The sequence below is a fragment of the Myotis daubentonii genome, chromosome 11 (assembly GCF_963259705.1).
Source record: "Myotis daubentonii chromosome 11, mMyoDau2.1, whole genome shotgun sequence".
Lineage (NCBI taxonomy): Eukaryota > Metazoa > Chordata > Mammalia > Chiroptera > Vespertilionidae > Myotis > Myotis daubentonii.
In genome coordinates, this window is record NC_081850.1 from 2187196 (window position 1) to 2259284 (window position 72089).

Here is a 72089-nt window from a genome sequence, read left to right on the forward strand (position 1 = left end):
ACAATCCTTTCTGTGAAGTAACAAACCTGTCTAGGATAAAACTATACCCACTAATGTAACAATCCTGCCTATGAAGTCACAGTCCTGTTGGTGAGGTAACAAACCTCTCTATGAAGTAACAATCCATTCTATGAAGTAACAATCCTGTATATGAGGTAACAACCCTCTCTATGATGTAACAATCCAGTATATGAAGTAACAATCCTGTCTATGAAGTAACAATCCTGTCTATGAAGTCACAATGCATTCTATGATGTAACCATCCAATCTATGAAGTCACAATCCAGTCCTTGATGTAACAATTCTTTCTATGAAGTCACAACCCAGTCTATGAAGTCACAATCCAGTCTATGAAGTAACAATCCTCTCTATGATGTCACAGTCCTGTCTATGATGTAACAATACAGTCTATGAAGTAACAATCATGTCTATGAAGTAACAAAGCTGTTTATGAAGTCAAAATACAGCCTATGAAGTAAAAATCCTGTCTATGATGTAACAATCCTATCTATGAAGCAACAAAACTGGCTATGAAGTAACGATCCTCTCTATGATGTAACAACCCTGTCTATGAAGTAACAATCCACTCTATGTTGTAACAAGGCTGTCTATGAAGTAACAATCCTGTCTGTGATGTCAAGGTCATATCTATGAAGTAAGAATCCTCTCTATGAAGTCACAATACTGTCAAAGATGTAACAATACATTCTATGAGGGAACAATCCTGTCTATGAAGTAACTACCCAGTCTATGAAGTAACAATCCATTCTATGAAGTAACAATGCTCCCTATAAATTCAAAATCCAGTTTATGAAGTAGCAATCCTCTCTATGAAGTCAAAATCCTCTCTATGATGTAACAATACAGTCTATGAAGTTACAATCCATTCTATGAGTTAACAATCCTGTGTATGAATTCACAATCCTGCCTATGAAGTCACAATCCAGTCTATGAAGTAAGAATCCTCTCTTTGACGTCACAATCCAATCTAAGAAGTAACAATCCTCTCTATGAAGTCATAATCCTGTCTATGATGTAACAATACATACTATGACATAAAAATCCTGTCTATGAAGTAACAATCATGTCTATGAAGTCACAAAACTGTCCATGAAGTCACAATCCTGTCTAGGATGTAACAATACAGTCTAGGAAGTAACAATCCTGTCTATGAGGTAACATAGCTGTCTATGATGTAACAACCCTGTCTATGAAGTTACAATCCAGTATATGAAGGAATAATCCTGTTCATGAAGACAAAATCCTGTCTATGAAATCACAATCCAGTCTATGAAGTAAGAATCCTTTCTATGAAATCACAATCTTTTCTATGATGTAACAATCCTCTCTATTAAGTAAAAAATATGTCATTGAAGTAACAATCCTGTCTATGAAGTCACAATCACGACTATGATGTAACAACCGATGAAGTAACAATCCTGTCTATGAAGTAACATAACTGTCAATGAAATAACAATCGTGTCTATGAGGTAACAATCCATTGAAATCAAAAACTTGTCTATGAAGTAACGATATAGTCTAAGAAGTAACAATCCTGTATATGAAGTAACGATCCTTTCTATGATGTAACAATCCTCTCTATGATGTAACAATCCTGTCTATGATGTGACAACCCTATGACGTAACAATCCAGTCTTTGTAGTAACAATACTGTCTATGAAGCAACAATCCTTTCTCTGAAGTTACAATCCTGTCTATGATGTAACAATCCTGTCTATGAAGTAACAAATCTGTATATGAAGTAACAATCCAGTCTATGAAATAACAATCCTCATTATGAATTCAAAGTCCAGTCTCCGAAGTAACAATCCTCTCTAGGAAGTCACAACCCTGTCTATGAAGTCACAATCCAGTCTATGAAGTAAGAATGCTATGAAGTCACAACCCTCTCTATGATGTGACAATACATTCTTTGAAGTAACAATACTGTCTATGAAGTAAAAATCCTTTCTATGAAGTAACAAATCTGTCTATGAATTAACAATACAGTCTATGAAGTAACAATCCTGTCTATGAGGTAACAATATTGTCTATGAGTTAACATCCCTTTATATGAAGTAACAATCCTGTCTATGAAGTCAAAATCCAGTCTATGAAGTAAGAATCCTCTCTATGAGGTCAACAACCCTCTCTATGATGTAACAACACATTCTATGAGGGAACAATCCTGTCTATGATGTAACAAACCTGTCTACGAAGGCAAAATCCATCTATGAAGTAAGAAACCTCTCTATGAAGTCAATATCCAGTCTATGAAGTAACAATCCACTCTACAAAGTCACAATCCTGTGTATTAAGTCACAATCCATTCTATGAAGTAAGAATCCTCTCTATGAAGTCACAATCCTGTCTATGATGTGACAATACATTCTATTAAGGAACAATCCTGTCAATGAGGTTACAGTTCTGTCTATGAGTTAATAATACAGTCTATGAAGTAACAATCCTGTCTATGAAGTAACAAACATGTCTATGAATAAACAATCCCCAGTGATGTAACAATCCTGCCTAAGATGTCACAATCCTGTTTATGAGGTAAAAAACCTATGAAGTCACAATCCTTTCAATGAAGTAACAATCCTCGCTATGAAGTCACAATTCAATCAACGAAGTAACAATCCTCTCTATGAAGTCACAATACTGTCTATGATGTAAAAATAAAGTCTATCAAGTAGCAATCCTTTCTAGGAAGTAACAATCCTGTCTATGAAGTAAGAAAACGCTGTATGAAGTAACAATCCTGTCTATGATGTAACAATCATGCCTATGAAGTTACAATCCTCTTTATGAGATAGCAAACCTGATATGAAGTAACAATACATTCTATGAAGTCACAATCCTGTTGATGAGGTAACAAACGTATGAAGTAACAATCCAGTCAATGAAGTAACAATCCTGTCTATGATGTAACAACCCTCTCTATGATGTAGAAATCCAGTTTATGAAATGACAATCGTGACTATGAAGTAACAATCCTGTCTATGAAGTAACAATCCTGTCTATGAGGTAACAACCCTCTCAATGATGTACCAATCCAGTCTATGAAGTAACAATCCTGTCTACGAGGTAACCTTCCTTTCTATGAAGTCACAATCCTGTCCATGAAGTCACAAACCTGTCCATGAAGTACCAAAACTGTCCATGAAGTATAAATAATGTCTATAAAGTAACAATCCAGTCTATGAGGTAACAATCCTGTTTATGAAGTAAGTATCCTATCTATGAAGTAAAAAACCTTCTATGAAGTAACAATCCTGTCTATGAAGTAACAATCCTGTGCATGAAATAACAGTTCCCACTGATGTAACAGTCTCTACTATGAAGTCACATTCCTGTTCATGAAGAAACAAATCTGTCCATGAAATTACAATCCAGTATATGAAGTAATAATCCTGTCTATGAAGTATCAATGCTCTCTATGAAGTAACTAAACTGTCTGTAAAGTAACCAACCTGTAAATGAAGAAACAATCCTCTCTATGAAGTAACAAACCTGTCTATGAAAAAAAAATCCCCACTGATGTAACAATCCTACCTATGAAGTTTCAATCCTACATATGAGGTAACAAACCTGTCTACATAGTATCAATCCAGTCTATGATGTAAAAATCCTGTCTATGAAGTGAAAATCCTCTCTATGATGTCACATCCAATCTATGAAGTAACAATCCTCTCTATGAAGTCACAATCTGTCTATGATGTAAGAATTCAGTCTATGAAGTATCACTCCTGTCTATGAATTAACAATCCTGTCTATGAAGTAACAAAACTGTCTATGAAGTAATAATCCAATCTATGAAGTAACAATCTTGTATATGAAGTAACAGTCCTGTTTATGAAGTCACAACCCAGTCTATGAAGTAACAATCCTCTCTATGAAGTCACAATACTGTCTATAAGGTAACAATACAGGCTATGATATAACAATCCTGACTAAAGTAACAATACAATCTATGTAGTAACAAACCTGCCTATGAAGTAACAATCCTGTATATGATGTAACAATCCTGTCTATAAAGTAACAAGATGTAACAATCCTGTCTATAAAGTAACAATCCTTTCTGCGAAGTAACAAACCTGTCTAGGATAAAACAATACCCACTAATGTAACAATCCTGCCTATGAAGTCATAGTCCTGTTGGTGAGGTAACAAACCTCTCTATGAAGTAACAATCCATTCTATGAAGTAACAATCCTGTATATGAGGTAACAACCCTCTCTATGATGTAATAATCCAGTATATGAAGTAACAATCCTGTCTATGAAGTAACAATCCTGTCTATGAAGTCACAATGCATTCTATGATGTAACCATCCAATCTATGAAGTCACAATCCAGTCCTTGATGTAACAATTCTTTCTATGAAGTCACAACCCAGTCTATGAAGTAACAAAACTGTCTGTGAATTAACAATTCTGTCTATGAAGGCATAATCCAGTCTATGAAGTAACAATCCTCTCTATGATGTCACAGTCCTGTCTATGATGTAACAATACAGTCTATGAAGTAACAATCATGTCTATGAAGTAACAAAGCTGTTTATGAAGTCAAAATACAGCCTATGAAGTAAAAATCCTGTCTATGATGTAACAATCCTATCTATGAAGCAACAAAACTGGCTATGAAGTAACGATCCTCTCTATGATGTAACAACCCTGTCTATGAAGTAACAATCCACTCTATGTTGTAACAAGGCTGTCTATGAAGTAACAATCCTGTCTGTGATGTCACAGTCATATCTATGAAGTAAGAATCCTCTCTATGAAATCACAATACTGTCAATGATGTAACAATACATTCTATGAGGGAACAATCCTGTCTATGAAGTAACTACCCTGTCTATGAAGTAACAGTCCATTCTATGAAGTAACAATGCTCCCTATAAATTGAAAATCCAGTCTATGAAGTAGCAATCCTCTCTATGAAGTCAAAATCCTCTCTATGATGTAACAATACAGTCTATGAAGTTACAATGCAGTCTATGAGGTAACAGTCATTTCTATGATGTAACAATCCTATCTATGAAGTAACAATCCAGTGTATGAAGTAACAATCCTGGTTATGAATTCACAATCCTGTCTATGAAGTAACTAACCTTTCTATGAAGTAACAATCCATTCTATGAAGTAACAATGCTCCCTATGAATTCAAAATCCAGTCTATGAATTAGCAATCCAGTCTATGAAGTAAGAATCCTTTCTATGAAATCACACTTTTCTATGATGTAACAATCCTCTCTATTAAGTAAAAAATATATCATTGAAGTAACAATCCTGTTTATGAAGTCACAATCACGACTATGATGTAACAACCGATGAAGTAACAATCCTGTCTATGAAGTAACATAACTGTCAATGAAATAACAATCCTGTCTATGACGTGAAAATCCATTGAAATAAAAAACTTGTCTATGAAGTAACGATACAGTCTAAGAAGTAACAATCCTATATATGAAATAACGATCCTTTCTATGATGTAACAAACCTGTCTATGATGTAACAATCCTGTGTATGATGTGACAACCCTATGACGTAACAATCCAGTCTATGAAGTAACAATCCTGTCTATGAAGGAACAATCCTTTTTATGAAGATACAATCCTGTCTATGATGTAACAATCATGTCTATGAAGTAACAAATCTGTATATGAAGTAACAATCCAGTCTATGAAATAACAATCCTCATTATGAATTCAAAGTCCAGTCTCCGAAGTAACAATCCTCTCTAGGAAGTCACAACCCTGTCTATGAAGTCACAATCCAGTCTATGAAGTAAGAATGCTGTCTATGAAGTCACAATCCTCTCTATGATGTGACAATACATTCTTTGAAGTAACAATACTGTCTATGAAGTAACAATCCTGTCTATGATGTAACACTCCTATCTATGAAGCAACAAAACTGGCTTTGAAGTAACGATCCTCTCTATGATGTAACAACCCTGTCTATGAAGTAACAATACACTCTATGTTGTAACAAGGCTGTCTATGAAGTAACCATCCTGTCTGTGATGTCACAGTCATATCTATGAAGTAAGAATCCTCTCTATGAAGTCACAATACTGTCAATGATGTAACAATACATTCTATGAGGGAACAATCCTGTCTATGAAGTAACTAACCTGTCTATGAAGTAACAATCCATTCTATGAAGTAACAATGCTCCCTATGAATTCAAAATCCAGTCTATGAAGTAGCAATCCTCTCTATGAAGTCAAAATCCTCTCTATGATGTAACAATACAGTCTATGAAGTTACAATGCAGTCTATGAGGTAACGGTCATTTCTATGATGTAACAACCCTATCTATGAAGTAACAATCCAGTGTATGAAGTAACAATCCTGTTTATGAATTCACAATCCTGTCTATGAAGTCACAATCCAGTCTATGAAGTAAGAATCCTCTCTTTGAGGTCACAATCCAATCTAAGAAGTAACAATCCTCTCTATGAAGTCACAATGCTGTCTATGATGTAACAATACATTCTATGACGTAAAAATCCTGTCTATGAAGTAACAATCATGTCTATGAAGTCACAAAACTGTCCATGAAGTAACAATCCTGTCTAGGATGTAACAATACAGTCTAGGAAGTAACAATCCTGTCTATGAGGTAACATAGCTGTCTATGATGTAACAACCCTGTCTATGAAGTTACAATCCAGTATATGAAGGAATAATCCTGTTCATGAAGACAAAATCCTGTCTATGAAGTCACAATCCAGTCTATGAAGTAAGAATCCTTTCTATGAAATCACAATCTTTTCTATGATGTAACAATCCTCTCTATGATGTGACAATACATTCTTTGAAGTAACAATACTGTCTATGAAGTAAAAATCCTTTCTATGAAGTAACAAATCTGTCTATGAATTAACAATACAGTCTATGAAGAAACAATCCTGTCTATGAGGTAACAATATTGTCTATGAGTTAACATCCCTTTCTATGAAGTAAAAATCCAGTCTATGAAATAACAATCCTGTCTATGAAGTCAAAATCCAGTCTATGAAGTAAGAATCCTCTCTATGAGGTCAACAACCCTCTCTATGATGTAACAACACATTCTATGAGGGAACAATCCTGTCTATGATGTAACAAACCTGTCTACGAAGGCAAAATCCATCTATGAAGTAAGAAACCTCTCTATGAAGTCAATATCCAGTCTATGAAGTAACAATCCACCCTACAAAGTCACAATCCTGTGTATTAAGTCACAATCCATTCTATGAAGTAAGAATCCTCTCTATGAAGTCACAATCCTGTCTATGATGTGACAATACATTCTATTAAGGAACAATCCTGTCAATGAGGTTATAATTCTGTCTATGAATTAATAATACAGTCTATGAAGTAACAATCCTGTCTATGAAGTAACAAACCTGTCTATGAATAAACAATCCCCAGTGATGTAACAATCCTGCCTAAGATGTCACAATCCTGTTTATGAGGTAAAAGACCTATGAAGTCACAATCCTTTCAATGAAGTAACAATCCTCGCTATGAAGTCACAATTCAATCAACGAAGTAACAATCCTCTCTGTGAAGTCACAGTACAATCTATGAAGTAACAATCCTGTCTTTGATGTAACAATCATGCCTATGAAGTTACAATCCTCTTTATGAGATAGCAAACCTGATATGAAGAAACAATACATTCTATGAAGTAACAATCCTTTTTATGAAATAACAACCCTCTCTATGAAGTCACAATACAATCTATGAAGTAACAATCCTCTCTATGAGTCACAATACTGTCTATAATGTAACAATACAGTCTATGAAATAACAATCCTGTCTATGAGGTAACAATCCTCTCTGTGAAGTCACAATCCAATCTATGAAGTAACAATCCTCTCTATGAAATCACAATGCTGTCTATGATTTAACAATACAGTCTATGAAGTAACAATCCTGACTATGAGGTAACAATACTGTCTATGATGTAACAACCCTTTCTATGAAGTAAAAAGCCAGTCTATGAAGTGACAGTCCTCTCTATGAAGTAACTAAACTGTCTGTGAAGTAACAATACTTTCCATGATGTAACAACCTATCTATGAATTAACAAACCTCTCTATGAAAAAACAATCCCCGCTGATGTAACAATCCTGCCTATGAAGTTACAATCCTATTTGAGGTAACAAACCTGTCTATATAGTAACAATCCAGTCTATGATGTAACAATCCTGTCTATGAAGTGAGAAACCTCTCTATGAAGTTACAATCCAATCTATGAGGTAACAAACCTCTCTATGAAGTCACAATCTGTCGATGATGTAAGAATTCAGTCCATGAAGTATCACTCCTGTCTATGAATTAACAATCCTGTCTATGAAGTAACAAAACTGTCTATGAAGTAACAATCCAATCTATGAAGTAACAATCTTGTATATGAAGTAACAGTCCTGTTTACGAAGTCACAACCCATTCTATGAATTAACAATCCTCTCTATGAAGTCACAATACTGTCTATAAGGTATCAATACAGGCTATGATATAACAATCCTGAATAAAGTAACAATACAGTCTATGTAGTAACAAACCTGCCTATGAAGTAACAATCCTGTATATGATGTAACAATCCTGTCTATGAAGTAACAATCCTTTATGCGAAGTAACAAACCTGTCTAGGATAAAACAATACCCACTAATGTAACAATCCTGCCTATGAAGTCACAGTCCTGTTGGTGAGGTAACAAATCTTTCTATGAAGTAACAATCCATTCTATGAAGTAACAATCCTGTATATGAGGTAACAACCCTCTCTATGATGTAACAATCCAGTATATGAAGTAACAATCCTGTCTATGAAGTCACAATCCATTCTATGATGTAACCATCCAATCTATGAAGTCACAATCCAGTCCTTGATGTAACAATTCTTTCTATGAAGTCACAACCCAGTCTATGAAGTAACAAAACTGTCTGTGAATTAACAATTCTGTCTATGAAGTCACAATCCAGTCTATGAAGTAACAATCCTCTCTATGATGTTACAGTCCTGTCTATGATGTAACAATACAGTCTATGAAGTAACAATCCTGTCTATGATGTAACAATCCTATCTATGAAGCAACAAAACTGGCTATGAAGTAACGATCCTCTCTATGATGTAACAACCCTGTCTATGAAGTAACAATCCACTCTATGTTGTAACAAGGCTGTCTATGAAGTAACCATCCTGTCTGTGATGTCACAGTCATATCTATGAAGTAAGAATCCTCTCTATGAAGTCACAATACTGTCAATGATGTAACAATACATTCTATGAGGGAACAATCCTGTCTATGAAGTAACTACCCTGTCTATGAAGTAACAATCCATTCTATGAAGTAACAATGCTCCCTATAAATTGAAAATCCAGTCTATGAAGTAGCAATCCTCTCTATGAAGTCAAAATCCTCTCTATGATGTAACAATACAGTCTATGAAGTTACAATGCAGTCTATGAGGTAACAGTCATTTCTATGATGTAACAACCCTATCTATGAAGTAACAATCCAGTGTATGAAGTAACAATCCTGGTTATGAATTCACAATCCTGTCTATGAAGTCACAATCCAGTCTATGAAGTAAGAATCCTCTCTTTGAGGTCACAATCCAATCTAAGAAGTAACAATCCTCTCTATGAAGTCACAATGCTGTCTATGATGTAACAATACATTCTATGACGTAAAAATCCTGTCTATGAAGTAACAATCATGTCTATGAAGTCACAAAACTGTCCATGAAGTAACAATCCTGTCTAGGATGTAACAATACAGTCTAGGAAGTAACAATCCTGTCTATGAGGTAACATAGCTGTCTATGATGTAACAACCCTGTCTATGAAGTTACAATCCAGTATATGAAGGAATAATCCTGTTCATGAAGACAAAATCCTGTCTATGAAATCACAATCCAGTCTATGAAGTAAGAATCCTTTCTATGAAATCACAATCTTTTCTATGATGTAACAATCCTCTCTATGATGTGACAATACATTCTTTGAAGTAACAATACTGTCTATGAAGTAAAAATCCTTTCTATGAAGTAACAAATCTGTCTATGAATTAACAATACAGTCTATGAAGAAACAATCCTGTCTATGAGGTAACAATATTGTCTATGAGTTAACATCCCTTTCTATGAAGTAAAAATCCAGTCTATGAAATAACAATCCTGTCTATGAAGTCAAAATCCAGTCTATGAAGTAAGAATCCTCTCTATGAAGTCAACAACCCTCTCTATGATGTAACAACACATTCTATGAGGGAACAATCCTGTCTATGAAGTAACTACCCAGTCTATCAAGTAAGAATGCTGTCTATGAAGTCACAATCTTCTCTATGATGTGACAATACATTCTTTGAAGTAACAATACTGTCTATGAAGTCAAAATCCTCTCTATGATGTAAAAATACAGTCTATGAAGTTACAATGCCGTCTATGAGGTAACAGTCATTTCTATGATGTAACAACCCTATCTATGAAGTAACAATCCAGTCTATGAAGTAACAATCCTGTTTATGAATTTGCAATCCTGTCTATGAAGTCACAATCACGACTATGATGTAACAACCGATGAAGTAACAATCCTGTCTATGAAGTAACATAACTGTCAATGAAATAACAATCCTGTCTATGACGTGACAATCCATTGAAATAAAAAACTTGTCTACGAAGTAACGATGCAGTCTAAGAAGTAACAATCCTATATATGAAGTAACGATCCTTTCTATGATGTAACAATCCTGTCTATGATGTAACAATCCTGTGTATGATGTGACAACCCTATGACGTAACAATCCAGTCTATGAAGTAACAATCCTGTCTATGAAGGAACAATCCTTTTTATGAAGTTACAATCCTGTCTATGATGTAACAATCATGTCTATGAAGTAAAAATTCTGTATATGAAGTAACAATCCAGTCTATGAAAGAATCCTCATTATGAATTCAAAATCCAGTCTCCGAAGTAACAATCCTCTCTAGGAAGTCACAACCCTGTCTATGAAGTCACAATCCAGTCTATGAAGTAAGAATGCTGTCTATGAAGTCACAGTCCTCTCTATGATGTGACAATACATTCTTTGAAGTAACAATACTGTCTATGAAGTAACAATCCTGTCTATGATGTTACAATCGTATGTATGAAGCAACAAAACTGGCTTTGAAGTAACGATCCTCTCTATGATGTAACAACCCTGTCTATGAAGTAACAATCCACTCTATGTTGTAACAAGGCTGTCTATGAAGTAACCATCCTGTCTGTGATGTCACAGTCATATCTATGAAGTAAGAATCCTCTCTATGAAGTCACAATACTGTCAATGATGTAACAATACATTCTATGAGGGAACAATCCTGTCTATGAAGTAACTAACCTGTCTATGAAGTAACAATCCATTCTATGAAGTAACAATGCTCCCTATGAATTCAAAATCCAGTCTATGAAGTAGCAATCCTCTCTATGAAGTCAAAATCCTCTCTATGATGTAACAATACAGTGTATGAAGTTACAATCCAGTCTATGAGGTAACAGTCATTTCTATGATGTAACAACCCTATCTATGAAGTAACAATCCAGTGTATGAAGTAACAACCCTGTTTATGTATTCACAATCCTGTCTATGAAGTTACAATCCAGTCTATGAAGTAAGAATCCTCTCTTTGAGGTCACAATCCAATCTAAGAAGTAACAATCCTCTCTATGATGTCACAATGCTGTCTATGATGTAACAATACATTCTATGACGTAAAAATCCTGTCTATGAAGTAACAATCATGTGTATGAAGTCACAAAACTGTCCATGAAGTAACAATCCTGTCTAGGATGTAACAATACAGCCTAGGAAGTAACAATCCTGTCTATGAGGTAACATAGCTGTCTATGATGTAACAACCCTGTCTATGAAGTTACAATCCAGTATATGAAGGAATAATCCTGTTCATGAAGACAAAATCCTGTCTATGAAGTCACAATCCAGTCTATGAAGTAAGAATCCTTTCTATGAAATCACAATATTTTCTATGATGTAACAATCCTCTCTATTAAGTAAAAAATATGTCATTGAAGTAACAATCCTGTCTATGAAGTCACAATCACGACTATGATGTAACAACCGATGAAGTAACAATCCTGTCTATGAAGTAACATAACTGTCAATGAAATAACAATCCTGTCTATGATGTGACAATCCATTGAAATCAAAAACTTGTCTATGAAGTAACGATAGAGTCTAAGAAGTAACAATCCTGTATATGAAGTAACGATCCTTTCTATGATGTAACAATCCTGTGTATGATGTAACAATCCTGTCTATGATGTGACAACCCTGTCTATGAAGTAACAAATCTGTATGTGAAGTAACAATCCAGTCTATGAAATAACAATCCTCATTATGAATTCAAAATCCAGTCTCCGAAGTAACAATCCTCTCTAGGAAGTCACAATCCTGTCTATGAAGTCACAATCCAGTCTATCAAGTAAGAATGCTGTCTATGAAGTCACAATCTTCTCTATGATGTGACAATACATTCTTTGAAGTAACAATACTGTCTATGAAGTAAAAATCCTTTCTATGAAGTAACAAATCTGTCTATGAATTAACAATACAGTCTATGAAGTAACAATCCTGTCTATGAGGTAACAATATTTTCTATGAGTTAACATCTCTTTCTATGAAGTAAAAATCCAGTCTATGAAATAACAATCCTGTCTATGAAGTCAAAATCCAGTCTATGAAGTAAGAATCCTCTCTATGAGGTCAACAACCCTCTCTATGATGTAACAACACATTCTATGAGGGAACAATCCTGTCTATGATGTAACAAACCTGTCTACGAAGGCAAAATCCATCTATGAAGTAAGAAACCTCTCTATGAAGTCAATATCCAGTCTATGAAGTAACAATCCACTCTACAAAGTCACAAGCCTGTGTATTAAGTCACAATCCATTCTATGAAGTAAGAATCCTCTCTATGAAGTCACAATCCTGTCTATGATGTGACAATACATTCTATTAAGGAACAATCCTGTCAATGAGGTTATAATTCTGTCTATGAATTAATAATACAGTCTATGAAGTAACAATCCTGTCTATGAAGTAACAAACCTGTCTATGAATAAACAATCCCCAGTGATGTAACAATCCTGCCTAAGATGTCACAATCCTGTTTATGAGGTAAAAAACCTATGAAGTCACAATCCTTTCAATGAAGTAATAATCCTCGCTATGAAGTCACAATTCAATCAACGAAGTAACAGTCCTCTCTGTGAAGTCACAGTACAATCTATGAAGTAACAATCCTGTCTATGATGTAACAATCATGCCTATGAAGTTACAATCCTCTTTATGAGATAGCAAACCTGATATGAAGTAACAATGCATTCTATGAAGTAACAATCCTTTTTATGAAACAACAATCCTCTCTATGAAGTCACAATACAATCTATGAAGTAACAATCCTCTCTATGAGTCACAATACTGTCTATAATGTAACAATACAGTCTATGAAATAATAATCCTGTCTATGAGGTAACAATCCTCTCTGTGAAGTCACAATCCAATCTATGAAGTAACAATCCTCTCTATGAAATCACAATGCTGTCTATGATTTAACAATACAGTCTATGAAGTAACAATCCTGACTATGAGGTAACAATACTGTCTATGATGTAACAACCCTGTCTATGAAGTAAAAAGCCAGTCTATGAAGTGACAGTCCTCTCTATGAAGTAACTAAACTGTCTATGAAGTAACAATACTTTCCATGATGTAACATCCTATCTATGAATTAACAAACCTCTCTATGAAAAAACAATCCCCGCTGATGTAACAATCCTGCCTATGAAGTTACAATCCTATTTGAGGTAACAAACCTGTCTATATAGTAACAATCCAGTCTATGATGTAACAATCCTGTCTATGAAGTGAGAAACCTCTCTATGAAGTTACAATCCAATCTATGAGGTAACAAACCTCTCTATGAAGTCACAATCTGTCAATGAAGTAACAATTCAGTCTATGAAGTATCACTGTTCATGAATTAACAATCTTGTCTATGAAGTAACAAAGCTGTCCATGAAGTAACAATCCTGTCTATGAAGTAACAATCCTGTCTATGAAGTCACAATCCATTCTATGAAGTAACCATCCTCTCTATGAAATCACAATCCAGTCCTTGTTGTAACAATTCTTTCTATGAAGTCACAACCCAGTCTATGAAGTAACAAAACTGTCTTTGAATTAAGAATTCTGTCTATGAAGTCACAATCCAGTCTATGAAGTAACAATCCTCTCTATGATGTCACAATCCTGTCTATGATGTAACAATACAGTCTTTGAAGTAACAATCATGTCTATGAAGTAACAAAGCTGTTTATGAAGTCAAAATACAGCCTATGAAGTAACAATCCTGTCTATGATGTAACAATCCTATCTATGAATTAAGAAACCTCTCTATGAAAAAACAATCCCTGCTGATGTAACAATCCTGCCTATGAAGTTACAATCCTATTTGAGGAAAAAAACCTGTCTATACAGTAACAATCCAGTCTATGATGTAACAATCCTGTCTATGAAGTGACAAACCTCTCTATGAAGTTACAATCCAATCTATGAAGTAGCAAACCTCTCTATTAAGTCACAATCTGTCTATGAAGTAACAATTCAGTCTATGAAGTATCACTCTCCATGAATTAACAATCTTGTCTATGAAGTAACAAACCTGCCCATGAAGTAACAATCCTGTCTATGATGTAACAATACTGTCTATTAAGTCACAAACCTGTCTATGAAGTAACAATCCTGTCTATGAAGTAACAATCCTATGAAGTAACAAACCTGTCTAAGAGAAAACAATACCCACTGATGTAACAATCCTGCCTATGAAGTCACAATCCTGTTGATGAGGTAACAAACCTATGAAGTAACAATCCAGTCTATGAAGTAACAATCCTGTCTATGATGTAACAACCCTCTCTATGATGTAAAAATCCAGTCTATGAAGTAACAATCCTGTCTATGAAGTAACAATCCTGTCTATGAGGTAATAACCCTGTCAATGATGTACCAATCCAGTCTATGAAGTAACAATCCTGTCTATGAGGTAAGCTTCCTTTCTATGAAGTCACAATCCTGTCCATGAAGTCACAAACCTGTCCATGAAGTACCAAAACTGTCCATGAAGTATAAATAATGTCTATAAAGTAACAATCCAGTCTATGAGGTAACAATCCTGGCTATGAAGTAAGAATCCTGTGCATGAAATAACAGTTCCCACTGATGTAACAGTCTCTCCTATGAAGTCACAATCCTGTTCATGAAGAAACAAATCTGTCCATGAAATTACAATCCAGTATATGAAGTAACAATCCTGTCTATGAAGTATCAATCCTCTCTATGAAGTAACTAAACTGTCTGTGAAGTAACCATCCTGTCCATGAAGTAACAATCCTCTCTATGAAGTAACAAACCTGTCTATGAAAACAAAAATCCCCACTGATGTAACAATCCTACCTATGAAGTTACAATCCTACATATGAGGTAACAAACCTGTCTACATAGTATCAATCCAGTCTATGATGTAAAAATCCTGTCTATGAAGTGACAATCCTCTCTATGAGGTCACAATCCAATCTATGAAGTATCACTCCTGTCTATGAATTAACAATCCTGTCTATGAAGTAACAAAACTGTCTATGAAGTAACAATCCAATCTATGAAGTAACAATCTTTTATATGAAGTAACAGTCCTGTTTATGAAGTCACAACCCAGTCTATGAAGTAACAATCCTCTCTATGAAGTCACAATACTGTCTATAAGGTAACACTACAGGCTATGATATAACAATCCTGACTAGGAAGTAACAATACAGTCTATGTAGTAACAAACCTGCCTATGAAGTAACAATCCTGTATATGATGTAACAATCCTGTCTATAAAGTAACAATCCTTTCAGCAAAGTAACAAACCCGTCTAGGATAAAACAATACCCACTAATGTAACAATCCTGCCTATGAGGTCACAGTCCTGTTGGTGAGGTAACAAACCTCTCTATGAAGTAACAATCCATTCTATGAAGTAACAATCCTGTATATGAGGTAACAACCCTCTCTATGATGTAACAATCCATTCTATGAAGTAACAATCCTGTCTATGAAGTAACAATCCTGTCTATGAAGTCACAATCCATTCTATGAAGTAACCATCCTCTCTATGAAATCACAATCCAGTCCTTGTTGTAACAATTCTTTCTATGAAGTCACAACCCAGTCTATGAAGTAACAAAACTGTCTTTGAATTAAGAATTCTGTCTATGAAGTCACAATCCAGTCTATGAAGTAACAATCCTCTCTATGATGTCACAATCCTGTCTATGATGTAACAATACAGTCTATGAAGTAACAATCATGTCTATGAAGTAACAAAGCTGTTTATGAAGTCAAAATACAGCCTATGAAGTAACAATCCTGTCTATGATGTAACAATCCTATCTATGAATTAAGAAACCTCTCTATGAAAAAACAATCCCTGCTGATGTAACAATCCTGCCTATGAAGTTACAATCCTATTTGAGGAAAAAAACCTGTCTATACAGTAACAATCCAGTCTATGATGTAACAATCCTGTCTATGAAGTGACAAACCTCTCTATGAAGTTACAATCCAATCTATGAAGTAGCAAACCTCTCTATTAAGTCACAATCTGTCTATGAAGTAACAATTCAGTCTATGAAGTATCACTCTCCATGAATTAACAATCTTGTCTATGAAGTAACAAACCTGCCCATGAAGTAACAATCCTGTCTATGATGTAACAATACTGTCTATTAAGTCACAAACCTGTCTATGAAGTAACAATCCTGTCTATGAAGTAACAATCCTATGAAGTAACAAACCTGTCTAAGAGAAAACAATACCCACTGATGTAACAATCCTGCCTATGAAGTCACAATCCTGTTGATGAGGTAACAAACCTATGAAGTAACAATCCAGTCTATGAAGTAACAATCCTGTCTATGATGTAACAACCCTCTCTATGATGTAAAAATCCAGTCTATGAAGTAACAATCCTGTCTATGAAGTAACAATCCTGTCTATGAGGTAATAACCCTGTCAATGATGTACCAATCCAGTCTATGAAGTAACAATCCTGTCTATGAGGTAAGCTTCCTTTCTATGAAGTCACAATCCTGTCCATGAAGTCACAAACCTGTCCATGAAGTCACAAACCTGTCCATGAAGTACCAAAACTGTCCATGAAGTATAAATAATGTCTATAAAGTTACAATCCAGTCTATGAGGTAACAATCCTGGCTATGAAGTAAGAATCCTGTGCATGAAATAACAGTTCCCACTGATGTAACAGTCTCTCCTATGAAGTCACAATCCTGTTCATGAAGAAACAAATCTGTCCATGAAATTACAATCCAGTATATGAAGTAACAATCCTGTCTATGAAGTATCAATCCTCTCTATGAAGTAACTAAACTGTCTGTGAAGTAACCATCCTGTCCATGAAGTAACAATCCTCTCTATGAAGTAACAAACCTGTCTATGAAAACAAAAATCCCCACTGATGTAACAATCCTACCTATGAAGTTACAATCCTACATATGAGGTAACAAACCTGTCTACATAGTATCAATCCAGTCTATGATGTAAAAATCCTGTCTGTGAAGTGACAATCCTCTCTATGATGTCACAATCCAATCTGTGAAGTAACAATCCTCTCTATGAAGTCACAATCTGTCTATGATGTAACAATTCAGTCTATGAAGTATCACTCCTGTCTATGAATTAACAATCCTGTCTATGAAGTAACAAAACTGTCTATGAAGTAACAATCCAATCTATGAAGTAACAATCTTTTATATGAAGTAACAATCCTGTTTACGAAGTCACAACCCATTCTATGATGTAGCAATCCTCTCTATGAAGTCCCAATACTGTCTATAATGTAACAATACAGGCTATGATATATCAATCCTGACAAGGAAGTAACAATACAGTCTATGTAGTAACAAACCTGCCTATGAAGTAACAATTCTGTATATGATGTAACAATCCTGTCTATGAAGTAACAATCCATTCTATGTGTAACAAGGCTGTCTATGAAGTAAGAATCCTCTCTGAAGTCACAATCCAATCTCTGAAGTAACACCTTTTCGTAGAGTATGACCAACTCCCACTCTGCATATATCATGTGCTTTTTCCCCTTCTACCCCAGCAGATATGTTAGCTGAACACATGCTCTCTTAGCTAAAGACCCCAGTCTGAGGTTCCCAACCTCCTTTCCATTTAAAAATTACAATGCTATAAGGTCTTGAAAACAAGATGAGAGAGCGATTTAAGTTAATAGAATGGTCCTTAAAGGAAATGGACATAGGCATACATTCTCTTTTCCGTGTTCCACTGGCCAGAATAAAGATGTGTGATAAGCCATCTGATTCTCCACTTTTGGCTGAAGATAACGCCTTCGGAGAGCACAACTGTAAGAGAGAAGGACAGTGCCTCACCAACTCCATTGTCACCAAATATGCTGCTCTGAAGGAGAGAAAAATGAAGTAAATAAAACTCTCTCTTGTTTAAGCCAATTTTTTAAAGCAGTCTAGACTGAATTCTAAATAATATATGAAAACTAATCCTTACAACTCTAAAAGAAATAAAAGTCCCAATATTGAAGTTTGGGACAGTTTCTCAGTGGTTAGAGTGTTGGTCAGTGCACTGAAGGGCATGTCCCTGGGTTGCAGGTTCCACCCAAGGTCCCTGTCAAGGAGTGAGCGGGAGGCAGCCAATGAATGTGTCTCTTTCACATCTCTCTCTCTCTCTCTCTCTCTCTCTCTCTCTCTCTCTCTCTCTCTCTCTCTCTCTTTCTTTCTCTCTCCTATATAATACACAAAGATATAGTTATATATGTTTATTTATTTATATATATATTTACATATTGTTTTCACATATTCCTCTCTTTATATACTCTCTCCCTGCCCACACTGGGACATTCTGCAGAAACTGTGAGGCTCAAGAAAAAATAACTCTCACCTTCCATTTGTAACCAAAAACCATTAAAATTTTTTTTTATGATTACTTCTTTGGCATTTTATTCAATACATAAAATTTGCAGTATACATTAATTTTTGAGGGCACTATTTTTCTCATCTCTAACACACACCCTTCAAAAGGAAAACATTTTACAGCCTTTGTATTGTGGCGTTCTCTCTTTATAATGAAAATTTGTAGATGATTAGAATGATGGTGAAAGGGCGAGGGCTATGCCCTCCATCCTACCCTGGATCCTCCATGTTGGGGCAGAGGCTATGTGCTCAGAAGAGTGCCTTCTTCCCGGAAGCCCAGGCCCCTGCTGGCCACGCCCGGGATTTCTAATGACAAGCAAGGGATGTTCGCGCCATAGAGATGACCACATCCTGTGCAACAAGACCCGACTTGGCGCCTGGCCAATCCGAAGGGCCCACAGCTAGCCCCCTCCCCTCACTATTAAAGCCCTGATTTTCTCATGGATATCACTCGGTTTTCCGGTCGCTGCGTCGACTGGAGGCCCGGGTCGGGTTAGCTAACTCAATAAAGGACCTTCTGCTTTTGCATCGGACTGGCTCCCTGGCGTGGTATCTTGGGGATCTTGAATTCTGGGCATAACAATGGCATAGTGGTCAAAATTTCACATGGGTCAGAACTGGCAACAGGAGAATGACGATGGTACAAAGGCAACCAGAGCTCCATGAAAGCAGGAAGAGAGTGGAATAGACAAGAAGCGACGGCTCAGAGTGGCTGTTATGATGCTCCACACCGCACGAGCTCGCTTGGACGCCTGCTCTGCATGCTGAATCCTTGCAGTCAAGGGCCACTTAGTCAATTAATCACCAGAAGGAATGTCTTTTCATAACCAAGTGACACATCGACCCTCCCTGCTGTGTTGACTATGAACCCAAGACGTCATTGTTGCTACGGTTATGACTTGAACAGCCTCCAAAGGAAAACAAGAGACCTAAGATCTCCCTTTACAGCCTATTATCTGTACAGAACTACATGAGACTCCGGTACCTTGCCTCTTTTCCATGGTCGCCAATCACTCTGTCATCACGGCCAAGGTTCCTAGAAGAGATCCGAGCCAGTTCCATCTCAATCTCCAGGCCGTGCATCTGAAAGCGGGCACGATGGCGGGAGTAGCCTGCCAGGTGCTCGTCCGCACCGATCCCGGTCAGCACGACCTTTGCCTGGCTCCGATACGGCCTCACGTCCTCCGGGGCCACCAGGCAGCCAGCTCCCCGGACAGCAAACCAGACGGCACAGCTGATGCTGTCGTCCAGCACCGTGTCCGAGGGCTGGACCAGGTGGCGAATGCGAGCTCTTCTCAGCTCCTGCAGTTCTTCCAGAGAAACGTTAATGTCGACCAGATTCCAGGCCCGGGCCTGGTTGGCGGCTTGCAGCTCTTTCAGGCCCGCTCGGCCCGTGGCTCGGTCGGGGGCACCGACCCACTTTTCGGGACCCGCAGCAGCATCAGGAGTCGATCCCTCAGACGGCATCTCGCAGTTTCCCTGTTTCCTCCCTCTGCTGTTGGAACTGGCCGGGGCGGCCTTTTCTTTCGTCATGAAAGCCACGTTCAGCAGATCAATGGGCTCCTCTAAAGGAACATGACGGTCAGCAAGGGCTGCAATGACCATGGAGTCAACACCCCCGGAGAACAGGACTGCCACCTTTGCTCACGGCGCCCGGTGGCCGGGCTCCCTCCCGAGGCAGACACAGGACGCGCCTCCCGACAGCGCTGCTCAGCACAGCGAGGAACCGCCCCACCACCTCCTGCGTGTGCGCGTCCGCCAGCAGGGCCCGCAGCGTGTCTCCCGTGGGAGTGCTGCTGGCAGTGCCGGCGCGGAGGGCGGCAGCGGGAGCCGGGGCAGCAGCACATTCAGAGGAGCAACAGGTTCATTCAGGCACAGTCTGGCTTCGTTTGCTGCCACGGATACAAACGCTGGCAGGCTCGCTGAAATCCAAGCCAGGCTGTCGTCACAGTCTTTGAGAACGTTCTCCTTAGAAATGGATCTCCAAGGATACGACTTTAAAACCACAGATTTGCAGACAGAAGTAGATTTGAGATCAATTCGGAAAATTCCAGATGCTGGAACTTCTCGCCATGGATTGGCCACTTCCGATGTGTGGGAGCCAACTGAAGAGAGGCAGAAACTCATGCCCGAGTTACTAAAATGCCACAGCAAGCTCCGGCGACCAAAAAAATCCCTACCAAACCACAGATGATGATTAGATGCTTGGTAATAGATAAAAGACCAAGGACCCTGAACTTCCGAGAAGAGTGACACAATGTCAGACTCATTCTGACAAGAGGAAAGACAGTTAAACATGATCTGAGTGTCATTCTCTTCGGCATCCACCTGCACTCCACCGAAGACTTCTCCGTTCCACAGGAGCACGTCGCCCCTCTCCCCTTCCAGCGGCTGGGCAGTCAACACCCCTCTTAGGTGAAGGACATGCCCCGAAAATAAACACTGGTAGTTCGCATTCGACTTCAACAACTGTCTACTGCTATCGGGTCCCCGTCGTCTAAGGTTACACAGCAAGAAAACAAAAATTTCTCCCAGGTAGTCTTGTTTTTCACTATTGAGAGCATTAGAGTCCAGTAACCACTGAAATAAGTCACTGGAGTACTGAGGGCGTGGGGTGTCCTTTGTAACTCTGGAGATCTTAATATCTGGAAGCAGGCCCCAGAAGTTGCTGAAAACTTGCCATGCAGGGCCTCTGTGAGGCTTGCCCCATAACAGTCCAGCTCCAGGCATAGGAGACAACAGTCAGGCCCATTATGAGGACATTGATGTAAATCCTCAAAACTGCCTTCCTCCAGCAGTTAGAATAGAATGCTTTGTGTTCAAAAATCAATATGCCAAAGAAAGAGGCCCACATGCTAAGAAGAAAACACTTCCCCCTTCCCCCACCCCCAAATATGCTGACTTTCAGGAAAGGTAGGGAATATCTGATTTAGATACAAGCAAGATTATAAATAGTTCCTGTATTAAATAAGAGGAGCCCAAAGTAATAAGAGGGTAACAACACTCAGTCACAGTAACAGAAAGACTCTGGGATGAAAGCATATATAACCTGAGATAAATGAAGACGTGAAGGGGAAGAAATGAAAGAGCACATTTAGTGGCAGATGATAGTAATGCAGATTGATAAAGGGAGAGACAATCTACAAGGAATAGGCATTCTGCTTAGAAAGGGAGCAATAATGAAAACCGAATAGAGAAAACTCCCAATTCGAGGAAAACACTTCAAATTGAAAACTGAGAGGTATCACACCAGCAAAGAAAGATCAGTGAATAGAGATGAATTCCAACATGACATAATGAAATTTTACATTTTGAAGATTAAGAATACATACCCAGCCCTATCTTAGAGCGTCATTGTCCCAATACACCAAGGATGTGGGTTCAATCCCTGGTCAGGGAACATACAAGAATCAACCAATGAATGCATAAATATATGGAACAACAAACCGATGTTTCTCCCTCTCTAAATAAATGAATAAAAAGAATTTTCAAGAATACATACTGAAGTCACAACATTTGAAAATCAGATACATACAGAGGGACATTCAAAATGATACAAGACAGTTTTTCATTAACAGATGAAAAACTATATTCAAGCAAACATAGATATATTGTTATCAAAGTAAAATTAGAGCAAAAAAGTCTACACCAAGGTAAAAGTGTTGTTTTATATTGATAAACTCAGAATTAATAGTATAGTGATACTGAAACTTTAAGCAAGGGGAAGTAAATAGAAATACAAGAGAAAGTAAAATTTTAAAATAACATTAGCTCATGGTAAGTCATATAGGTAATTATATATAGAATATCAGGATACTTAAATAATGTAGTATATCCAATTGTTTACTTGGAGAGAACATTTACGGACATATTCATGCATCATCCACAAAATGATTATTTAAGATTCCATAAAGTATACTTAATGCATATAAGCATAACCAATGGACATAAGACACTGGGGGATAGGGGAGGCTAGGGGACTGTCTAGGGCGGGGGGATAAAATGGATACATATGTAATACCCTTTGTAATACTTTAAGCAATAAAAATAAATAAATAATTAAAAAAATAAAAATAAAAACTTATCCTCAAATAGTTTATCCATATTCTCATATCACAAGCAATGAAGATCTAGGTTAGGTTTTTTTGGTTGTTGTTGTTGTTGTTAATCCTCACCCAAGGATACTTTTTCTTTTGATTTTCAGAGAGCGCGGATGGGAGGGAGGAAAGGAGGGAGGGACGTCCAGAATGTAAACTGAGGCGAGAAAGAAAGCTGCAGAGCAGGTCCAGGACGACAACCTGTGCTGTCACTCAGGGGACACTCAGGAGCACTCAGTGCTGGGTTTAAAGCTCCATTGTCACCATTTTGTGATTCTTAATAATTTTACCTTAAAACTCAGCTTTGTAAGTCAAGTTTATGGAGACAATGGAGCATGCGCATGAGGGGATGTGCGCAATATGAGTACCTGCTTTTCCCTTCACAAACAGCATTGGGGAAGCCCCATGGCACAGAATTTCCATGGAGCCATGATGGTGGGAGTTCAGTGAGACTCAACATGAGTACCTGTAAGGTTGCTCTGCCTCCCACTAAGTAAGGGGGGTGCTGACAGCCCTGAGAGGCTCCATCCTTTTCATTTGAACCAGTTGCCTTTTGGGGACCCTGAAAACAGCTGTCCGCATGCGGCTCCGCCCAGGGATAGTAATAGGGATGGGAGTGAGAGAGCACTGAGGACTGTCCCTAGGAAACTGAAAACATATGAGAGTCCTAAACGAATGACTCATCGCCAATGATCCTCCTCAAATAGCGGCACATTATTCTAATCAAGATTCTGGAAAACACTCCTCCTTGTAGACAATATAACCAAGTGCAGTCTGATATGTGGACCGGGACTTCTGTGTGGGGATGTAACTCAACTGAGAACTTGTCGTGTGGTTGCATGGGGATCACACTCTGACACGCACCAACTCGGCCACCTCCATATCTGCTTGAAATGTCCTGTGGAGAGCTTTATTACAGAACTTAGGGGATGGATATATGTAACCTATGTGAAATGTATTCCTGAGGGGTGGGGGAGGGATGATATTTTAGACTTCATTATTCAATTATAACTTACCAAAACAAAATTTCTATTTAACATTCACAAAACTATGGAAGTCTAAAAGACCTTAAAGTTCTTTACCCAAAATTACGTACGGTTGGATTTGAGGACATATGTGATCCTCAGTGTGAACATCTGGGCACAAGCAAAACTTCCAGGGTGTATTTCAGACTTGTAAGGTAGTGGACCTGGTGAGAAAAATGTCAAAGTGTCCAACATGAAAGGAGACCCAGCTAATATCTGGGTTACAGATGAAACACGCAGAGCATTCATTACGCTAAATAGATATATGAAATGTTAAAAGGCAAATTGGAAAACAGGCTAGGATTGTAGGGCAGAAGGACCTAGAGGCCCAGAAGAGATGGAGGGAATCTGCTGGGCTGGTTGGGGGGCGGGGCTGTGGACAGACCCTCTTGAAGGTGGACCCACCCCCACTCTCGGAAACCCTCTGTGACTCCACAATGCTTTGTGATGCAGGCCTGGCTATAAAGCCAAGAGGCGGAGCTCTCAGAGCTCAGTTGCTTTACGCAGCGTTGTTGTTCGGAAAATGGGACTCAGTCTATTTCTGAATAGCCTTCTAGAGTTTTATCTGAGCTTCTTCTGCTCAGAACGTTTATATGGTAACCTCACCATCATTTCCATCTCGGTGTTGAGCTTGTTCCTCTTCTTCTTCATTTTTTTCATGGGAACTCCATCCATCCCAGCTTTCTGGAAAAATGACCATACCCCAAAGGTAAGGAACCCTGAGTGAGTGAGCCCCCAAAGAGTTCTTCATTGTTGTTGCCATTTTGATTCCCACATTTCTCAATGAGTTTGGCTGAGTCAGAGAGACACTGAAGATGGGACATCTGAGGAGAGAACAGAACAACGCTTCTCTAGAGGAAGAGACCAGGCAGGGCTAGGGGTTCAGGGAGGACTCAGGCTTCCATCTGAATCTCACAGACCATCGGGGTGTGGTGACAGGTTTCTGGCTCCAAACACAGGGATTCCCTAGTCCTGGATCCAGTTATTCAGAGACGTGGGAGTCTCTGTAGGACATCAGAGTTAACCAGCACTTCATCCTGAGTCATGCTGCCCTGGCAGGCATCACTTAACCAAGCCTTCGTGTTGGGCTGCTAAGCAGGGAGGGCTGAGCCTCTGAGAGCCTCTGAGTGAGCAGAGGCTGCAGCCTGAACACCATCAGGTTACTGAGTCCTATCTGATGGGACAGAGATGGACTGTAGGCCCCAGAATATATGCAGACCTTGAGCGGAGGACCTCTGAGTATACCAAGTGTGGACCCCATAAACAAAGTCCTTCTTTTGAGTTTTTAAAAAAGGAAAAATTAAGAACATTTTAAAGCTTTAAAATGGTAAAAGGAACACAAAGTTCTATTAGTTAAAATTTATTTGGTTGGCTCAGGGAGACATTATTCTTAGATAGTAAATGTCTGAGTTTCCTAGGGGGAGGAGGAGAGAAATGAGGCCTAATCACCCATTCATTCCTTTTTGTTCTCAGCATCGGGTCAGAGCCAAGAGGAGAAGGAAAGTTGGGACACGGAAAGGTAAGGTTCTGCCTATTCCACCTGAGCTCCCCAAGGGTGACCCTTCTCGTTCCTTCCCATGAGGTACCAGGTCCTCGGTCTCTGTCACTTGGTAGATACAGCCCCTCTCATGAAACAGAGCCCTCAGAGGAGAGGCTCATGGAAAAACTGGACCTGAGATACTGCTCAGATTCCCTGCTCTGCTGTCCCTGGGTAAGAAGTAGTGAGGGACCTGGGCCATGGGTGTTGCCCAGTAGATGTCGAGAGTCAGAAGTTCTGCCTCCTGACTTTGAGAAAGTACTCTGGCTTCAGGATGATCAGAATCTTCTTTGTTGTGACCTTGGCCCCTCTGCTTCAGAGTGGTTTTGAGCACCAAACGCAATCCTATCTCATAATAGAGAAACATGGTAATTAACCATAACTTTGCTACCCTCCCCATTGCCTAATCAGCGAGATATGCAAATGAACTGCCAATCAAGATGGGGGCTGGGAGCCAGGCAGCTGAAGGGAAGAGGAGGCTAGCTTGCTACAGTGACGGAGGAAGCCAAGGTAGCACGCCTGCTGCTGCCGGCCTCTGAACTGCTCTCTAGGAAACAATGTTACAATTATAGAAGCTAAACAAACTCCAGAAACGTGCTTTCAGCCAGATGGGCCTCGGAGCTGGAGCCGAAACAGTGTTTTAATTATAGAACCAAAAAAACCCCAGAGACCTGCTTTCAGCAGCTGAGGTCTCAGAGCTGGAGCCGAGCCTCAGAGCTACAGCCGACTCTCAGCTCCAGTGACAGCCATAGAAGGTAAATAAATCCCAGAATCAAAAAAAGAAAGAAAGAACAAAAGGAGAGTTTTGGAGCTTCAGTCGCCCGCCAGCCTCAAAACGGCCCTCAGCCCCCCACCCAGGCTGGCCAGGCACCCAAGGGGGACCCCACCCTGATCCAGGACACCCTTCAGGGCAAATCAGCTGGCCCACACCCGTGCACTAGGCCTCTATTCTATATAGTAAAAAGGGTAATTTGCCTCCCAGCATCAGGATCAGCGGTGCAGTGAGGCCTCCTGAACCCAGGATCAGCAGAGCGGTGAGGCCTCTTGAACCCTGGAGCAGCGTGACAGGGGGCAGTGCCCAAACCCCATGATCTGCCCTGCTCTGTGTGTGACAGTGGGCAGTGCCCAAACATCCCTATGGGCCCTACTCTGTGCATGATAGTGGGGAGCTCCCCAAACCCCTGATTGGCCCGGCTCTGTGCGTGACAGAGCGGCACCCGAACCCCCCCAATCGACCCTGCCCAGAGCATGACTGGGGTTGGCATCACAACCTCCCGATCTGCCCTGCTCTGTGCATGACAGGGGTTGCGTCCCAACTCCCCAATCGGCCCTGCTCTTAGCCTGACCAGGGGCTGCACCTAGTGATTGGGCCTGCCCTTTGCCACCAGGGAGCGGGCCTAAGCCATCAGGTCGTTATCTCCTGAGCGGTCCCAGACTGTGACAGGGCAAAAGTGGGGCTGAGGGACACCCCTCAGCCCCCCACACCAGTGCACAAATTTTTGTGTACCAGGCCTCTAGAATACATATAAAAGTACTTTATCAATTAAGCAACATACACATGGGGGGGGCGCATATTATTAATATTATCATTGACCATTTGATTTCATTTACTAATTCTTGAGGGTTTCACAGTCTATTATCCCAATGGTCTCCCATAAAGGGACCCCTGTGCAATGCCTATGTGTGTACCTACATTACATGTAACTCACTCCCCTGGTTCCCAGGTTCGAGATATCACAGGGAGGACGACGACGACAGGGAGGTGATTTCTTTCCTGAAAAGGTGACTAGTCTTTCCCCATTTTCCCTGGTCTCTCTATAACATGTTCTGTGCAATTCCAGGGATTCAGTGGAGCCTTCCCTAGTCAGGGAAAAGGTTGCCATAGGAGGGGGAATGTGAGTGAATGCTTGGGATGAGTGCAACTGAGTGCATTATGAAGTCATAGATGTGGAGTTAGAAGGGGCAGCAGGCTTCAGGTGGCCCCACCCTCACCAGGACCTCCTTTCCTTGTTCTGGTCCTGGCTGCATCTTTTTACCTCCTGTTCTCTGCAGCACCATGGGACAGAAATATGACATCACCTGCTGTCGTCAACTTTTATGTCCAGACTCCTCCTGTGAGGTGTGTAACAATGCAGCCAGTGAAATCAATAGGCTCTGCTTAAAGGCTTTGGAAGCTTCTACACCATATGTGTCTCCTATGGCTTCCACACCTCCTGTGACAGCTTCTGTGACTGAGCCATCATTCAATCAGTCCTCTGCTTTCTCAGGAGTCCCTCCAGGAGAACTCATACCAACTCCACTGCCTGAACCTGCCCAACCATCTCCCTCCATTCTCCCCTCTAACTCAATGACAACCTTGGGTAATTTTCTGTCACCCTCACCACCGGGTCAAACTGGGACTCCACAGCCAGTGCACCAGTCCTCACCTCATCCCAAAGACTTGTGCTCTTCGACCTTGACCCAATATGATTTACATCAAGGGTTTCTTGCCCCCCGTACTACAGAGCACTGTTTTGGGGGCAGACCCTGAAGCCAAACTTATAGATCCTAGTCATCTCTTATTTCTAGCCCTGATGAGCATGACTCAGCACAGGAGTACATATATCCTAAGACCTGGGAAGACAACATAAAGAAAAATCTTGCCCAGCTATTCTGGGGTCTCCCAAATCTGCACAGCGAGTCCTTGCCCTCTGCTATCCATGCCTCAGGTGACTATTCCATCTTCTTCAATAGCATCTCAAATTCCTTCACAGACCAAGAATCCCCAGGACTTTCTGATTTACAATCTCCATCCTTGGCAGAGGTCCAACCTCAACCCTTGCCTCAAACCCTGCCTCAGTCCCAGCACTTACATCTCACTCAGATCCAAACCCAGGCCCACTTTCAATCCCCACTCCCAATCCTACCATCCAGTCCCATTACCCAGAATAAGGTCTGTGAAATGAATGTCCACATACCCAGTAATGAATCAGAATGTCACACATCATCTGAAACGCAACACCTAGAATGCAATGTGTTGCTGAAAGAACAGGAAAGTTTGTGGGGTTTAACCTCTGTGGCTCAAAGTTCTAAGGCCCATGTTGCAATCTCCATCGATCCTGTAGAGTTTCCTATTAGCAGTGAATTTCGAGATAAATTTGAGCATCACCTTAGAAAGAGGCTCATCCAACACCACCAGGGCCAGCCCTGCATGATCAATGGGTCTCTGTCACTAATGAGGCCTCTGAGCAATTGCTCAGGCATACTTGAGTCAAAGAGCAGTTCTGGCCTCTCACGGATCTCTGTGCAGAAGGGCCAGAGTTGTGAAAATCCAAATGTTGGATTGAGCCAACCAGGAAGCTTCTATGAGAGGAGCTCAGAAATGTTTCAAATAGAGGAGAATGAGGGGAAGGAGGAGGGACACAGCCAAGAGAATGATCCAAAAGTTCATCTGCTGAGTGATTCAAAGTCCTCCTCACATAAACCCGTTGATATCCAACGCATACTCGTAGAGGAAATCCAAAAAATTTTGAAAGCCAAACTGCCTCTTACAAACACCATTTGTGGCAAAAAAAAGTCAGATACATTCTCTGATAGGCAACATTCAACCCCCGAAGCTGCCTGCAAGGCGAGCAGGGACCCCACAGGAGACAAATAATAACGGTGTGAATTCCAATGGCAGAGCAGAAATACGAAAGGGCGCAAATAGGGAGAAATCAGAACCTGCTTCCAGGCCCAGCATGTCTAGGGAGATAGTCAGGGCTGAGAGGCTCAAAGCTATTAAACCCAAAACTAGTGGCGTCTTGACAACCAGCAAGCCAGGAATCTCCCAAAAGATAGAGAGACACACCACTGTGACCACTGAAAACCCACCATCTAAAATATCAGATCTAGCTCCTACCTTATCAGAACTTAGAAAGCAACTAATTGCTGAGATGAACTTGAAGTTGGAGAGCAGGAAGCATAGCCAGGCCCACGGCCAAGCCCTGGACATATACAATGACTCGGACATCTTGACTTACAAAGCCCCCCTGACTCCTGATAAGTGTGTGTCCAGTGTGGACACGGAGGTTCACCAGGTGCTGCATGTCCAATCGGAGGACAGCGGAGTCAGTCTGGAGAAGCAGCAGGAACCATGGCTTCCTAAGCAGGCATTAAGGTCCTGCCAGGATCACCATTCCCCACCAGCTGTAAAGAAAGATAACGTGTGCCCTCCCCCAGAGCCTACAGGCCCAAAATATGAGGAGCTTGGTGCAGGAGATGCACAACTGAGAATTTCCCGACCTGGAGGGAAGAGATTTCCTTCTCAGGACACGGCTTTAGAGGACATGCTTGGGAGCAAGACTTTCCACAGCCTAACACAGATGGCTCCTTCTGATAGCCTTTTGCTACATCAAATGAAGAACCTTTTTTAAAGGCTTTGTCCTTCAATCCAATGTAAAATGGAAGAAACCACCCAGGAAATGGGAAGGCACATATCATCTGCACAGAGTAGAGGCCCACTTCAAAGCAGAGCTCCCTTTACTGGAACTACCCAAGTTTATAGACGCCGGCCTGCAGTAGTTACCACCTGCCCCCAAGAGCCCCTTCCCTCTGCAGCGCAATCGGGGAAGCCTGTGCAGAAGGGAGCAGTGCAGGCCCAGGCAGAGCCAGTGCAGAGGCGGCATTTCCAGCATAGGGCTCCCTCCTATGACGTGACAAATGCCGTGTCTGGCCGCCACACAGCTATCTTGGCTGGCCAGGGCTCTACCAGTACTACACATACCAGAAACGAGGGCAGACCCCCCAAAAACGCTGTGGCATCAAAGGGTCAGCAAATGTGTCAGAAGCACTCTCAATCTGTGCCCCTCAGGGGGACTCTGCCCTATCCAAGCCCCACCTGCAGGCCTCAACCTGCCAACGGGCCTCCTGCTGTTCTCACCACTGCTGGAGGCGCTGCCTTCAGAGACCAGCCTCCACGATTTAGACACACAATGCTTCTCTATAATTTCCAGGGGCAACCATTTCCCACCCCCAAGTCATTCCCTCCTTGTGGGGAATATTGACTTGCCTAATAAATGTTTCTGTAATAATAGTGATGTCTTCTCCGTGTCCTGAGTTGGGGGCAAGGGTTTCTAAGGGCTTGTGCGTAAGGAAAGAAAGGAGTAAGTTCAGCTCCTACTGAATGCTTCCTTTGGATTCCAAACGTGACCGTTTCCTGGAGCTCTTGTTGAGGACTAGATACCAGGTGCCCTCCCCCTAAGCCCACTTCCTCCCTGATGAGGATTGAGGAGATGGGCTCTGTCCCCTTCCTCATAGCTTAGCCTGAAGGAACATGGATAGCAGCCCACACCTTGCCCTTCAGGGAATGCTGTATGTCCTGGAAGGCAGCAGGGAAGACAGGCCTTCCACATCTGAAGAAAATCAAGGACGGGTATATTTTTCAGAAAGTGTTAGTGAAGAAGAGACAGTGGCTTAATCATTATTTAGAAGTCAGTGATCAGAGGATCCCACAGGTGGGTGAACCCTGAATAGGAGTGTTTGGGGGGTATTGTTTTTCCCCTGACAAATGTGTACACACACCCACCCTTTCTACAGTGGTCTAGAGGGAAGGCAAATCCACTTGTACAGACTGAAACACAAAAATGGAATGAGCGTCCTCATGAGCACTTCAGGTCGCTTTTCCAGTAAATCTTGTGAATCCTGAGTGTAAATAGAAAAAACCAAACCAAAAAAGAAACCCAACAGAGCCCACTTTCACTACCACACTAGCATCTTCCTGTCTAGAGTTATGCCATTGGCCATGCAATGTCTGAAGCTAGAGATCAGAGAAAAAAATGCAGAACAAAAAGGAACTAAAGGTGGAATGGGGCCCAAGGCAGGGGCCGCGAAGAGGTGAGCAGGCAGAGGAGGGTTGTAACATCCATGTGCACAAGCGGCCAATAACATAGCCTCCCAGTTCCTACACCATCTCAGCTTGGGGTCCTGTACTGCCGCTCCAGTGCCGTCACTGCCACCCTGCAGACCTTATTACCAGGAACATCTCTGCCTCAGGAATAATATAGTCTGACCTTTGACCCTTTGGCCTCATCCCCTATCCTTCCATCATAGATGCCCATAGTTCACATTTTTCAATTCCAGGTCATTCATTTATCTACCCACTCCCTGGCAATCCACAAAGTTCTTGGCTTCCTCTCTTACTAAGGTAGACTTGATGCCCCATCTAGTGACTAACATTTCAAAAGCTCCACGACGATGGGCCCCCCTTCCAGTTCCCTTTAATCCTTCCTATAAATTTCAACTCTGTGTTTTTCTAGAATGGCTTCCTATAAGTAACTGACCACTACAGGATTAGATCTGACAATGGGTTCTACTGGTTCCATGGAACTATCTGGAACTCATTCATTCTACAGATAATGCTCTGATGCTTACTAACATGTGAACAAAACAAATGGAACTCAGATTCCTCTTTCCTTTGTCTATTCTCTCTACAAAGCTCCTCAAATCAATGGCAAATCTCACTTTCCTCAAACTGAGGGCATCACCACTTGCTCAACAGATGTGCTGGACCACTGTTCAGAGAGGAGCAAGAAGCCATGAGATGGGGACTTTTCAACAAAATATTAAAAACAACAACACTGTGTTTTCAAATATTTAGAAGGATTTTTCCTGTTATGCATGCAAATGACTTATATGCAGATCAGATACACTTGTTTATCTCCTTCTTTCCAAAAATGCCATTAAAAGTAAAATATTAGATGAAAAGATGCTCAATATCACTAGCCATCAGAAAAAAATGCAAATCGCAAACACTGTGAGATAACAACAGACACACACACAAAAAGGCTAGAAGCAGTCTCGCTGAGAATGTCGAGATGGCGGAACCCTCACACATAGCTGGCGGGAATGAAAAATGGTACAGCCACTTTGACAAAGAGTCTGGCCCTTCCTCAAAATGTCAAACAGAGTTTCCATATGACCCAGCAACTCCACCTCTAAGTACACACTCATGAGAAATGAAAACACATGTCCACACCAAACTTGTAAACACATGCTCACAGCAGTAGCATCCAGTATTCATAATACTCAAAAGGTGGAAACAACCCACATGTCCATCAGCTGATGAATGGTAAATAAAATGCAGTATATCCATGCAATGTCATATCTTTTGGCAATAAAAACTATGAATACATGCGATAACATGGATGAACCCTGAAAGCATTATGCTGTGAATAAAGCCAGTCCAAAGGATCGCATGTGATTCCATTCATATGAAATGTTCAAAACAGACTAAACTAGAGAAATATAAAATACATTAGTGGTTGCTCAAGTCTGGGAGTGGGGAAAGAAAGGAGAGGAGAGATGTCACCTGAAGTTTGAAAGTTATCCTTTTGAAGTCATGAAAATGTTTTGAAATTGACTGTGCGGATGTACATATCTGAAAATCCTAAAATCATAGAATTATACACTTGATATGGGTGAATTGTATGGTATGCGAACTATATGTAAACAAAGGATTGAAAGAGAATAAGTACTTGAGACAGACATATAGGGGAAAGGATAAGACAAAAGATGTCAACACATTTCCAGACTCAGCGAGGGAATGCAGGCAAGAAATGTAAGGAAATGACACGGCTTCATTTCAGCAGTTTATAATCTAAGAACAGGAGCTGAAGTGGTTGTAAGTATTCGAGGATTAGCTGGCATGGGGAGAGGAAGTAAATATATATACAACATCAACAGAAACTACATTATTTAAAAAACTATACAGATGCCAACAGGAACTTCAGTAAAAACTTAGTAGGTTTTGGAAAACAATCATTAATGTTTAATAGAAGGAAACATCTGTGTGAGTAAAACAAACAAACAAAAAAACACACAAACACACACACACACACACACACACACACACAGCCCAAAATGTACTGCTAAATATAATCACAATCATGCTCAGAAGTTACGCTAAAGAGAAGCCCACTCCCTACTCAAAATGTGTTTGGTCCTGTGTTGTGGACTGTGTTGTGACAATTGCTATGTAAACTAAAGAATTAAAAATGTTGTGGAAGAGAAGGAAGTTGGCAGAAGAAAGAGGGATCAGCAGGGCTACATACTGTATTGGTGAAGGGAACTGGATGCGGTGGTTCTCAACCTGTGGGTCGCAACCATGGGAAAACACACATAGCATACCAGAAATTTACATCATGATTCATAAGAGTAGCAAAAGTACAGTTATGAAGTAGCAACGGAAATAATTTTATGGTTGGGGGGTCGCCACAACATGAGGAACTGTATTAAAGGGTTGCGGCATTAGAAAAGTTGAGGACCATTGATAGAGGCTAGCTAGGCTACTAGGGGCCTATAGCCTTAAAGGGATCTTGTCAGTAACAAGATTACTAAAGAATTTAGAGATGTTTGCCATTGGTGCATGGGTGTGCCATGGCCTCATCGCCCTCTTTGTCTTGCTTTCTGTTCATTGGTACAGTCTGATCTGCTCCCCCATGCTTTTATAAAATTTCACTTTTCAAACTGAGGCCATCTCCACTTGCAGATGAGAACTGGTGGGACTCTCATGATGAAAAAATTTTTGCTCAGATAAGACAACACTTCTCATCCTCCCGGTAACTTTGCAGGGCACTTTGTTCTTCTATTAGTTTTTTTTTTCTTATGAGGAAAAGTATTTGTGATCATGAATTGGAAGAATTAAAATCAACATCATTAAAATGTCTATACTACACAAAGAATTCTACAGAATCAACACAATCCCTTTTAAAATACCAATGGCCTATTTCATAGATCTAGAAAAAATATTCCAAAAATTATATGGCACCAAAAAAGACCCCAAATAGCCTCAGCAATCATTAAAATGAAGAAAAAAGTTGGAGGGAGCACAATACTGGATATTAGACTATACCACAAAGCCATTATAGTCAAAACAGCCTGGTACTGGCATAGAAACAGACATATAGATCAATGGAACAGAACAGAGAGCCCAAAACTTCTCAAAACCACTATCACTGCAACTGTGTTTGGTGATGGATTATTGCAGATCAATTAATTTTGTACACCGTTGGACAGAATAGTTAAGAACATAAAGAAATGAGAATATATTACCTTTAAAGACCTTTGCATGGTTAAAATTTATCCCATCTATCAATCAAGATCTCCAGAAAACACCTTTTGGTAGAGTATGACCACCTCCCACTCTGCATATATCATGTGCTTTTTCCCTCTTCTACCCCAGCAGATATGTTAGCTGAACACATGATCCCTTAGCTAAAGACCCTAGTCTGAGGTTCCCAACCTCCTTTCCATTTAAATATTACACATGGTGTGAGGTCTTGAAAACAAGATGAGCGAGCGATGTAAGTTAATATAATGGTCCTTAAAAGAAATGGACATAGGCATACATTCTCTTTTCCATGTTCCACTGGCCAGAATAAAGATGTGTGGTAAGCCATCTGATTCTCCACTTTTGGCTGACGATAACACCTTGGGAGAGCACAAGTGTAAAAGAGAAGGACGGTGCCTCACCAAGTCCATTGTCACCAAATATGCTGCTCTGAAGGGAGAAAAATGAAGTAAATAAAACTCTCTCTTGTTTAAGCCAATCTTTTAAAGCAGTCTAGACTGAATTCTAAATAATATATTAAAACTAATCCTTACAACTCTAAAGGAAATAAATGTCCCAATATTGAAGTTTGGGACAGTTTGTCAGTAGTTAGAGCGTTGGTCAGTGCACTGAAGGGCATGTCCCTGGGTTGCAGGTTCCACCACAGAACCCTGTCAAGGAGTGTGCAGGAGGCAACCAATGAATGTGTCTCTTTCACATCTGTTTCTCTCATTCTCTCTCTCTCTCCATATATATATATACATACATATATATATATATTTTTTTTTCACATATTCATCTCATTATATACTCTCTCTCTGCCCACATCAGGACATTCTGCAGAATCTGTGAGGCTCTTAGAAAAAATCCTCTCACCTCCCATTTGTGAGAAAAAAAAACATTTTAAAATTAATAAAAACAAAATTTCTCCCAGGTAGTCTTGTTTTTCACTGTTGAGAGCATTAGAGTCCAGTAAACACTGAAATTAGTCATTGGAGTACTGAGGGTGTGTGGTGTCCTTTGTAACTCTGGAGAACTTAATAGCTGGAAGCAGGCCCCAGAAGTTGCTGAAAACTTGCCATGCAGGGCCTCTGTGAGGCTTGCCCCATAACAGTCCAGCTCCAGGCATAGGAGACAACAGTCAGGCCAATTATGAGGACAGTGATGTAAATCCTCAAAACTGTCTTCCCCCAGCAGTTTGAATACTTTGTGTTCAAAAATCAACACGCCAAAGAAAGAGACCCACATGCTAAGAAGAAAACACTTCCCCCTTCCCCCATCCCCAAATAAACTGACTTTCAGGAAAGGTAGAGAATATCTGATTTAGATACAAACAAGATTATAAATAGTTCCTGTATTAAACAAGAGGAGCCGAAAGTAATAAGAGGGTAATAACACTAAATCACAGTAACAGAAAGACTCTGGGATGAAAGCATATATAACCTGAGATAAATGAAGATGTGAAGGGGAAGAAATGATAGGGAACATTCAGTGGCAGATGATATTCATGCAGATTGATAAAGGGAGAGACAATCTGCAAGGAATAGGCATTCTGCTTAGAAAGGGAGCAATAATGAAAATCAAATAATGAAAACTTCACATTGGAGGAAAACACAATTCTGTATATGAATTAACAAATCTGTCTGTGAAGTAACAATCCTCCCTATGAAGTGAAAATCCAGTCTACGAAATAACAATCCTCTGTATGAAGTCACACAACTCTCTATGATGTATCAATACAGTCTATGAAGTAACTATCCTGTCTATGAGTTAACAGTCCTGTCTATGATGTAACAACCCTGTCTATGAAGTAACAATCCACTCTATGAAGTACCGATCTTGTTTATGAAGTCACAAGCCTGTCTATGAAAAACAATCCCTAGTGATGTAACAATCCTGCCTATGATGTTACAATCCTATTTATGAGGTAAAAAACCTATGATGTCACAATCCTTTCTATGAAGTAACAATCCTCTCTATGAAGTAACAGTCCTATCTATGAAGTAACAGTCCTATCTATGAAGTAACAATCCAGTCTGTGAAGTAACAATACTTTCTATGAAGTAATAATCCTGTCTATGAAGTCACAACACAATCTATTAAGTAACAATCCTCTCTAGGAAGTAACAATCCCATGTGAGATGTAACAATACAGCTTATGAAGGAACATTCCTGTATATGAAGGAACAAATCTGTCTATGATATAACAATCCAGTGGATGATTTAACAATACAGTTTATGAAGTAACAATCCTGTCTATGAGGTATCAATCCTGTCTATGAAGTAACAAAACTGTCTATGAAATAACAATACAGTCTATGAAGTAACAATCCTGTCAATGAGGTAAAAATCCTGTCTATGATGTAACAACACTGTCTATGAAGCCACAATCCAATCGATGAAGTAACAATCCTGTCTATGATGTAACAATACAGTCTGTGAAGTAACAATCCTGTCTATGAGGTAACAATCCTGTCTATGATGTAACAACCCTCCCTATGAAGTAACAATGCAGTCTATGAAGTAACAATCCTGTTTATGAAGTCACAATTCTGTCTATGAAGTCACAATCAAGTCTATAAAATAAGAATCGTCTCTATGAATTCACAATACTGTCAATGGTGTAACAATACATTCAATGAGGGGACAAACCTCTCTAGGAAGTCACAATCCTGTCTATGAAGTAACAATCCTGTGTATGGATTGTTAACAGATATAATGAAGTAACAATCCAGGCTGTGAAGTAACAATCCTCCCTAAGATGTCAAAACCCAGTTTATAAAGTAACAATCCTCTCTGTGAAGTCAAAAAACTCTCTATAATGTATCAATACAGTCTGTGAAGTAATAATCCTATGAGTTAACAGTACTGTCTATGATGTAACAACTGTCTATGAAGTAACAATCCACTCTATAAAGTAACAATCTTGTTAATGAAATCACAATCCTGTCTATGAAATCACAATCCATTCTATGAAGTAAGAATCCCCTCTATGAAGTCACAGTCCTGTCTATGATGTAACAATACACTCTATGAATTAACAATACTGTATTTAAAGTAACAATATTGTCTATGAACTAACAAAACTGTCTATGAAGTAACAATCCAGTCTATGAAGTAACAATACTTTCTATGAAGTCACAATGCTGTCTATGAAATTACAATCCAGTCTATGAAGTATGAATCCTCTGTATGAAGTCACAATACTCTCAATGATGTAACAAAAAATTCTATGAGGGAACAATCCTGTCTATGATGTAACAATCCTTTCTATGAAGTAACAATCCTTTCTAGGAAGTCCAAATCCAGTCTAAGAAGTAACAATCCTGACCATGATGTAACAATACAGTCTATGATGTAACAATACAGTCTATGAAGTAACAATCCAGTCTATGAAGTAACAATCCTGGTTATGAAGTCACAATCCTGTCTATGAAGTCACAATCCAGTATATGAAGTAACAATCCTCTCTATGATGTCACAATCCTGTCTAAGATGTAACAATACAGGCTATTAAGTAACAATCCAATCTAAGAAGTCACAAACCTGACTATGATGTAACAATACAGTCTATGAAGTAACAATCCTGTTTATGAGGTAACAATCATGTCTATGATGTAAAAACACTGTCTATGAAGATTCAATACAATCTATGAAGTAAAAACGTGGTTTATGAAGTCATACCCCTGTCTATGAAGTCAAAAATCAGACTATGAAGTAAGAATCCTCTCTATGAAGTCACAATCCTGTCTACGATGTGAAAATACATTCTATGAAGTAACAATCCTGTCTATGAAGTAACAATCCTGTCTATGAAGTAAGAAATCTGTCTATGAATTAACAATACAGTCTATGAAATAAAAATCCTGTCTATGAGTTAACAATCCTATGACGTAACAATCCAGTCTATGAAGTAATGACCCTGTTTATGAGGTCACAATCCTATGAAGTCACAATCCAGTCTATGAAGTAAGAACCCTCTCTATGAGGTCACAATCCTGTCTATGATGTAACAACACATTTTATGAATTAACAATTCTGTCTATGAAGTAACAATCCTCCCTATGAAGTCAAACTTCAATCTACGAAGAAACAATCCTCTGTAAGAAGTCACAAAACTATTATGTATCAATACAGTCTATGAAGTAGCTATCATGTCTATGAGTTAACAGTCTTATCGATGATGTAACAACACTGTCTAGAAGTAACACTCCACTCTATGAAGTAACAATCTTGTTGATGAATTACAATCCTGTCTATGAATTCACAATCCATTCTATGAAGTAAGAATCCTCTCTACAAAATCACAATCCTGTCTATGATGTAACAATACACTCTATGAAGTAACAATCCTGTCTACGAAGTAACAATCCTTTCTATGAAGTAACAAAACTGCCTATGAAGTAACAATCCAGTCTATGAAGTAACAATACTTTCTATGAAGTCACAATTCTGTCTATGAAGTCACAATCAAGTCTATGAAGTTAGAATCTTCCCTATGAATTCACAATACAGTCAATTAAGTAACAATACATTCTATGAGGGAACAATCCTTTCTATGAAGTCTCAATCCTGAATAAGATGTAATAATACGGACTATGAAGTAACAATCCAGTCTGTGTAGTAACAATCCTGTTTATGAAGTAACATATCTGTCTATGAAGTAACATTCCAGTCTATGAAGTAACAATCCTTTCTATCAAGTAACAGTCCTGTCTATGAGGTAAAAATCCTGTCTATGATGTAACAACCCTGTCTATGAAGATACAATCCATTCTATGAAGTATCAATCCAGTTTATGAAGGCAAAATCCTGTGTATGAAGTCACAATCCAGTCTATGAAGTAAGAATCCAATCTATGAAGTCACAATCCTGTCTATGATGTAACAACCCTCCCTATGAAGTAATAATCTTGTTTATGAAGTCACAATTCTGTCTATGAAGTCACAATCAAGTCTATAAAGTAAGAATCCTCTCTATGAATTCACAATACTGTCAATGAAGTAACAATACATTCTATGAGGGAACAATCCTCTTTATGAAGTCACAATCCTCTCTATAATGTCACAATACATTCTATGAAGTAACAATGCTGTATATGAATTAACAAATCTGTCTATGAAGTAACAATCCAGTCTATGAATTAACAATCTATCCTATGATGACAAAATCCAGTCTATAAAATAACAATCCTCTCAATGATGTAACAAAACTCTATATGAAGTATCAATACAGTCTATGAAGTAAGAATCCACTCTATGAAGTAACAATCTGGTTTATGAAATCTCAATCCTGTCGATGAAATCAAAATCCAGTCTATAAAGTCACAATCAAGTCTATGAAGTAAGAATCCTCTCTATGAAGTCACAATACTGTCAATGATGTAACAATATGTTCTATGAGGGAACAATCCTGTCTATGAAGTAACAAAACTGTCTACGAGGTAACAATCCTCCCTATGAGGTTAAAATCCAGTCTATGAAGTGACAATCCTGTCTATGATGTAACAATACATTCTATGAAGTAACAATAGTATCTATGAAGTAACAATCGTGTCTATGAAGTAACAATCCTGTCTATGAAGTCACAATGCATTACATGAAGTAACAACACTCTCTAAGATGTCACAATCCTGTCTAAGATGTAACGATACAGGCTATGAAGTAACAATCCTCTCTATGATGCCACAATCCTATGTATTAAGTCACAAGCCAGTCTATGAAATAAGAATACTCACTATGATGTCACAACCCTGTCTATGATGATAAAATACATTCTATGAAGTAACAATCCCGTCTATGATGTAACAATACAGTCTATAAGGTAAAAATCCTGTCTATGAGGAGACAATCCTCCTTATGAAGTAGCAAAACTGTATGAATTAACACTACAGTCTATGAAGTAACAATCCTGGCTATGAGGTCACAATCCTGTCTATGATGTAACACCGCTGTCTATGATGTAACAATCCAGTCTATGAAGTAACAATCCTGTTTATGAAGTCACAATCCTGTCTATGAAGTCACAATCAAGTCTATGAAGTAAGAATCCTATCTATGAAGTAACAATACTTCCAATGGTGTAACCATACATTCTATGAGGGAACAATCCTCTCTATGAAATCACAATCCTCTCTATGATGTAACAATACAGTCTATGAAGTAACAATCTAGTCCATGAGGTAACAGTCCTGTGTATGATGTAACAACCCTATCTTTGAAGTAACAATCCAGTCTATGAAGTAACATCCTCTTTATGAAGTCACAATCATGTCTATGAAGTCACAATCCAGTCTATGAATTAAGAATCCTCTCTATGAAGTCAAAATCCAGTCTATGAAGTAACAATCCTCACTATGATGCCACATTCCTGTGTTAAGTCACAATCCAGTCTATGAAATAATCCTCTCTATGAAGTAACAATGCTGTCTATGATGTAACAATGCTGTCTATGAAGTCACAATCCAGTATATGAAGTAACAATCCTATGATGTCCTACTCCTGTCTAAGATGTAACAATTCAGGCTATTAAGTAACTATCCAGTCTATGAAGTCACAAACCTGACTATGATGTAACAATACTGTCTATAATGTAACAATACAGTCTATGAAGTAACAATCCTGTCTATGAGGTAACAATGTGGTTTATGAAGTCAAAACCCTGTCTATGAAGTAAGAATCCTCTCTATGAAGTCACAATCCTGTCTATGATGTGACAATACATTCTATGATGTAATACTCCTGTCTATGATGTAACAATCCTGTCTATGAAGTAAGATATCTGTCTATGAATTTACAATACACTCTATGAAGTAACAATTCTGTATATAAGTCAACAAACCTGTCTGTGATGTCACTATCCAGTCTATGAAGTAACAATCCTGTTTATGAAGTCAAAATCCTGTCTATGATGTCACAATCAAGTCTATGAAGTAAGCATCCTTTCTATGAAGTAACAATCCTGTCTATGAAGTCACCATCCATTCTATGAAGTAACAATCCTCTCTATGAAGAAACAATCCTGTCAAAGATGTAACAATACTGGTTATGAAGTAACAATCCTGTATATGAAGTCACAAACCTGTCTATGAAGTAAGAATCCTGTATATGATATAACAATGCAGTCTATGAAGTAACAATCCTGTCTATGATGTAACAATACAGTCTATGAAGTAACAATCCTGTCTATGAAGTGACAATCCTGCCTATGAAGTAGCAAAACTGTATGAATTAGCAATATTCTATGAAGTAACAATCCTGTCTATGAATTAACAATCGTGTCTATGATGTATCAATCCAGTCTATGAAGTATCAATCCTGTTTATGAAGTCACAATCCTGTCTATGAAATCATAATAAATCTATGAAGTCACAATACTGTCAATGATGTAACAATACATTCTATGAGGGAACAGTCTTCTCTATGAAGTACCAAACCTGTCTACGAGACAACAATACTCCCTATTAGGTTAAAATCCATTCTATGAAGTAATCCTTTCTATGAAGTCACAATCCTGTCTATGATGTCACCATACATTTTATGAAGTAACAATCATGTCTATGAAGTAACAATCCTTTCTATGAAGTAACAATCCTGTCTATGAAGTCACAATCCAGTCCATGAAGTAACAATCCTCTCTATGAAGAAACAATCCGCTCTAAGATGTAACAATACCGGTTATGAAGTAACAGTCCTGTGTATGAAGTGACAAACATATCTATGAAGTAACAATCCTCTATATGATGTAACAATACAGTCTATGAAGTAACAATCCTCTCTATGAGGTGACAATCCTCTCTATGAAGTAGCAAAACTGTATGAAGTAACATTATAGTCTATGAAGTAACAATCCTGTCTATGAGGTGAAAATCCTGTCTATGATGTAACACCGCTGTCTTTGACGTAACAATCCAGTCTATGAAGTAATAATCCAGTTTATGAAGTCACAATCCTGTCTATGAAGTAATCAAGTCTGGGAAGTCAGAATCCTCTCTATGAAGTCACAATACTGCCAATGGTGTAACAATACATTTTATGAGGGAACAATCCTGCCTATGAAATAACTAAACTGTCTATGAAGTAACAATTCATTCTGTGAAGTAACAATCCTCCCTATGAAGTCAAAATCCAGTCTATGAAGTAATCCTCTTTATGAAGTCACAATCCTCTCTATGATGTAACAATACCGTCTATGAAGTAACAATCAAGTCTATGAGGTAAAAGTCCTGTTTAGGAAGTCACAATCATGTCTATGAAGTCGCAACCCAGGCTATGAAGAAAGAATCCTCTCTATGAAGTCAAAAAGTCAAAGGCCAGTCTATGAAGTAACAATCCTATGATGGAACTATCCTGTGTGTTAACTCACAATCCAGTCTATGAAAGAAGAATCCTCTCTATGAAGTCACAATCCTGTCTATGATGTGACAATACATTCTATGAAGTAACAATCCTGTCTATGAGTTAACAATCCTGTCTATGATGTATCAATCCAGTCTATGAAGTAACAATCCTCGTTATGGTCACAATCCTTTCTATGAAATAACTAAACAGTCTATGAAGTAACAATGCATTCTATGTAGTAACAATCCTCCCTATGAAGTCAAAATCCAGTCTATGAAGTAAGAATCCTCTATATGAAATCACAATCCTCTCTATGATGTAAAAATATCTTCTATGATGTAACAATCAAGTCTATGAGGTAACAGTCCTGTCTATGATGTAACAACCCTCTCTATGAAGTACCAATCCAGTCGATGAAGTAACATCCTGTTTATGAAGTCATAATCATGTCTATGAAGTCACAACCCAGTCTATGAAGTAAGAATCCTCTCTATGAAGTCAAACTCCAGTCTATGAAGTAACAATCCTCTCTATGATGCCACAATCCTGTGTATTAAGTCACAATCCGGTCTATGAAATAAGAATCCTATGAAGTCACAATTCTGTCTATGATGATACAATACATTCTATGAAGTAACAATCCTGTCTATGATGTAATAATCTTGTCTATGAAGTAACAAACCTTTTTGTGTAGTCAAAATCCTGTTTATGAAGTAACAATCCTGTCTATGATGTCACAATCCTGTCTAAGATGTAAGATAACAGGCTGTTAAGTAACAATCCAGTCTATGAAGTCACAAACCAGACTATGATGTAACAATCCTGTCTATGATGTAACAATACAGTCTATGTAGTAACAATACTGCCAATGGCATAACAATACATTCTATGAGGGAACAATCCTGTGTATGAAATAACTAAACTGTTTATGAAGTAACAATGCATTCTGTGAAGTAACAATCCTACCTATGAAGTCAAAATCTAGTCTATGAAGTGACAATCCTCTCTATGAAGTCACTATCCTCTCTATGATGTAAAAATACAGTCTATGAAGTAACAATCCAGTGTATGAGTTAACAATCCTGTCTGTGATGTAACACCCCTTTCTATGACGTAACAATCCAGTATATGAAGTAACAATCTTGTCTATGAGTTAACAATCCTGTCTATGATGTATCAATCCAGTCTATGAAGTAACAATCCTGTTTCTGAAGTCACAATCCTGTCTATGAAATCATAATAAAGTCTATGAAGTCAGAATACTGTCAATGATGTAACAATACATTCAATGAGGGAACAGTCCTCTCTATGAAGTACCAAACCTGTCTATGAGATAACAATCCTCCCTATGAGGTTTAAATCCATTCTATGAAGTAACAATCCTCTCTATGAAGTTACAATGCTATCTATGATGTAACAGTACATTCTATGAAGTAACAATCGTGTCTATGAAGTAACAATCCTTTCTATGAAGTTACAATCCTGTCTATGAAGTCACAATCCAGTCTATGAAGTAACAATCCTCTCTATGAAGAAACAATCCGGTCTAAGATGTAACAATACAGGTTATGATGTAATAATCCTGTGTATGAAGTCACAAACATGTCTATGAAGTAACAATCCTTTATATGATGTAACAATACAGTCTATGAAGTAACAATACTGTCTATGAGGTGATAATCCTCTCTATGAAGTAGCAAATCTGTATGAATTAACACTACAGCCTATGAAGTAACAATCCTTTCTATGAGGTAACAATCCTGTCTATGATGTAACACCGCTGTCTATGATGTAACAATCCAGTCTATGAAGTAAAAATCCTGTGTATGAAGTCACAATCCTGTCTATGAAGTCACAGTCAAGTCTATGAAGAAAGTATCCTATGAAGTCACAATACTGCCAATGGTGTAACAATACATTCTATGAGGGAACAATCCTGTCTATGAAATAACTAAACTGTCTATGAAGTAACAATGCATTCTGTGAAGTAACAATCCTCCCAATGAAGTCAAAACCCAGTCTATGAAGTAAGAATCCTCTCCATGAAGTCACAATCCTCTCTATGATGTAACAATCCAGTCTATGAAGTAAAAATCCAGTCTATGAAGTAACATCCTGTTTACGAAGTACAATCATGTCTATGAAGTCACAGTCCAGTCTATGAAGTAAGAATCCTCTCTATGAAGTCAAACTCCAGTCTATGAAGTAACAATCCTCTGTATGATACCACAATCCTGTGTATTAAGCCACAATCCACTCTATGAAATAAGAATCCTATCTACGAAGTCATAAACCTGTCTACGATGATACAATACATTCTATGAAGTATCAATCCTGTCTATGATGTAACAATCTTGTCTATGAAGTAACATACCTTTCTATGTAGTCAAAATCCTGTTTATGAAGTACCAATCCTCTGTATGATGTCACAATCCTGTCGAAGAGTTAAAAATACAGGCAATAAAGTAGCAATCCAGTCTACGAAGTCTCACACCTGACTATGATGTAACAATCCTGTCTATGATGTAATAATACAGTCTATGAAGTAACAATCCTGCCTGGGAGGTAACAATGCTGTCTATGATGGAACAACACTGTGTATGAAGATTCAATCCGATATATGAGGTAACAGTGCTGTTTATGAAGTCAAACCCCTGTCTATGAAGTCAAAAATAAGTCTGTGAATTAAGAATCCTCTCTATGAAGCCACAATCCTGTCCATGATGTAACAATCCTGTCTATGAAGTAAGAAATCTGTCTTTGAATTAACAATACAGTCTAAGAAGTAACAATCCTGTCTATGAGTTAACAATCCTGTCTATGATGTAACAATCCAGTCTATGAAGTAACAATCCTTTTTATGAAGTCACAATCCTGTCTATGAAGTCATATTCAAGTCTATGAAGTAAGAATCCTCTCCATGAAGTCACAATACTGTCAATGATGTAACAATACGTTCTATGAGGGAACAATCCTGTCTATGAAATAACTAAACTATGAAGTAACAATGCAATCGGTGAATTAACAATCCTCCCTATGAAGTCAAAATCCAGTCTATGAAGTAAGAATCCTATGAAGTTACAATCCTCTCTATGATGTAAAAATACAGTCTATGAAGTAAAAATCCAGTCTATGAGTTAACAATCCTGTCTATGATGTAACACCCCTTTCTATGACGTAACAATCCAGTCTATGAAGTAACAATCCAGTCTATGGAGTAACATCCTGTTTATGAAGTCATAATCATGTCTATGAAGTCACAATCCAGTCTATGAAGTAAGAATCCTCTCTATGAAGTCAAAATCCAGTCTATGAAGTAATTCTCTCTATGATGCCACAACCCTATGTATTATGTCACAATCCAGTCTATGAAATAAGAATCCTCTGTATGATGTCACAACCCTGTCTATGATGATACAATACATTCTATGAAGTAACAATCCTGTCTATGATGTAACAATCTTTTCTATGAAGTAACAATCCTGTCTATGATGTAACAATCTTGTCTATGAAGTAACAATCCTCTCTATGATGTCAAAATCCGGTCTAAGATGTAAAAATACAGGCTATCAAGTAACAATCCAGTCTATGAAGTCACAAACCTGATTATGATGTAACAATCCTGTCTATGATGTAACAATACAGTCTATGAAGTAACAATCCTGTCTATGAGGTAACAATACTCTCTGGATGTAGCAACACTGTCTATGATGATACAATCCAATCTATGAAGTAACAATGTGGTTTATGAAGTCAAACCCCTGTCTATGAAGTCAAGAATCAGTCTGAAGTAAGAATCCTTCTATGAAATCACAATCAAGTCTAGGATGTAAGAATCCTCTCTATGAAGTCACAATACTGCCAACGGTGTAACAATACATTCTATTAGGAAACAATCCTGTCTATGAAATAACTAAACTGTCTATGAAGTAACAATGCATTCTGTGAAGTAACAATCCTACCTATGAAGTCAAAATCCAGCTTTGAAATAAGAATCCTCTCTATGAATACAATACTCTCTATGATGTAACAATACAGTCTATGAAGTGACAAACAAGTCTATGAGGTAACAGTCCTGTCTATGATGTAACAACACTATCTATGAAGTAACAATCCAGTCTATTAAGTAACATCCTGTTTATGAAGTCACAATCATGTCTATGAAGTCACAATCCAGTCTATGAAGTAAGAATCCTCTCTATGAAGTCAAACTCCAGTCTATGAAGTAACAATCCTCTCTATGATGCCACAATCCTATGTATAAAGTCACAATCCAGTCTATGAAATAAGAATCCTCTCTATGATGTCACAACCCTGTCTATGATGAAACAATACATTCTATGAAGTAACAATCCTGTCTATGATGTAATAATCTTGTCTTTGAAGTAACAAAACTTTCTATGTAGTCAAAATCTTGTTTATGGAGTAACAATCCTCTCTATGATGTCACAATCCTAAGATGTAACAATACAGGCTGTTAAGTAACAATCCAGTCTACGAAGTCACAAACCTGACTATGATGTAACAATCCTGTCTATGATGTAATAATACAGTCTATAAAGTAACAATCCTTTCTGGGAGGTAACAATCCTGTCTATGATGTAACAACACTGTCTATGAAGATTCAATCCAATCTATGATGTAACAGTGCCGTTTATGAAGTCAAACCCCTGACTATGAAATCAAAAATTAGTCTATGAAGTAAGAATCCTCCCTATGAAGCCACAATCCTATGATGTAACAATCCTGTCTATAAAGTAAGAAATCTGTCTATGAATTAACAATCCAGTCTATGAAGTAATAATCCTTTTTATGAAGTCACAATCCTGTCTATGAAGTCATATTCAAGTCTATGAAGTAAGAATCCTCTCTTTGAAGTCACAATACTGTCAATGATGTAACAATACGTTCTATGAAGTAACATACCTGTCTATGAAAAAACAATCCCCACTGATGTAAAAATCCTGCCTATGATGTCAAAATCCTCTTTATGAGGTTAAAAACCTGTCTAGGAAGTCACAATCCTGTCTATGAAGTAACAATCCTCTCTATGAAGCCCCAATCCTGTCTATGATATAACAATAGAGTCTATGAAGTAACAATTCTCTCTATGAAGTAACGATCCTCTCTATGATGTCACGATACAGTCTATGAAGAAACATTCCTCTCTATGATGTCACACTCCTGTCTATGATGTCACAATACAGGCTATGAAGAAAAAATCCTCTCTATGAGTAACAATCCTTTCTATGAAGTAACAAAACTGTGAAGTATCAATCCTGTTTCTGTGGTAATTCTGTCTATGAAGTCAAATCCTGTATGAAATAAATATCCCCACTGATGTAACAATCCTGCCTATGAAGTCACAATCCTGTTTATGAGATAGCAAACCTGTCTATGAAGTAACAGTACAGTCTATGAAGTAACAATCCTCTCTATGAAGTTACAATCCTGTCTATGATGTAACAATACAGTCTATGAAGTATCATTCCTGTCTATGAGGTAACAACCCTCTCTATGATGTGACAATGCACTCTATGAAGTAACAAACCTATCTATGAAGTAACAACACTCTCTATGATGTCAAAATCCAGTCTGTGAAGTAACAATTTTCTCTATGAAGTGACAATCCTGTCTATGAGGTAACTATAGTCTATGAAGTTACTATCCTTTCTATGATGTAACTATACAGTCTATGAATTAGAATTCTTGTTTATGAAGTCACAATTCTGTATAAGAATTCAAAATCGTGTCTATGTTGTAAATATCAGTCTATTAATTAACAATCCTGTCTATGAAGTAACAATACAATCTATGAAATAACAATCCTGTATATGAGTTAACAACACTATGATGGAACAATCCATTATATGAAGTAACAATCCTGTCTATGAAGTAACAATCCTGTCTATGAAGTCACAATCCAGTCTATGAAGTAAACATCCTCTCAATGAAGTCACAATCCTGTCTATGATGTAACAATATGGTCTATAAAGTAACAAAACTCTCTATGAAGTGTCAATTCTGTCTATGAAGTAACAAACCTGTCTATGAAGCAACAAAACTGGCTATGAAGGAAAGATCCTGTCTATGATGTAACAATCCACTCTATGTTGTAACAATGCTGTCTATGAAGTAACAATCCTCTCTATGAAGTCACAATCCAGATTATGAAGTAACAAATTTTGGTAGAGTATTACCACCTCCCACTCTGCATACATCATGTGCTTTTTCCCATTCTTCTACCCCAGCAGATATGTTAGCTGAACACATGATCTCTTAGCTAAAGACCCCAGTCTGAGTTTCCCAACCTCCTTTCCATTTAAATATTACACATGTTGTAAGGTCTTGAAAACAAGATGAGCGAGCGATGTAAGTTAATAGAATGGTCCTTAAAAGAAATGGACATAGGCATACATTCTCTTTTCCGTGTTCCACCGGCCAGAATAAAGATGTGTGGTAAGCCATCTGATTCTCCACTTTTGGCTGACGATAACACCTTGGGAGAGCACAACTGTAAGAGAGAAAGACGGTGCCTCACCAAGTCCATTGTCACCAAATATGCTGCTCTGAAGGGAGAAAACTGAAGTAAATAAAACTCTCTCTTGTTTAAGCCAATTTTTTAAAGCAGTCTAGACTGAATTCTAAATAATATATTAAAACTAATGCTTACAACTCTAAAGGAAATAAAAGTCCCAATATTGAAGTTTGGGACAGTTTCTCAGTGGTTAGAGCTTCGGTCAGTGCACTGAAGGGCATGTCCCTGGGTCGCAGGTTCCACCCAAGGTCCCTGTCAAGGAGTGTGCGGGAGGCAACCAATGAGTGTGTCTCTTTCTCATCTCTCTCTCGCGCTCTCCATCTCTCTCTCTCTCTCTCTCTCTCTCTCTCTCTCTCTCTCTCTATATATATATATATGGTAATATATGTTTATTTATTTATATATATATATTTACATATCTTTTTCACATATTCATCTCATTATATACTCTCTCCCTGCCCACACTGGGACATTCTGCAGATACTGCGAGGCTCATGGAAAAAATAACTCTCACCTCCGATTTGTAACAACAAACCATTTTAAAATTTAAAAAAACAAAAATTTCTCCCCGGTAGTCTTGTTTTTCACTGTTGAGAGCATTAGAGTCCAGTAACCACTGAAATAAGTCATTGGAGTACTGAGGGCGTGGGGTGTCCTTTGTAACTCTGGAGAACTTAATATCTGGAAGCAGGCCCCAGAAGTTGCTGAAAACTTGCCATGCAGGGCCTCTGTGAGGCTTGCCCCATAACAGTCCAGCTCCAGGCCTAGGAGACAACAGTCAGGCCAATTATGAGGACATTGATGTAAATCCTCAAAACTGCCTTCCTCCAGCAGTTAGAATAGAATGCTTTGTGTTCAAAAATCAACACGCCAAAGAAAGAGACCCACATGCTAAGAAGAAAACACTTCTCCCTCCCCCCACCCCCAAATATGCTGACTTTCAGGAAAGGTAGGGAATATCTGATTTAGATACAAGCAAGATTATAAATAGTTCCTGTATTAAATAAGAGGAGCCCAAAGTAATGAGAGAGTAATAACACTAAGTCTCAGTAACAGAAAGACTCTTGGATGAAAGCATATATAACCTGAGATGAATGAAGACGTGAAGGGGATAAAATGAAAGAGCACATTTAGTGGCAGATGATATTAATGCAGATTGATAAAGCGAAAGACAATATACAAGGAATAGGCATTCTGCTTAGAAAGGGAGCAATAATAAAAATCAAATAAAGAAAACTCCCAATTCGAGGAAAACACTTCAAATTGAAAACTGAGAGGGATCACACTAGCTAAGAAAGATAAGTGAATAGAGATGAATTCCAACATGACGTAATGAAATTTTACATTTTGAAGATTAAGAATACATACCCAGCCCTGGCTGAGTAGCTTAGTATGTTAGAGCGCCGTTGTCCCAATACACAAAGGTTGTGGGTTCAATCCCTGGTCAGGGCACATACAAGAATCAACCAATGAATGCATAAATATATGGAACAACAAACCGATGTTTCTCCTCCTCTAAATAAATGAATAAAAAGAATTTTCGGACCCCACAGAAATACAAATGACTGTTAAAAAATACTACGGACAGCTCTACTCCAACAAACTAGACAACATGGAGGAAATGGACAAATTCCTAGAAAAATACAACATTCCAAAACTCATTCAGGAAGAATCTAACGGTCTCAACAGGCCAATAACTATGGAAGAAATTGAAGCAGTCATCAAAAAGCTTCCAGCAAACAAAAGCCCAGGACCAGACGGCTTCACAGGGGAGTTTTACCAAACATTCAAGGAAGAGCTAAAACCTATCCTCCTCAGACTACTACAAAAAATTCAAGAGGAAGGAACACTTCCAAGCTCATTCTATGAAGCCAGCATCACCCTAATACCAAAACCAGGTAAAGACAACACAATGAAAGAGAATTATAGGCCAATATCCCTCATGAACATAGATGCCAAAATCCTCAACAAAATCTTAGCAAATCGGATCTAGCAGTACATCAGAAAAATCATAGACCCTGAATAGCTGCAGCAATCCTGAAAAAGAACAAAGTAGGTGGGATCTCAATACCAGATATCAAGTTGTATTACAAAGCCACTGTTCTCAAAACTGCCTGTTACTGGCACAAGAATAGGCATATAGATCAATGGAATAGAATAGAGAGCCCAGAAATCGGCCCGAACCAATATGCTCAATTAATATTTGACAAAGGAGGCAAGAACATACAATGGAGCCAAGATAGTCTCTTCAATAAATGGTGTTGGGAAAATTGGACAGATACATGCAAGAAAATGAAACTAGACCACCAACTTACACCATACACAAAAATAAACTCAAAATGGATAAAGGACTTAAATGTACGACAGGAAACCATAAAAATTCTAGAAGAATCCAAAGGCAACAAAATCTCAGACATATGCCGAAGTAATTTCTTCACTGATACAGCTCCTAGGGCACTTGAAACTAAAGAGAAAATGAACAAATGGGACTACATCAAAATAAAAAGCTTCTGCACAGCAAAAAATACCATCAACAAAACAACGAGAAAACCCACTGTGTGGGAAAACATATTTGCCAATGTCATATCTGATAAGGGCCTAATCTCCAAAATTTATAGGGAACTCATACAACTTAACAAAAGGAAGATAAACAACCCAATCAAAAAATGGGCAAAGGACCTATATAGACACCTTTCAAAAGAGGACATTCAGAAAGCCAAGAGACATATGAAAACATGCTCAAAGTCACTAATCATCCGAGAGATGCAAATCAAAACAACAATGAGGTACCATCTCACACCTGTCAGACTGGCTATCATCAACAAATCAACAAACGACAAGTGCTGGAGAGGATGTGGAGAAAAAGAACACTTGTGCACTGCTGGTGGGAATGCAGACTGGTGCAGCCACTATGGAAGACAGTATGGAGTTTCCTTAAAAAACTGAAAATGGAACTCCCATTTGACCCTGTGATCCCACTTCTAGGAATATATCCCAAGAAACCAGAAACACGAATCAGAAAGGATATATGCACCCCTATGTTCATAGCAGCACAATTCACCATAGCTAAGATCTGGAAACAGCCTAAGTGCCCATCAGTAGATGAATGGATTAGAAAACAGTGGTACATCTACACGATGGAATACTATGCTGCTGTAAAAAGGAAGGAACTCTTACTATTTGCAACGGCATGGATGGAACTGGAGAGCATTATGCTAAGTGAAATAAGCCAGTCAATGAAGGAAAATTACCACATGATCTCACTCATTCATGGATAATAGAGACCATTATAAACTTTTGAACAATAATAGATACAGAGGCAGAGCTGCCTCAAACATTGTCAAACTGCAGCGGGAAGGCCGGGGAGGGTTGGGGGGCAGGAGGTAGGGGGGTAAGAGATCAACCAAAGGACTTGTATGCATGCATATAAGCATAACCAATGGATATAAGACACTGGGGATAGGGGAGGCTAGGGGACTGTCTAGGGTGGGGGGAATAAAAGGACACATATGTAATACCCTTAGTAATACTTTAAGCAATAAATAAATGAAAAAAAACAATACAGTCTATGAAGTAACAATCCTGTCTATGATGTAAGACCCCTGTCTATGACGTAACAATCCAGTCTATGAAGTAACAATTTTGTTTATGAAGTAACAATCCTGTATATGAAGTCAAAATCCAGTCTATGAAGTAAGAATCCTCTCTATGAAGTCACAGTCCTCTCTATGATGTAACAATACAGTCAAAGAAGTAACAATCCAATCTATGAGGTAACAGTCCTGTCTATGATGTAACAGTCCTGTCTATGAAGTAACAGTCCAGTCTATGAAGTAACGTCCTGTTTATGAAGTCACAATCATGTTTATGAAGTCGCAATCCAATCTATGAAGTAAGAATCCTCTCTATGAAGTCATACTCCAGTCTATGAAGTAAGAATCCTCTCTATGATGCCACAATCCTGTGTATTAAGTCAAATCCAGTCTATGAAATAAGATTCCTTTCTATGAAGTCACAATCCTGTCTATGATGTGAAAACACATTCTATGAAGTAACAATCCAGTCTATAACAATCCTGTCTATGAAGTCACAATCAAGTCTATGAAGTAAGAATCCTCTCTATGAAGTCAAAATCCAGTCTATGAAGTAACACTCCTCTCTATGATGCCACAATCCTGTGTGTTAAGTCACAATCCAGTCTATGAAATACGAATCCTCTCTATGAAGTCACAATCCTGTCTTTGATGTGACAATACATTCGATGAAGTAATAATCCTGTCTATGATGTAACAATTCTGTCTATGAAGTCACAATCCACTATATGAAGTAACAATCCTCTCTATGATGTCAAACTCCTGTCTAAGATGTAACAATTCAGGCTATTAAGTAACAATCCAGTCTATGAAGTCACAAACCTGACTATGATGTAACAATCCTGTCTATGATGTAACAATACAGTCTATGAAGTAACAATCCTGTCTATGATGTAACAATCCAGTCTATGAAGTAACAATCAAGTCTATGAAGTAAGAATCCTCTCTATGAAGTCACAATACTGCCAATGGTGTAACAATACATTCTATGAGGGAACAATCCTTTCTATGAAATAACTAAACTATGAAGTAACAATCCTCCCTATGAAGTCAAGATCCAGTCTATGAAGTAAGAATCCTCTCTATGAAGTCACAATCCTCTCTATGATGTAACAATACAGTCTATGAAGTAACAATCCAGTCTATGAGGTAACAGTCCTGTCTATGATGTAACAACCCTATCTATGAAGTAACAATGCAGTCAATGAACTAACATCCTGTTTATGAAGTCACAATCATGTCTATGAAGTCACAATCCAGTCTATGAAGTAAGAATCCTCTCCATGATGCCACAATCCTGTGTATTAAGTCACAATCCAGTCTATGAAATAAGAATCCTTTCTATGAAGTCACAATCCTGTCTATGATGTGACAACACTTTCTATGAAGTAATAATCCTGTCTATGATACAACAATCCTGCCTATGAAGTAACAAACCTGTTTATGTTTTCAAAATCCAGTCTATGAAGTAACAATCCTGTCTATGATGATACAATCCAATCTATGAGGTAGCAATGCTCTTTATGAAGTCAAACCCCTGTCTATGAAGTTAAAAATCTGTCTCTGAAGTAAGAATCCTCTCTAGGACGTCACAATCCTGTCTATGATGTGACAATACATTCTATGAAATAACAATCATGTCTATGATGTAACAATCCTGTCTATGAAGTAACAATCTTGTCTATGATGTAACAATCCAGTCTATGAAGTAACGATCCTGTTTATGAAGTCACAATCCTATGAAGTCAAAATCCAGTCTATGAAGTAAGAACCCTCTCTTTGAAGTCACAATCCTGTCTATGATGTAACAATCCATTCTAAGAATTAACAATTCTATGAAGTAACAATCCTCCCTTTGACCTCAAAATCCAGGCTATGAAGTAACAATCCTCGTTATGAAGTCTCAAAACTCTCTATGATGTATCAATACAGTCTATGAAGGAACAATTTTGTCTGAGTTTACAGTCCTGTCTATGATGTAACAACCCTGTCTATGAAGTAAAAATCCACTCTATGAAGTTACAATCCTGTTTATGAAGTCACCATCCTGTCAATGAAATCACAATCCACTCTATGAAGTAAGAATACTCTCTATGAAGTCACTATCCTGTCTATGTTGTAACACTACATTCTATGAAGAAACAATCCTGTCTATGAAGTCACAATACAGTATATGAGGTAACAATCCTCTCTATGATGTCACAATCCTGCCTAAGATGTAACAATACAGGATATTAAGTAACAATCCAGTCTATGAAAAAACAAACCTGACTATGATGTAACAATCCTGTCTATGGAGTAACAATACAGTCTATGAAGTAACAATCCTTTCCTGGGGGTAACAATCCTGTCTATGATGTAACAACACTGCCTATGAAGATTCAATCCAATCTACGAAGTAACAATGTGGTTTATGAAGTCAAACCCTTGTGTATGAAGTCAAAAATCAGTTCATGAAGTAAGACTACTCTCTATGAATTCACAATCCTGTCCATGATATGACAATACATTCTATGAAGTAACATTCCTGTCTAAGATGTAACAATCCTGTCTATGATGTAAGAAATCTGTCTATGAATTAACAATATAGTCTACGAAGTAACAATCCTGTCTAGGAGTTAACAATCCTGTCTATGATGTCACAATCCAGTCTATGAAGTCACAATCAAGTCTATGAAGTAAGAATCCTCTCTATGAAGTCACAACGCTGTCAATGATGTAACAATACATTATATGAGGGAACAATACTGTCTATGAAGTAACAAACCTCTCTACGAAGTAAGAATCCTCCCTATGAGGTTAAAATCCAGTCTATGAAGTAACTATCCTCTCCATGAAGTCACAATCCTGTCTATGATGTAAAAATACATTCTATGAAGTAACAATTCTGTTTATGAAGTAACAATCCTGTCTATGATGTAACAATACAGTCTATGAAGTAACAATCCCTCCTATGAGATGACAATCCCCTCTATGAAGGAGCAAATATGTATGAATTAACAATACAGTCTATGAAGTAACAATCCTGTGTAAGAGGTAACAATCCTGTCTATGATGTAACACGCCTTACTATGACATAATCCAGTCTATGAAGTAACAATCCTGTCTATGCGTTAACAATCCTGTCTATGATGTATCAATCCAGTCTATGAGGTAACAATCCTGTTTATGAAGTCACAATCCTGTCTATGAAGTCACAATCAAGTCTATGAAGTAAGAATCCTCTCTATGAAGTCACAATACTGTCAATGATGTAACAAAACATTCTATGAGGGAAGAGTCCTGTCTATGAAGTACCAAACCTGTCTACGAGGTAACAATCCTCCCTATGAGGCTAAAATCCATTCTATGAAGTAACAATCCTCTCTATGAAGTCACAATCCTGTCTATGATGTAATAATACATTCTATGAAGAAACAATCCTGTCAAAATACCACATGATCTCACTCATTCATGGATAATAGAGACCATTATAAACTTTTGAACAATAATGGATACAGAGGCAGAGCTGCCTCAAACAGATTGTCAAACTGCAGTGGGAAGGCCGGGGAGGGTGGGTGTGCAGGAGGTAGGGGGGTAAGAGATCAACCAAAGGACTTGTATGCATGCATATAAGCATAACCAATGAACATAAGACACTGGGGGATAGGGGAGGCTAGGGGACTGTCTAGGGCGGGGGGTGGGGGGAATGGACACATATGTAATACCCTTTGTAATACTTTAAGCAATAAAAAATAAATAAATAAAAAAAGAAACAATCCTGTCTATGAAGTCACAATCCAGTCTATGAAGTAACAATCCTTTCTATGAAGAAACAATCCTGTCTAAGATGTACCAATACCAGTTATGAAGTAACAATCCTGTGTATGAAGTCACAAACCTGTCTATAAAGTAAGAATCCTCTCTATGAAGTCAAACTCCAGTCTATGAAGTAACAATCCTCTCTATGAAGTGACAATCCTGTCTAGGATATAACAATAGTCTTTGAAGTAACAATCCTTTCTATGATGTAAGTATGCAGTCTATTAATTACCAATCCTGTCTGTGAAGTCAAAATCCTGTCTATGAAGTCACAATCCATTCAATGAAGTTACAATACTCTATGCAGTCACAATCCTGTCTATGATGTAACAATCAGTCTATGAAGTAACAATCCTGTCTATGAAGTAACAATACAGTCTATAAAGCGACACTCCTATATATGAGGTTAACAACCCTCTCTATGATGTAGCAATCCAGTCTGTGAAGTCACAAACTGTCTATGAAGTAACAATCCTGTCTATGAAGTAACAAACCTTTTAAGAAGTCAAAATCCAGTTTATGACGTAACGATCATGTCTATGATGTAACAATCCTGTCGATGAAGTAACAAAAGTTGCTATGTAGTAACAATCCTGTCTAGGATGTATGAACCCTGTCTATGAAGGAACAATCCAGTCTATGATGTAATAATGCTGTATATGAAGTAACAATACTGTCTATAAAGTATCAATACTTTCGATTAAGTCTTATTCTTTTCTATGATGTATCAATACCAGTCTATGAAGTAACAATCCTGTCAATGAAGTAACAATCCTGTCTGTGAAGTCACAATCCAGTCTATGAAGTAACCATTCTCTCTATGAAGTCACAAACTTGTCTATGACGTCACCATGCAGTCTATGAACTAACAAAACTGTGCAGGAAATAACAATACTGTCTATGAAGCAACAATACTTTCTATTAAGTCTTAATCTTTCTATGATGTATCAATATCAGACTATGAAGTAACAATCCTATGAGGTAACAATCCTATGAACTCACAATCCAGCCTATGAAGTAACAATTCTCTCTATGAAGTCACAATCCTCTCCACGATATAACAGTACTGTCTGTGAAGTCACAAACCCATGAAGTAATAATCCTACCTATGAAGTAACAAACGTGTCTATGAAAAAGCAATCCCCACTGATGTAAAAATCCTGCCTATGATGTCACAATACTCTTTATGATGAAAAAAACCTATGAGGTCACAATCCTATGAAACAACAAACCTGTCTATGAAGTCACAATCCTGTCTATGAAGTAACAAACCTGTGCATGAGAATACAATCCCCTCTGATGTAACAATACTGCCTCGAAGTCACAATCCTGTTGATGAGGAAACAAAACTGTCCATGAAGTTACAATCCAGTCTATGAAATAACAATTCTGTGTATGAAGTATCCATTCTCTATGAAGTCAAAATCCAATCTATGAAGTAACAATCCTCCCTATCAATTCACAAACCTCTCTATGATGTAACAATACATTCTATGACATAAAAATCCTGTCTATGAACTCACAAAACTGTCTATGAAGTAACAATCCTGACTATGAGCTAACATACTTGTCTATGATGTAACAACCCTATGAAGTTACAATCCAGTCTAGGAAGGAACAATCCTGCTCATGAAGACAAAATCATGTCTATGAAGTCACAATCCAGTCAATGAAGTAAGAATACTCTCTATGAAATCACAATCCTGTCTATGATGAAACAATCCTCTCTATGAAGTAACAAATCTTTCTATGAAGTAACAATCCTGTCTATGAAGTAACAAAACTGTCTATGAAATAATAATCCTGTCTATGATGTAACAATCTGTTGAAATAAAAAACTAGTCTATGAAGTAACAATCCTCTCTATGAAGTCACAATGCTGTCTATGATGTAACAATTCAGTCTATGAAGTAACAACCCTGACTACGAGGTAACAATACTGCCTTTGAAATAATAATCCTATGATGTAACAATCTGTTGAAATAAAAAACTAGTCTATGAAGTAACAATCCTCTCTATGAAGTCACAATGCTGTCTATGATGTAACAATTCAGTCTATTAAGTAACAATCCTGACTACGAGGTAACAATACTGTCTATGATGTAATAACCCTGTCAATGAAGTAACAATCCAGTCTATGAAGTAAGAATCCTGTCGATGAAAACAATCCTCTCTATGAAGTAACTAAATTGTCTATTAAGTAATAATCCTGTCCATGATGTAACAATCCTCTCTGAATTAACAAACCTGCCTATGAAAAAACAATCTCCACTGATGTAAAAATACTGCCTATGAAGTTACAATCCTATTTATGAGGTAACAAACCTGTCTATATAATACCAATCCGGTCTATGATGTAACCATCCTGTCTATGAAGTGACAATCCTCTCTATGAAGTCACAAACCTGTCTATGAAGTAACAATCCTGTCTATGAAGTAACAATCCTGTCTATGAAGTAACAAACCTGTCTAGGAGAAAACAATACACACTGATGTAACAATCCTGCCTATGAAGTCACAATCTTGTTGATGAGGTAAAAAACATATGAAGTAACAATCCAGTCTATGAAGTAACAACCATGTCTATGATGTAACAATCCAGTCTATGAAGTAAGAATCCTCTCTATGAAATCACAATACTGTCAATGGTGTAACAATACATTCTATGATGGAACAATCCTGTCTATGAAGTAACTAAACTGTCTATGAAGTAACAATGCATACTATGAAGTAACAATTCTCCCTATGAAGTCAAAATCCAGTCTATGAAGTAACAATAGTCTCTATGAAGTCATAATCCTGTCTATGATGTAACAATACAGTGTATGAAGTAACAATCCAGTCTATGAGGTAACAGTCCTGTCTATGATGTAACAACCCTATCTATGAAGTAACAATCCTCTCTATAAGGCCACAATACTGTGTATTATGTCACAATCGAGTCTATGATGTAAGAATCCTCTCAATGAAGTCACAATCCTGTCTATGATGTCAAAATTTAGTCTATGAAGGAAAAATCCTGTCTATGGTGTAACAACCCTGTCTATGAAGTAACAAAACTGGATATGAAGTGACAATCCTCTCTATGATGTAACAACCCTATGAAGTAACAATCCAGTCTAAGATGTATCAATGCTATCTATGAAGTAACAATACTGTTTATGAAGTAACAATACTTTCTATTAAGTCAATCTTTTCTATGATGTGTCAATAAAGTCTATGAAGTAACAATCCTGTTTATGAGGTAACAATCCTGTCTGTGAAGTCACAATCCAGTCTATGAAATAACAATACTCTGTATGAAGACGCAATCCTGTCCACGATACAACAATACTGTCTGTGAAGTCACAAACCTGTCTATGAAGTAACAATCCTGTCTATGAAGTAACAATCCTCTCTATGAAGTCCCAATCCTGTCTATGATATAACAATAGAGTCTATGAAGTAACAATTCTCTCTATGAAGTAACTATCCTGTCTATGATGTCACGATACAGTCTATGAATAAGCAATCCTCTCTATGATGTCACACTCCTGTCTATGATGTCACAATACAGGCTATGAAGAAAAAATCCTCTCTATGAGTAACAATCCTGTCTATGAAGTAACAAAACTGTGAAGTATCAATCCTGTTTATGTGGTAACAATTCTGTCTATGAAGTCAAAAACTTGTATGAAATAAATATCCGCACTGATGTAATATTCCTGCCTATGAAGTCACAATCCTGTTTATGAGATAGCAAACCAGTCTCTGAAGTAAAAATACAGTCTATGAAGTAACAATCCTCTCTATGAAGTTACAATCCTGTCTATGATGTAACAATACATTCTATGAAGTATCATTCCTGTCTATGAGGTAACGACACTCTCTATGATGTGACAATGCACTCTATGAAGTAACAATCCTGTCTTTGAAGTAACAATACTGTCTATGAAGTAACAACACTCTCTATGATGTCAAAATCCAGTCTGTGAAGTAAAAATTTTCTCTATGAAGTGACAATCCTGTCTATGAGGTAACAATAGTCTATGAAGTAACTATCCTTTCTATGATGTCACTATGCAGTCTATGAATTAGAAATCTTGTCTATGAAGTCACAATCGTATCTATGTTGTAAATATCAGTCTATTAATTAACAATCCTGTCTATGAAGTAACAATACAATCTATGAAGTAACAATCCTATATATGAGTTAACAACCATCTCTTTGATGGAACAATCCAGTATATGAAGTAACAATCCTGTCTATGAAGTAACAATCCTCTCTATGAAGTCACAATCCAGTCTATGAAGTTACCATCCTCTCAATGAAGTCACAATCCTGTGTATGATGTAACAATATGATCTATAAAGTAACAAAACTCTCTATGAAGTAATAATCCTGTCTATGATGTAACAACCCTGTCTATGTTGTAACAATCCACTCTATGTTGTAACAATGCTGTCTATGAAGTAACAATCCTCTCTATGAAGTCACAATCCAGATTATGAAGTAACAAATTTTGGTAGAGTATTACCACCTCCCACTCTGCATATATCATGTGCTTTTCCCCATTCTTCTACCCCAGCAGATATGTTAGCTGAACACATGATCTCTTAGCTAAAGGCCCCAGTCTGAGGTTCCCAACCTCTTTTCCATTTAAATATTACACATGCTGTAAGTTTTGGAAAACAAGTTGAGAGAGCGATGTAATTTAATAGAATGGTCCTTAAAAGAAATGGACATAGGCATACATTCTCTTTTCCGTGTTCTACTGGCCAGAATAAAGATGTGTGGTAAACCATCTGATTCTCACTTTTGGCTGAAGATAACACCTTGGGAGAGCACAACTGTAAGAGAGAAGGACGGTGCCTCACCAACTCCATTGTCACCAAATATGCTGCTCTGAAGGAGAGAAAAATGAAGTAAATAAAACTCTCTCTTCTTTAAGCCAATCTTTTAAAGCAGTCTAGACTGAATTCTAAATAATATATTAAAACTAATCCTTACAACTCTAAAGGAAATAAAAGTCCCAATATTGAAGTTTGGGACAGTTTCTCAGTGGTTTGAGCGTCGGTCAGTGCACTGAAGGGCATGTCCTTGGGTTGCAGGTTCCAACCCAGGACCCTGTCAAGGAGTGTGCGGGAGGCAACAAATGAATGTGTCTCTTTCACATCTCTCTCTCTCTCTCTCTCTCTCTCTCTCTCCTTCTCTCTCTCTCTCTCTCTCTCTCTCTCTCTCTCTCTCTATATATATATATATATATATATATGTATATATATATATCTATATCTATATCTATATACCTATATATATACACACATATAGTTATATATGTTTCTATATATGTTTATATATATATACTAGAGGCCTGGTGCACAAAAATTTGTGCACTCGGGGGTGGGGGGAGTGTCCCTCAGCGCAGCCTGTGCCCTCTCGCAGTCTGGGATACCTCGGGGGATGTCCACCTGCTGGTTTAGGCCTGCTCCCAGGGGTATTGGGCCTAAGCTGGCAGTCAGACATCCTTAGCCCTGCTGAGAGGCTCCCACCACCACCCCTATGCTGGCAGCCGTCAGCCTGGCTTGTGGCTGAGCAGAGCTCCCACTGTGGGAGCGCACTGACCACCAAGGGGCAGCTCCTGCATTGAGCGTCTGCTCCCTGGTGGTCAGTGTGTGTCAGAGTAACCAGTCATTCTCAGTAGTTCTGCTGTTAGGGTAAATTTGCATATTATCCTTTTATTATATAGGATTATATGTTTACATATTGTTTTCACATATTCACCTCATTATATACTCTCTCCCTGCCCACACCCGGACATTCTGCAGAAACTGTGAGGCTCATGGAAAAAAATCCTCTCACCTCCCATTTGTAACAAAAAACCATTTTAAAATTTAAAAAAACAAAAATTTCTCCCAGGTAGTCTTGTTTTTCACTGTTGAGAGCATTAGCGTCCAGTAACCACTGAAATAAGTCACTGGAGTACTGAGGGCGTGGGTGTCCTTTGTAACTCTGGAGAACTTAATATCTGGAAGCAGGCCCCAGAAGTGGCTGAAAACTTGCCATGCAGGGCCTCTGTGAGGCTTGCCCCATCACAGTCCAGCTCCAGGCCTAGGAGACAGCAGTCAGGCCAATTATGAGGGCATTGACGTAAATCCTCAAAACTGCCTTCCTCCAGCAGTTAGAATAGAATGCTTTGTGTTCAAAAATCAACATGCCAAAGAAAGAGACCCACATGCTAAGAAGAAAACACTTCTCCCTTCCCCCACCCCCAAATATGCTGACTTTCAGGAAAGGTAGGGAATATCTGATTTAGATACAAGCAAGATTATATATAGTTCCTGTATTAAATAAGAGGAGCCCAAAGTAATAAGAGGGTAATAACACTAAGTCACAGTAACAGAAAGACTCTGGGATGAAAGCATATATACCCTGAGATGAATGAGGACGTGAAGGGGAAGAAATGAAAGAGCACATTCAGTGGCAGATGATATTAATGCAGATTGATAAAGGGAGAGACAATCTACAAGGAATAGGCATTCTGCTTAGAAAGGGAGCAATAATGAAAGTCGAATAGAGAAAAGTCCAAATTTGAGGAAAACACTTCAAATTCAAAACTGAGAGGGATCACACCAGCAAAGAAAGATCAGTGAATAGAGATGAATTCCAACATGATGTAATGAAATTTTACATTTTGAAGATTAAGAATACATACCCAGCCCTGGCTGAGTAGCTTAGTATGTTAGAGCGTCATTGTCCCAATACACCAAGGTTGTGGGTTCAATCCCTGGTCAGGGCACATACAAGAATCAACCAATGGATGCATAAATATATGGAACAACAAACCGATGTTTCTCCTTCTCTAAATAAATGAATAAAAAGAATTTTCAAGAATACATACTGAAGTCACAACATTTGACAAACGGATACATACAGAGGGACATTCAAAATGATACAAGACAGTTTTTCACTAACATGAAAAACTATATTCAAGCAAACATAGATATATTGTTAACAAAGTAAAATTAGAGCAAAAAAAGTCTACACCAAGGTAAAAGTGTTGTTTTATATTGAGAAACTCAGAATTAATAGTATAGTGATATTGAAACTTTAAGCAAGGGGAAATAAATAGAAATACAAGAGAAGGTAAAATTTTAAAATAACATCAGCTCATGGTAAGTCACATAGGTAAATATATATAGACTATCAGGATACTTAAATAATGTAGTATATCAAATTGTTTACTTGGAGAGAACATTTACGGACATATTCATGCATCATCCACAAAATGATTATTTAAGATTCCATGAACTATATTTAAAAACTTATCCTCAAATAGTTATCCATATTCTCATATCACAAGCAATGAAGATCTAGGTTAGGTTTTTTTGGTTGTTGTTGTTGTTGTTAATCCTCACCCAAGGTTACTTTTTCTTTTGATTTTCAGAGAGCGCGGATGGGAGGGAGCGAAGTCCAGAATGTAAACTGAGGCGAGAAAGAAAGCTGCAGAGCAGGTCCAGGACGACAACCTGTGCTGTCACTCAGGGGACACTCAGGAGCACTCAGTGCTGGGTTTAATGCTCCATTGTCACCATTTTGTGATTCTTAATAATTTTACCTTAAAACTCAGCTTTGTAAGTCAAGTTTATGGAGACAATGGAGCATGCGCATGAGGGGATGTGTGCAATCTGAGTACCTGCTTTTCTCTTCACAAACAGCATTGAGGAAGCCCCATGGCACAGAATTTCCATGGACCCATGATGGTGGGAGTTCAGTGAGACTCAACATGAGTACAAGTAAGCTCGCTCTGTCTCCCACTAAGTAAGGGGGGTGCTGACAGCCCTGAGAGGCTCCATCCTTTTCATTTGAACCAGTTGCCTTTTGGGGACCCTGAAAACAGCTGTCTGCATGCGGCTCCGCCCAGGGATAGTAATAGGGATGGCAGTGAGAGAGCACTGAGGACTGTCCCTAGGAAACTGAAAACTTATGAGACTCCTAAACGAATGACTTATAGCCAATGATCCTCCTCAAAATGAAGCACGTTATTCTAGTGAAGATTCTGGAAAACACTCCTCCTTGTAGACAATATAACCAAGTGCAGTCTGATATGTGGACCCGGACTTCTGTGTGGGGATGTAACTCAACTGAGAACTTGTCGTGGGGTTGTATGGGGATCACACTCTGACACACACCAACTCGGCCACCTCCATGTCTGCTTGAAATGTCCTGCGGAGAGCTTTATTACAGAACTTAGGGGTTGGATATATGTAACCTATGTGAAATGTATTCCTGGGGGGTGGGGGAGGGATGATATTTTAGACTTTATTATTCAATTATAACTTACTAAAACAAAATTTCTACTTAACATTCACAAAACTATGGAAGCTGAAAAGACCTTCAAGTTCTTTACCCAAAATTATGTAAGTTGGATTTGAGGACATATATGATCCTCAGTGTAAACGTCTGGGCACAAACAAAATTTCCAGGGAGTATTTCAGACTTGTAAGGTAGTGGACCTGGTGAGACCAAAGTCAAAGTGTCCAACATGAAAGGAGACCCAGCTAATATCTGGGTTACAGATGAAACACGCAGAGCATTCATTACGGTAAATAAATATATGCTATGCTAAAAGGCAAATTGGAAAACAGGCTAGGAGAGCAGGGCAGAAGGACCTAGAGGCCCAGAAGAGATGGAGGGAATCTGCTGGGCTGGTTGGGGGGCGGGGCAGTGGACAGACCCTCTTGAAGGTGGACCCACCCCCACTCTCAGAAACCCTCTGTGACTCCACAGTGCTCTGTGATGCAGGCCTGGCTATAAAGCCAAGAGGCGGAGCTCTCAGAGCTCAGTTGCTTTAAGCAGCGTTGTTGTTCGGAAAATGGGACTCAGTCTATTTCCGAATAGCCTTCTAGAGTTTTATCTGAGCTTCTTCTTCTCAGAACGTGTATATGGTAACCTCAACATCATTTCCATCTTGGTGTTGAGCTCGTTCCTCCTCTTCTTCATTTTTTTCGTGGGAATTCCATCCATCCCAGCTTTCTGGAAAAATGACCATACCCCAAAGGTAAGGAACCCTGAGTGAGTGAGCCCCCAAAGAGTTTTTCATTGTTGTTGCCATTTCGATCCCCACATTTCTCAATGAGTTTGGCTGAGTCAGAGAGACACTGAAGATGGGACATCTGAGGAGAGGACAGAACATCGCTTCTCTAGGGGAAGAGACCAGGCAGGGCTAGGGGTTCAGGGAGGACTCAGGCTTCCATCTGAATCGCACAGACCATCGGGGTGTGGTGACAGGTTTCTGGCTCCAAACACAGGGACTCCCTAGTCCTGGATCCAGTTATTCAGAGACGTGGGAGTCTCTGTAGGACATCAGAGTTAACCAGCACTTCATCCTGAGTCATGCTGCCCTGGCAGGCATCACTTAACCAAGCCTTTGTGTTGGGCTGCTAAGCAGGGAGTGCTGAGCCTCTGAGAGCCCCTGAGTGAGCAGAGGCTGCAGCCTGAACACCATCAGGTTACTGAGTCCTATCTGATGGGACAGAGATGGACTGTAGGCCTCAGATTATATGCCGACCTTGAGCAGAGGACCTCTGAGTATACCAAGTGTGGGCCCTATAAACAAAGTCCTTCTTTTGAGTTTTTACAAAAGGAAAAATTAAAAACATTTTTAAAGCTTTAAAAATGGTAAAAGGGACACAAAGTTCTATTAGTTAAAATGTACTTGGTTGGCTCAGGGAGACATTATTCTTAGATAGTAAATGTCTGAGTTTCCTAGGGGGAGGAGGAGAGAAATGAGGCCTAATCACCCATTCATTCCTTTTTGTTCTCAGCATCGGGTCAGAGCCAAGAGGACAAGGAACGGTGGGACACGGAAAGGTAAGGTTCTGCCTATTCCACCTGAACTCCCCAACGGTGACCCTTCTCTCTCCTTCCCATGAGGTACCAGGTCCACGGTCTCTGTCACTTGGTAGATACAGCCCCTCTCATGAAACAGAGCCCTCAGAGGAGAGGCTCATGGAAAGACTGGACCTGAGATACTGCTCAGATTCCCTGCTCTGCTGCCCCTGAGTAAGAAGCAGTGAGGGACCTGGGCCATGGGTGTTGCCCAGTAGATGTCGAGAGTCAGAAGTTCTGTCCCCTGACTTTGAGAAAGTACTCTGGCTTCAGGATGATCAGAATCTTCTTTGTTGTGACCTTGGCCCCTCTGCTTCAGAGTGGTTTTGAGCATCAAACGCAATCCTATCTCATACTAGAGAAACATGGTAATAAACCATAAATTCGCTACCCTTCCCACTGGCTAATCAGCGAGATATGCAAATTAATTGCCAATCAAGATGGCGGCCGGCATCCAGGCAGCTGAAGGGAACAGGAACAGGAGGCTTGCTTGCTCCAGTGACGGAGGAAGCCAAGGTTCCCCGCCTGCCGCTGCCGGCCTCTGAACTGCTCTCTAAGAGACAATGTTGCAATTATAGAACCCAAACAAATCCAGAGACCTGCTTTCAGCAGCCGAGGTCTCAGAGCTGGAGCCGAGCCTCAGCGCTAAAGCCAGCTCTCAGCTCCAGTGACAGCCATAGAAGGTAAATAAATCCCAGCATAAAAAAAAGAAAGAAAGAAAAAAAGGAGAGGTTGGGAGCTTCAGTTGCCCGCCAGCCTGAAAAGGGCCCTCAGCCCCCCACCCAGACTGGCCAGGCACCCCAGTGGGGACCCCCACCCTGAAGGGGGTGTGACCAGATGCAAACAGCCATCATCGCCTCATCCAGGCTGGCCAGGCACCCAAGCGGGACCCCCACCCTGATCCAGGACACCCTTCAGGGCAAATCAGCCAGCGCCCACCCGTGCACCAGGTCTCTATCCTATATAGTAGAAGGGTAATATGCCTCCAGCACCGGGATCAGTGGAGCAGTGAGGCCTCCTGAACCCGGGATCAGCAGACCCACGAGGCCTCTTGGCCCCTGGAGCAGCGTGACAGGGGTCAGCGCTCAAACCCCCTGATCTGCCCTGCTCTGTGTGTGACAGGGGGTGGTGCCCCAACTTCCCTATTGGCCCTACTCTGTGCATGATAGTGGGGAGCTCCCCAATCCCCTGATCTGACCTGCTGTGTGTGTGAGAGGGGGCGGTACACCAACTCCCCTATGGGCCCTACTCTGTGCATGACACAGGGGAGCTCCCCAACCCCCTGATCTGCCCTGCTCTGTTGTGACAGGGGGCAGCGCCCCAACCCCCTGATTGGCCCTGCTCTGTGCATGACGGGGCGGCACCCCAACCCCCAATCGACCCTACCCAGAGCACGACTGGGGGTGGCATTGCAACCTCCCGATCCGCCCTGCTCTGTGCATGACAGGGGTTGCGCCCCAACTCCCCAATCGGCCCTGCTCTTAGCCCGACCAGGGGCTGCACCTAGGGAATGGGCCTGCCCTTTGCCACCAGGGAGCGGGCCTAATCCATCAGGTCGTTATCTCCTGAGGGGTCCCAGACTGTGAGAGGGCACAAGTGGGACTGAGGGACACCCCCCACGCCCGGACACCAGTGCACAAATTTTTGTGTGCCGGGCCTCTAGTCATACATATAAAAGTACTTTATCAATTAAGCAACATACACATGGGGAGGGGGGGAGCGCATATTATTAATATTATCATTGACCATTTGATTTCATTTACTAATTATTGAGGGTTTCACAGTCTATTATCCCAATGGTCTCCCATAAAGGGACCCCTGTGTAATGCCTATGTGTGAACCTACTTTACATGTAACTCACTCCCCTGGTTCCCAGGTTTGAGATATCACAGCAAGGACGACAACAGGGAGCTGATTTCTCTCCTGAAAAGGTGACTAGTCTTTCCCCATTTTCCCTGGTCTCTCTATCACATGTTCTGTGCAATTCGAGGGATTCAGTGGAGCCTTCCCTAGTCATGGGAAAGGTTGCCATGGGGGGGGGGGATTGTGAGTGAATGCTTGGGATGAGTGCAACTGAGTGCATTATGAAATCATAGATGTGGAGTAAGAAGGGGCAGCAGGCTTCAGGTGGCCCCACCCTCACCAGGACCTCCTTTCCTTGTTCTGGTCCTGGCTGCATCATTTTACCTCCTGTTCTCTGCAGCACCATGGGACAGAATTATGACATCACCCGCAGTCGTCAACTTTTATGTCCAGACTCCTCCTGTGAGGTGTGTAACAATGCAGCCAGTGAAATCAATCGGCTTTGCTTAAAGGCTTTGGAAGCTTCTACTCCATCTGGGTCTCCTGTGGCTTCCACACCTCCTGTGACAGCTTCTGTGACTGAGCCCTCATTCAATCAGTCCTCTGCTTTCTCAGGAGTCCCTCCAGGAGAACTCATACCAACTCCACTGCCTGAACCTTCCCAACCATCTCCCTCCATTCTCCCCTCTAACTCAATGAGAACCTTGGGTAATTTTCTGTCACCCTCACCACCGGGTCAAACGCTGCCTCCACAGCCAGTGCACCATTCCTCACCTCAACCCAAAGACTTGTGCTCTTTGACCTTGACCAAATATGATTTACATCAAGGGTTTCTCGCCCTCCGTTCTACAAAGATCTCTTTGGGGGCAGACCCTGAAGCCAAACTTATAGATCCTAGTCATCTCTTATTTCTCAACCCTGATGAGCATGACTCAGCACAGGAGTACATATATCCTAAGACCTGGGAAGACAACATAAAGAAAAATCTTGCCCAGCTATTCTGGGGTCTCCCAAATCTGCACAGCGAGTCCTTGCCCTCTGCTATCCATGCCTCAGGTGACTATTCCATCTTCTTCAATAGCATCTCAAATTCCTTCACAGACCAAGAATCCCCAGGACTTTCTGATTTACAATCTCCATCCTTGGCAGAGGTCCAACCTCAACCCTTGCCTCAAACCCTGCCTCAGTCCCAGCACTTACATCTCACTCAGATCCAAACCCAGGCCCACCTTCAATCCCCACTCCCAATCCTATCATCCAGTCCCATTACCCAGAATAAGGTCTGTGAAATGACTGTCCACATACCCAATAATGAATCAGAATGTCACACATCATCTGAAACGCAACACCTGGAATGCAGTGTGTTGCTGAAAGAACAGGAAAGTTTGTGGGGTTTAACCTCTGTGGCTCCAAGTTCTAAGGCCCATGTTGCAATCTCCATCGATCCGGTAGAGTTTCCTCTCAGCAGTGAATTTCGAGATAAATTTGAGCATCACCTTAGAAAGAGGCTCATCCAACACCACCAGGGCCAGCCCTACATGATCAATGGGTCTCTGTCACTAATGAGGCCTCTGAGCAATTGCTCAGGCATACTTGAGTCAAAGAGCAGTTCTGGCCTCTCACAGATCTCTGTGCAGAAGGGCCAGAGTAGTGAAAATCCAAATGTTGGATTGAGCCAACCAGGAAGCTTCTATGAGAGGAGCTCAGAAATGTTTCAAATAGAGGAGAATGAGGGGAAGGAGGAGGGACACAGCCAAGAGAATGATCCAAAAGTTCATCTGCTGAGTGATTCAAAGTCCTCCTCACATAAACACGTTGATATCCAAGGCACACTCGTAGAGGAAATCCAAAAAATTTTGAAAGCCAAACTGCCTCTTACAAACACCATTAGTGGCAAAAAAAGTCAGATACATTCTCTGATAGGCAACATTCAACCCCCGAAGCTGCCTGCAAGGCGAGCAGGGACCCCACAGGAGACAAATAATAACGGTGTGAACTCTAATGAAAGAGCAGAAATACGACAGGGCGCAAATAGGGAGAAATCAGAACCTGCTTCCAGGCCCAGCATGTCTAGGGAGATAGTCAGGGCTGAGAGGCTCAAAACTCTTCAACCCAAAACTAGTGGCGTCTTGACAACCAGCAAGCCAGGAATCTCCCCAAAGATAGAGAGAGACACCACTGTGACCACTGAAAACCCACCATCTAAAATATCAGATCTAGCTCCTACCTTATCAGAACTTAGAAAGCAACTAATTGCTGCGATGAACTTGAAGTTGGAGAGCAGGAAGCAGAGCCAGGCCCAAGGCCAACCCCTGGACATGTCCAGTGACTCCGACACCTTGACTTACAAAGTCCCCTGACTCCTGATAAGTGTGTGTCCAGTGTGGACACGGAGGTTCACCAGGTGCTGCATGTCCAATCGGAGGACAGCGGAGTCAGTCTGGAGAAGCAGCAGGAACCATGGCTTCCTAAGCAGGCATTAAGGTCCTGCCAGGATCAGAATTCCCCACCAGCTGTAAAGAAAGATATCGTGTGCCCTCCCCCAGAGCCTACAGGCCCCAAATCTGAGGAGTTTGGTGCAGGAGATGCACAACTGAGAATTTCCCGACCTGGAGGGAAGATATTTCCTTCTCAGGTCATGGCTTTAGAGGACATGCTTGGGAGCAAGTCTTTCCACAGGCTAACACAGACGGCTCCTTCTGATAGCCTTTTGCTACATCCAATGAAGAACCTTTATCAAAGGCTTTGTCCTTCAATCAAATGTAAAATGCAGGAAACCCCCCCGGAAATGGGAAGGCACAGATCATCTGCACAGAGTAGAGGCCCACTTCAAAGCAGAGCTCCCTTTACTGGAACTACCCAAGTTGATAGACGCCGGCCTGCAGTAGTTACCACCTGCCCCCAAGAGCCCCTTCCCTCCGCAGCGCAGTCGGGGAAGCCTGCACAGAAGGGATTAGTGCAGGCCCAGGCAGAGCCAGCGCAGAGGCGTCATTTCCAGCGCAGGGCTCCCTCCTATGACGTGACAAATACCGTGTCCGGCCGCCACACAGCTATCTTGGCTGGCCACGGCTCTACCAATACTAGACATACCAGAAACGAGGACAGAACACCCCAAAACGCTGTGGCATCAAAGGGTCAGCAAATATGCCAGAAGCACCCTCAATCTGTGCCCCTCAGGGGGACTCTGCCCCATCCAAGCCCCAACTGCAGGCCTCAACCTGCCAATGGGACTCCTGCTGTTCTCACCACTGCTGGAGGCGCTGCCTTCAGAGACCAGCCTCCACGATTTAGACACACAATGCTTCTCTATAATTTCCAGGGACAAACATTTCCCACCCCC

The 72089-nt window shown here is 39.6% G+C and overlaps 1 protein-coding gene across 1 annotated transcript; it reads right to left on the bottom strand.

Moving 5' to 3' along the window:
- Positions 1 to 19673: 19673 nt before the first annotated feature.
- LOC132212669 (asparagine synthetase domain-containing protein 1-like) lies at positions 19674 to 21811 on the bottom strand. Its single transcript, XM_059658693.1, is given in 3 exon segments — positions 19674 to 20726; positions 20728 to 20902; positions 20905 to 21811. Coding segments are annotated over 3 exon segments (1761 nt in total). The 3' UTR covers positions 19674 to 20047.
- Positions 21812 to 72089: the final 50278 nt, after the last annotated feature.